General features: G+C 42.8%; 7 protein-coding genes across 9 annotated transcripts in view; 3 read left to right on the top strand and 4 right to left on the bottom strand.

The window, feature by feature from the left end:
* Positions 1-323: 323 nt before the first annotated feature.
* Positions 324-6,820, top strand: serpine2 (serpin peptidase inhibitor, clade E (nexin, plasminogen activator inhibitor type 1), member 2). The gene is made up of 9 exons (XM_076100956.1): positions 324-563; positions 1,733-2,011; positions 2,154-2,381; positions 2,810-3,007; positions 5,095-5,293; positions 5,376-5,473; positions 5,923-6,009; positions 6,099-6,182; positions 6,277-6,820. Exons 2-9 carry the CDS (start codon positions 1,750-1,752, stop codon positions 6,312-6,314), a joined length of 1,194 nt encoding a protein of 397 aa, XP_075957071.1. The 5' UTR covers positions 324-563; positions 1,733-1,749; the 3' UTR covers positions 6,315-6,820.
* Positions 6,821-8,257: 1,437 nt separating this feature from the next.
* wdfy1 (WD repeat and FYVE domain containing 1) lies at positions 8,258-22,765 on the top strand. 3 transcript variants are annotated; one of them, XM_076100955.1, is made up of 13 exons: positions 8,513-8,650; positions 9,301-9,350; positions 10,187-10,254; positions 10,357-10,430; positions 10,642-10,696; positions 13,290-13,440; positions 13,932-14,044; positions 15,394-15,520; positions 15,905-16,010; positions 16,917-17,018; positions 17,448-17,578; positions 17,689-17,797; positions 19,032-22,765. In XM_076100955.1, exons 4-13 carry the CDS (start codon positions 10,371-10,373, stop codon positions 19,095-19,097), a joined length of 1,020 nt encoding a protein of 339 aa, XP_075957070.1. In that variant the 5' UTR covers positions 8,513-8,650; positions 9,301-9,350; positions 10,187-10,254; positions 10,357-10,370; the 3' UTR covers positions 19,098-22,765. The 3 variants fall into 3 exon arrangements, with proteins under 3 accessions (XP_075957068.1, XP_075957069.1, XP_075957070.1); XM_076100953.1 differs by lacking the exon at positions 9,301-9,350 and having other exon boundaries at positions 8,258-8,650; XM_076100954.1 differs by lacking the exon at positions 9,301-9,350 and having other exon boundaries at positions 8,274-8,650; positions 19,085-22,765.
* Positions 22,766-23,543: 778 nt separating this feature from the next.
* dhrs12la (dehydrogenase/reductase 12-like a) lies at positions 23,544-31,589 on the bottom strand. The gene is made up of 10 exons (XM_076100589.1): positions 31,534-31,589; positions 29,817-29,950; positions 29,196-29,278; positions 29,020-29,115; positions 28,824-28,905; positions 28,665-28,726; positions 27,014-27,118; positions 26,231-26,321; positions 25,461-25,598; positions 23,544-23,659 (listed from the first exon to the last, which is right to left on the bottom strand). The coding sequence occupies exons 1-10, from the start codon at positions 31,587-31,589 to the stop codon at positions 23,544-23,546; spliced, it is 963 nt and encodes a 320-aa protein (XP_075956704.1).
* Positions 31,590-32,157: 568 nt separating this feature from the next.
* Positions 32,158-36,388, top strand: ap1s3a (adaptor related protein complex 1 subunit sigma 3a). Its single transcript, XM_076100487.1, has 5 exons — positions 32,158-32,376; positions 33,972-34,150; positions 34,412-34,520; positions 35,509-35,646; positions 35,728-36,388. The coding sequence occupies exons 2-5, from the start codon at positions 33,972-33,974 to the stop codon at positions 35,761-35,763; spliced, it is 462 nt and encodes a 153-aa protein (XP_075956602.1). The 5' UTR covers positions 32,158-32,376; the 3' UTR covers positions 35,764-36,388.
* A 98-nt stretch (positions 36,389-36,486) lies between these two features.
* Positions 36,487-38,394, bottom strand: scg2a (secretogranin II a). The gene has a single exon (XM_076100525.1). The coding sequence runs from the start codon at positions 38,392-38,394 to the stop codon at positions 36,487-36,489; it is 1,908 nt and encodes a 635-aa protein (XP_075956640.1).
* A 24,949-nt stretch (positions 38,395-63,343) lies between these two features.
* kcne4 (potassium voltage-gated channel, Isk-related family, member 4) lies at positions 63,344-64,116 on the bottom strand. Its single transcript, XM_076101045.1, has one exon. It carries the CDS (start codon positions 64,078-64,080, stop codon positions 63,547-63,549), a length of 534 nt encoding a protein of 177 aa, XP_075957160.1. The 5' UTR covers positions 64,081-64,116; the 3' UTR covers positions 63,344-63,546.
* Positions 64,117-66,827: 2,711 nt separating this feature from the next.
* acsl3a (acyl-CoA synthetase long chain family member 3a) overlaps positions 66,828-69,830 on the bottom strand; it is a 16,151-nt gene continuing 13,148 nt past the window's right edge. The window contains exons 10-14 of the mRNA XM_076100403.1: positions 69,663-69,737; positions 68,934-69,125; positions 68,447-68,561; positions 67,336-67,493; positions 66,828-67,253 (exon numbers count right to left, since the gene is read on the bottom strand). Coding sequence (XP_075956518.1) covers positions 67,096-67,253; positions 67,336-67,493; positions 68,447-68,561; positions 68,934-69,125; positions 69,663-69,737 — 698 coding nt within the window. The 3' untranslated portion in view covers positions 66,828-67,095. The remainder of the gene's footprint in view (positions 67,254-67,335; positions 67,494-68,446; positions 68,562-68,933; positions 69,126-69,662; positions 69,738-69,830) is intronic.

Here is a 69,830-nt window from a genome sequence, read left to right on the forward strand (position 1 = left end):
ACACATTTCCCATCATTGTCACTTCCTGTTGTAAACAACGCACAAGTTGTCAGCTGCGTCAAGTTGGGTAAAACGTACCGGAAGTAAACGCGTGGACGTAGAAATTCGACTTTTTATTTGTTGCTTTTTACGAAATTAGGAGCAGCAACTCGGTAGAGTACAGCAATACAATATATCAGAATGTAAAATAATATGTTTTGTGTTATAAAAGTACGTGAAGCTGTTTTTGTGTGTTAACGGACAACTATATGGCAATTATTTTTGGCTTTTATTTTGAAACCTACCCGGAAGCTGTTAATCAGTTATTTCGTTGCGCTTGACACTGAAACGGAGACACCCGCTTCACGCTCGCTTGTTTTGTTTGAAGGCGGAGTTCGGGGCCAATAAAGTCGTCTCTGAATCAGCGGTGGAGTCATTCGTAGTTCTCACGTTCACCGGATTCAAGTGTTTTTGTCATTTAACGTTAACACCGCGGACGAGCCTTTCGTTTGATCTCGTTTGGAAAGCGGACTGATACGGTTTAACGTTTCACCTGCGGCATTCAAAGTAACGTCTCCAGATAAGTAAGTTAAGGACTCTTGTTTTTTGGTGTTTTTTTTTTTTAAGGTTATACCTTAACGGTAGACTCAAGACATGTGTAGCTATTCTACAACAACCGAAAAGGTCTTTAAACTAGCTATGTTTAGATAATGTGCGTAAAAATACTGCAGAAACCCTGTTATTTGTGTGACTCTCAGTGCAATAGTGCGCTTCACATCCAGCTGCTTCCTTTGGGCTCTCCAGGTGCATGATTAATAAGCATGGTGCAGGGCTAAGATGGCTTTTTAAAAATGAATTTGTGTGAATGCATTCCTGGATGTTTGACGGACACACGACAGAGTCTCTGGAAAAAACTCATGTTTGCAGCTTTTTTTGCAAACCTATCCAGCTGTCTCTCGTCCTAACACAATGCTAATTGTATTTGTACGGATTAACATCGCAGTTTTATCTACAACCACTGCTGATTGCACGGTCATTTAACGCCAAACGCAACCATTATTCGTGCAGGAATCTCTATTCACTAAGTCGGAAAGTGAAGTGTCGCTTCGACCTCAAACTAAACTGCGTGTGAAGCCTGTTGCACTGCCTTGTCCCAAAGGTTGTGAGGAACAATCTCAGAGATTTATCAACGAATAAACCAACCCAAACATTTGCACAGTTCACACTGTGGAGAGAAAAAAAATAAGGCGCGATGACCAGTAAGAGCATGTACAATAAATCCCATGGATGCAATTTGTCCGTTTTTTATAAGCACGCCTGCAGGCATGTCTGCTGTGGCTGCTTTCCTTCTGAGTCAGTGAGTGGGGGTGCAGGCTGAATCATTTTACTAAAATGGTTTCATGAAAGATTTAATTTGAGTCTAGAATTAAAATAACGAAGAGCCCAGGCGGTCATGTTTAGAGCTAATATTTGAGGAAGCGTTAGTCAGATCCTGCAGCACTCTGTAAACATGTGTTCCTTAAAAACAAGCAGAGGGTCACGTGATGATTGAAGTTACCCATGAAGAGTCATATGAAAGGGATGCCTATTGTGGAATGATGTTTTCTTAAATCTGCAGTTGTTCAAATGCTCATGAAGATGAAATATTGATGAAGCTCAGAGGTTTAACAACACGTGCCACCAGTAATCTGTGTCTACTAGAGGAGAAATCAACAGATGCAGCGAAACGCATCTAATATTCTGTGTTCTTCAGCTGCTGTGGAGTTGAAGATGAAGCGCCTCTCGTTACTCTGCCTGTGTGCACTGGTGGCCTTGTACGGCCACAATGGCGCGCTGTCCCAGGCGCCGTCCTACGGCGAGCGGGGCTCTGATCTCGGCATACAGGTGTTCCAGCAAGTGGTCCGCTCCAAGCCTCTGGAGAACGTGGTGCTGTCGCCCCACGGCGTGGCTTCCATCCTCGGGATGCTGCTGCCGGGAGCTCACGGAGAGACTCGCAAGCAAATCCTCAATGCTCTGCGGTACAAGAAGAACGGTAAGGACCCCTTCTGGGGGTTGGAAGTTGAGCCACCGACCAGAGTTTAGTAGATTTGCTCGTTACGTGAACTGAAGTCCCTGCAGATCTCAGATGAGCCCTCAAATATTTCGTTTAACATTTAAACCTTGTGCAATAATAGGCCCGTACAGGATGTTGAAGAAGCTGCACAAGACCTTGACGGCCAAGTCCAACCAGGACGTCGTGCTGATCGCCAACGCCATGTTCAACCAGGTCGGCTTCCCCATGGAGGAGGCCTTCGTGTCCGCCAACAAAGCCAACTTCCAGTGCGCGAGCAGGGCCCTGGACTTCAGCGACCCCCACAGGGCCGCGGAGGAGATCAACGAATGGGTCAGCAATAAGACCAAAGGTAGGAGTCATGGGTCAACGTAGCAGCTGTACACGCCGTATTAATATTGTCAAAGAGCCCCTTGTTGATGCAGGTGTGGGCATGTATTTGTGTTACAGTTGTTTGATAGTTATGTATTAAAGTATGTACATTTCATAAGAACTGAAACTAAGACGCTTCATCCTTCGTGAATTTGGCGCTCAATGTGTTGAGACTGGTTGATAAAGACTCAGATTTGACGGTTGTGGTCCAAGCGATGGGGTGCTGAGAGTTGCGTCTATTTCTATCGTGTTTATACATCAAACACATATTCAACCTGTTGAACTCCTCACAGACCATGCGAGACAGCCTTGACTTTGTGAAGCGGTCTGATCTGATGCTGCATTATTTCTTTCTCATCTGTGCTGAAGTGAGTATGAAAGATTTCTTTTTTTTTTTTTTTTATCCAGGTCACATCCCCAGCCTGATCAAAGCAGACATGCTGGACTCGTCTCTGACCCGTCTGGTCGCTGTCAACGCGATCTACTTCAAAGGGCTGTGGAAGTCTCGCTTCCAGCCCGAGAACACCAAGATGAGGCCCTTCACCGGGGGCAACGGAGACGTTTACAAAGTCCCCATGATGTCCCAACTGTCCGTCTTCAGCATCGGTGAGTGGAGACGTGTGATTTTGCTTTTATATCATCTCCTTGCTTTCATAGAGCCTATTTATTTATTTATTTAGTGGCATAATTAGAAGGTACGGTTCTGCTGTAGATGGTTGCAGTATGGATTCAGACTAGTTGGAATTTATTGCCCAGATAAGAAGGTGAGGAATCGGAGCCAGTTGAGATAAGTCAAATTCGAATTACACTGCAATAATTTGATAAATATCCAGAGGAATTTATTTATATAAAAGGGGCCTTCAGCTTCTGTCACCATGAATTATAAGGAATCCTTCCTATTCTGTAAACATGCTGTATTTGTGGTTCGTTTTTATTGTGATTTTTAACAAGTGATACAATACTGTGTGGTATATTCAGGGACATATTATGTAAACAAAAAAGTCAAAACATAGTGATATTAAAAAATATAACTTATAATAATCAAAAATAAATAAGACAAGATAAAAAAAAAAAAAAATGTATTTTTAAAGATTAAAACTTGCAGGACAGAGAGCTCCATTAAGTTAATTCTGACTTTTTGCTTTTCACCGAACACTTTTCTCTTTAATGCCTCTATTAAAAGTGTTTCATACTTTATTAAAAGTGTTTCATACTTTAAGTGTTCGTGGAGCCCCTGAAAGAGCATTTTATTTCCTCTAACTCGTGCGTAGGTTGAGTTATGTTAATTCAGTTTTACAGAGTTACTTGGATGCTGGATAAGTGGTGTTTTTATATACAGTACAGAATGAGTGCCAGGCAATAACGTGGAGTTAAAGAGTTTTCTTGGAAACAAATAAACATTGTTTACATTTCCTTCCTTGTAAAACATTTGCAAAGTCAATTATTTAAACATGTCTAAACATCCATGTTTGCTAGCTTAGTTGGTCCAGAAGGCCTCAGGGAGTCTTTAACTCAACATGAAGTTGGTGTTCATGTCTTTAAATAAACGCTGCATGTCTGAACCGTCTCGACGTGGTTGGAGAAATTGGCAACAAACGGGCCAATCAGAAGCTGCTGTTAAACTTGCTATACTGGAAATTTAAAGATTACATTTTTCTTAATTTAGTTTGTTTTTATGACTCAATCCCAGCCGTTTGATTCATTCGTCGGCTCGTGGTGAGTTTAGACTTGCCACATTGTTCGGATATTATGAAGTGAAACGACTAGTCGTCTATATTTAGCCGAGTCGTCAGAGTGCTGCGGATAGATTCTCATACAGAGCTGGAGTCAGACCGAGGCCACGTTCAGCTGTGACACACACACACACACACACACACACACGTCTTTCTCCAGTGTCTCTGTGTGTAGACTTTAGTGTTCATAGTCTGTGCTGCACCTACGCCATAAAGAGTCTGTAACGGCCCTAAATCACTTGGTTATGGCTTGATGCAGTTATATTTTATGAATATAATGGGACTCGCGCGTACTTGGCTTCATTACTTCAGATCCTGATGTGATTTAGTTTAATGGCCACATAAAGGAAGAAGACCTGTGTGAGCACAGTTAAATGGACGTTTGTGATGTGAGACCGGTGCTGCTGTGACTCTGTGTACTTTCTTCTGCCGAGAGAAACTCGGATAAACCGGTCATTTGTCATTCTGATTTAGCAGCCAAGTGTGTTTTTAGGTGGAAATGTGGTGTTTAAAAAGTCAAAGGAGCCATGTCATGCTTCAAGCAACAATGTATTGGAATAGAGTAGAAAACTGCATCTTGGAGGGCTGAACAGAGCTCTGTAAACTGTTTCCCTGTGTAAATGCAGTGTCTGTAATTCTAATATCACTGTTCTGCTATCCGCCCCCTTTGCTGAAACTGACAACCTGTTCATGAGATCCTTTTTGTGCTGATAAACATCTGCTGTTGTCAGGAAATGATGCATTTTTAGTTTTGTTTATACTAAATGCAGAAAACGATGTTACCCACAGAAACACAAGTTCTTCAACAGAAAAAGGATTTATAGCATAAATACACGCTTCTTTCTTTTTAATCTCACATATACTGTGGCACTGTACACGGCTTGGCTCAAGTTTCCTCCTCCCCATCACCCTGACCTTTTGAAAACGATTAACCCTTAACTCCTCCTCTTCCTCCGCCAGGTATCGCCTCCACGCCTCAGGGACTGAAGTACAAGGTGATTGAGCTGCCGTATCACGGAAACACCATCACCATGTTGATAGTTCTGCCCTCCGAGGAGGACACGCCCCTCTCCCGTGTCATCCCGCACATCAGCACGGCCGCGGTGCAGGGCTGGTCCAAACTGATGAGCATGAGGAAAGTCCGCCTGCTCATCCCCAAGTGAGTGCGACGCACGCACGCACACCACAGTAGCTCTTCTTTGGCTGAATGCGACAGTAACACTGTGTGTACACGTCTGTAGGTTTACTGCTGATGCCGAGGTGGATTTGGAAGCCCCCCTTTCAGCGCTGGGAATAACTAACATGTTCAGTGAGGACAAAGCCAACTTCAGACACCTCAGTGAGTGAAAGTGACGTGCTCCCTCTTGAGTATTCACAGCAGGTTTATTTGGATACGAGGCATCGTTGGCTGTTTACTGCTCAGAGCCAGTAAGGAGTGTGAGTTGTGTGTAGCTGCCCGGTGTGAAAAACAAAGTCCCTCCTGTTCTCTTTCTCTGCCTGAGTGATGGAGTGAAAGACGCTCTAAAGGTTGGGGTCTAGTGCCACCATGTGGTCTAATCTGTAAAGAGTTTATTGGATTACTCCAGGAAAAAAGGGTCGTTTCTGACGGATGTGAAGCAGGCTAAAACGCAACAATACTTTTTTTTATTTTTTATTTGTTTTACTAGATCTGAACCATGAACTGCAGGTGTAAAAAGCACCGTTCACACATTTAATTCCAAGGAAATCATTTATCGAATTACAATTTCTACTTTCCTCAAATTGTACCACATGTTGTTGTTTTCTCAGGTGCTGAGCCCGTTCATGTCTCCAAGGCTCTGCAGAAAGCCAAAATCGTGGTGAATGAAGATGGAACAAAAGCAGCAGCTGCCACTAGTGAGTATTTGTTCTGGGACTTGTAGTTTTGGACAAACATTTTGAGCCCAACACTTATGATGTTGTCTCTGACTTGATTTTGTGTTTAGCTGCCATTTTGCTGGCTCGGTCCTCTCCACCCTGGGTTACAGTGGACCGACCTTTCCTCTTCCTCATCAGACATAAGCCAACAGGTACGGTCTAATATTTCCTTTCCCCATCTGGGTTGACCTTTTTAAAGGTGTGTGTGTAGCTCTAATGGACACTTATGAGTTCTCTCTGTCCCAGGTACCGTCCTCTTTATGGGGCAGATCAACCAGCCTTGAGCCCAACCATCACTGGCTTATCTGCTGGTAGCGTCGTACGCCAGCATGGGAAATGCTTCTACACTGCCACGCATGAACAAAGACGTGTACACACACACAAACTTTGCTGTAGACTTATGTACAGCGTGGACATATGATGTTATTTGTTTTAAATATTGCTTTTTATGTTACACGTGTTCTGTAACGCATAACATGCTTTATAAAATGCTTTTGCTGACTACATTTTTCCAGCTGTTTTTAATTTGTTTTTATATACTTTTTTGAATTTATTACTTTTTATTTTTTATTTTTTTTTTATTAAAGACTTTGAATGTCAATTGTGTATTTTTCTCACCTCTGTGGAGTCGTATGATCAGTGTATTTATCGTGCCCCTGTCTGCAGTCTGTTCTGTACATCCCATCATGAACGTCTTGTATTCAGCTACTCTACAATGATTGTGTCCCTCACTGAGGAAGTCTTCTGTTTTCATATTTGATCAAATAAATACACATATTTATAACTTCAATGGTTGTGCCTTATTTGGGGTAATGGCAATTATTCTTGTTTGCATATTCAGTATCGCCGAAGGAAATAACATGAAGGTGTTTTGAGCCGACTGATTGGTCACAGCCCGAGATTCCAGACTGCTAAACTCAAAGCACGATTCCTTTTTCACTCAAATTCTTCATCAACCAGGACTGAAATCTTAACGATCTCCACCTTGAGTTACACCACTGGAACAGTCGTAGAATTCAAATGTACAAATCAACAATTGCAAGTTCAAAATCCACAATTTAAATTTAAATCATAGAATGCCAGGAACTTTTAAAAAAATGAACAGTTAAAACTTCAGTTTTTAGATTATGGCACTGGGATATTTTGAACCGTAAACTCCAATTCTAGAGCTCAATATTATTAATTCTGGTCCTGAAATTTCCAAATCTATTTGTGATCCGGAGGCATCGGAACAATAAGGATTGGACGACCAGTGTAACGAGTAGGGCTGTGAGAGTAGAAGCACATCAAACAACCCTGCGTCCTTCAGAGCAGACCGTAGGAATGGTCACGTCTGAGCACTGATTCTCTACAAAATCACTCTTTGATACATTTGAGAGCTGATGTCTTGTATAAGTACATGTGAGGCTTTTCTGCCCCCGGGACTGTTTTTCATTTCTTTTCACAGACATTTTGATGACTCACTTGCATTGTGGTTAACGCAACATTTGGTAAAACTTAAGCTGCGTACCAAACTGCATATGTTTTCTTTTAACTTTTAGTACAAACTGCAGCTGCCCTTACAAAGTACAGTTGGATGTATAAATTAAATTGGGACATACTACTTCCTCCTGGACCTTCTTGCTCATATGGGCCCAATCCCAACCTCCACACTCACAGACTTTGAGGCGTGCTCTAGCTAAACCCATGAGGGTTTAGGACTGTCCCACTGTAGAATCTTTAAATCACTCTCACGCAGACATTTTGAGCCCTTTATGAACACTTTCCATGAGTTTGCACTAAACATAAAAACAGAGGATATTTATTTTAGACAAACATATAAAGTAAATACACACAGTCGTACATTTTATTTTCGCAGCACAAAGCTGTCCCATTCGTATTTACACTATTTCAAAGCCTTTGCAGCCTCTCACACTCAACCAGGTGGCGTCAGCTAAGTCCCTGAGGGTTCAGGCTTTAAGGCTTTTAGGGGGGGGGGGGCATTGGGATCGGGTCCTGGTCTTCCGCACAAAGGATTGTGGGTCACAATAGCCAGTAAAGCATGCTGGCTTGCATTCTGCAAAATGCATCCTGGTATTTTTTTGAGCATACTTCATTTGACACACTTTGTATTTGGGGACATACTAGATCTTTTTTTCTGGTATATTTTAGTTATATTTTAGTTACTGTGGATGTTTTTACTTTTTTACTTACTTAATATTCTTTACAGTTTATTACTTATTTATAATAATACTATATTAAATGTATTTATATTATATTATATTAAATATGCTGCTGTAATCCTGTAAATGTCTCCGCTGCGGGACTAATAACGAATTATTTTGTCTCTTACGGTTATTGAAACGCACCGTGAATTCTTCGCTCACGCCCCCCATTTTCCTGCAGTCATTACGGTAATCCTGATCAGCTGATCCTCCTCCTCCTCCTTTTTTACTGCCGAGTGAGGAAGAAAAACCCACTGCTGGATACTTATAATATAAACCATGGCGGCGGAGATCCACTCGAGGCCCCAGACCGCAAGACCGATTCTCTTGAACAAGATCGAGGGACACTCGGACGCTGTCAACGCGGCCGTTCTGATACCAAATGAAGAAGGAGTGATCACGGTCAGCGAGGACAAGTGAGTTGTTGTTTTTTTTGGCCGAGCTGGCTAACGGGAGTAGCTTTGGGCTCCGTCTATTTGCTGGTCATGACAAACTAAGGGGAGTAGCTAGCGGGCTCCGTCTATTTGCTGGTCATGACAAACTAAGGGGAGTAGCTAGCGGGCTCCGTCTATTTACTGGGCATGACACTCATAATTCTTGGTGCAACCGTAATAGTAAACGGGAATATATATGTTTTTTATTCTATAATAATGAGCTTTACGACTCAATATCCCTGCACGTAGCGGTATTATAATGTTGTTGTTGTTGACTTAGCGCTAACAAGCTAGCTAGCTAGTATAGTAAACATTACTTTCTCTGCTGCCTTCAAGTGCCACTCGTAATCTATAATGTTTAATTCGTCGCAAGGGCTTATAATGAAACGCTTGTAGCTAGACCTTGTTTAAAAGAGTCTTAAATTACTGACTGGTGTTTGGTTAGATGAAAACAATAACAACAAAAGGCAAGTTGTTTATTTATTGTATTTATAAGTTGCTTTGTAATGATTGACATCCAAGCTTTGCATGATTTTAATATGCCCTTGAACGTCACATTTTGACAACTGGGTACAGTACCATTTTGCTTTTTGCATAATCTGACAGACCTCTTCCCTTTGCTCTGTGTCAAGGTGTAACAGGGTTCACATCAGTCCACCACTGTCACTGGAAGTGATACCAGGTCTGACATGTTTGATTACAAGTGTGTGAAAGAAACAACATCCTCATTTTATGAAGAAATGTGATGTAGTTCCCATCACACATCTAAAACCCACTTTATAATGAAATAGGGAAGTTGTGTGGCGATGATGCAGCAGTCTAACGTTCAGATGTGGCTTTCATTATGTTAACTTTTTGCGTGTCTTTGCAGACATTTTACTGGAATAGAAGTAAAACCTTTAAAAAAAAAAAAAGGTTGACGGAAGCTTATTTTAACTGCAAACTTAATGCGGTTCAAAAACACAACATTCAGAGCATGCTGAAATGCAAAAACACTGCATATACAACAAAGTGCTACAAGTTGGTACTGGCCAAAAGTACAGCTTCAGAAACGGTTCAATATTGAACCATCGACGGTGACGTTAATAAAGCTCGTGTTCATGGCTGGAAGGGCATCTGCATAATGCTGCAAAAGTGACCGTCCAGGAACTACTAGCAAAATAATTCAAGCACACCGTTTATACCATGAATGAATTAACAATCATTCTACCCCTTCATGTGCTGTAATGGGAACTGAGCATTGTGTGCAAAGAGCATTAGGAGGGCTGGTCTCCCAGACGAGGATTAAACCCAGTCCAAGACTAAGACCCTTCTTTATTTCTATTGAAGAGTGCCTCATTTTTACATAAAGTATCGATCTAACTTCAGGGTAGGGCCATGCAAACAGTAAGTAACAGATTAAAAATGCACTTTTATCATGAAAAATGACCTCCCTAACATGAAATAAACTACAGAAAGACCTTTGAGAAGACATATGAGAGCGCTTTGAAGGTGACACTTTCAACCTTTTCCCCTCAGAACCATCCGGGTCTGGCTGAAAAGAGACAGCGGCCAGTACTGGCCCAGCATCTACCACACAGTCTCCTGTAAGTAGGCCTTCATACACACACACACACACACACACTCCTCTCTACAACATGGTGTGTGTTGACTCTCCTGCTCATGGTGAATGTCTTCTCTCCTTTCAGCGCCGTGCTCCTGCATGTCGTACCACCATGACAGCAGACGCATCTTCATCGGCCAGGACAATGGCGCTGTTGTGGTGAGTGAAGCTGCAGTCTCACTCCAGGACTCACTCTTTCTGTTGTTCAAATAGTCTCTAAATATACTTTTTTAATCTTGAACTCTTAAACCTGCATGTTCATTAAGCTGCAATTTCAATATTTGGACTCCACCAAATGCCCGTGGGGGGGTGGGGGGGGGATAGTTGTTTGATTTGAAACTTTTTGTTTGTTTCTGTGTTTGCGCTCTAGGAGTTTCTCATCTCTGAAGATTTCAACAAGATGATCCATGTCAAGACTTATCCAGGTGAACACACACACACACACACACAAACACACACACACACACACACACACAGATCCCAGCAGCCTTGTAGAGTAAGGCAGTAACTTAATATAAAACCTCATTGACGAGGTATTTTAACTATTGCTTACGACTGGAAAAATGGTGATAGACTAAAAAGATGAATAAATTAGACGATTGACAGATTGATAATCAATTAATTGTTTAATGTTTTTAAAGCAACAATAGTGAAAATAACAAGCTGCTGCTCTGTCTTCTGTAATGAGCGGGTTTGCTGCGTCTCTTTCATCATTTTAAAGTGAAACTCTTTATCTTTTTGACTTTTGATGGAACAAATCATCTGAAGACGTCACGTCAGGCTCTGGGAAGTCGTGACGGGCATTTAAAACAAATGTATTTCATGGACTCAACATAATGTGCAGATCGATTGATAAAGGAAATAATTACGAGTTGCAGCCCTACTCGTTTCCTCTCATTTCGTATTATTAATACGAACATGTGACCGTATCAGCAGCCCTTCTATCCGCCCCGCTGGAGGATCAGTTGTTGCTTCAGAGGACAAAACACCACATTAGAATTCTCCATCTGGTTTTTACCGCTTGCAGCTAAATGGAGCAGCAGAAACATGACTCAGCACCAGATCAAACAGGACGTGTGTATGCACTTCAGAGACAGGGCGGGGCTTAATATGCCATTAGCCTTTTGGCCGTCGGTGCTGCTTTCAGCGCTGCACACGACCCAATATTGACTTTGTTGTGTTTAGTTTTTATAGCAGCCACTTTGACTAATGCTTAAAACAGCTTCCATATGTTCTTATATGTCCATAAGGTGCACTCATTAATTAAAAGTAGTGCAGGATAGAATATAAAGTGCTCATGATCTTAAGGAGCATAGAAAGCCTCAGTTCTACTAATTCATCTCACTTTCTTACACTTGAAGAAGAAAGGAATGACTCATACGTATCAGTGATGCTTTCATCGCTAAGAGACGTAATATCTTGTCTGATGTAGTACTTCTGAGATAAGTGTAATACAGTCTCTACATCCCGTGGCATGTCATGTTATCTGTTAGCTGTTACACATGTGCAGCAGTGAGTTTAGCCTTTGTTCTCTCTTTGAAGTAGCTTTGAAGTTAGATTTAAATCTATGAGATCTTTGGATTGAGTTTAATAGCTGAATTGTTGCATTAAATTGAGCAATGTTATGTGTCCTCTTCTTCTGCTCTCCGGCTGGGTACCTGATGCTGGTGCTCATTGAAATCGTGACGGGAAATATAAAGTAATTTTCCTTCAAGTCTCCTCGAAGCTCATGACAAACTACCGAGCCAGCGAGATGCAGCAGTGAAGCTTTGTGTTCCTCAGGGAACCTGGTTTAGTCCACTCAAACAGTGATGGAGGCTAGTGATGGAGGCTAGTGATGGAGGCTAGTGATGGAGGCTAGTGATGGAGGCTAGTGATGGAGGCTAGTGATGGAGGCTAGTGATGGCGGCTAGTGATGGCGGCTAGTGATGGCGGCTAGTGATGGAGGCTAGTGATGGCGGCTAGTGATGGAGGCTAGTGATGGAGGCTAGTGATGGCGGCTGGTGATGGAGGCTGGTGATGGCGGCTAGTGATGGCGGCTAGTGATGGAGGCTAGTGATGGCGGCTAGTGATGGAGGCTAGTGATGGCGGCTAGTGATGGAGGCTAGTGATGGCGGCTAGTGATGGAGGCTAGTGATGGCGGCTAGTGATGGAGGCTAGTGATGGAGGCTAGTGATGGCGGCTAGTGATGGAGGCTAGTGATGGAGGCTAGTGATGGCGGCTAGTGATGGCGGCTAGTGATGGAGGCTAGTGATGGAGGCTGGTGATGGAGGCTAGTGATGGCGGCTAGTGATGGAGGCTAGTGATGGCGGCTGGTGATGGCGGCTGGTGATGGAGGCTGGTGATGGCGGCTGGTGATGGCGGCTGGTGATGGAGGCTGGTGATGGAGGCTGGTGATGGAGGCTGGTGATGGCGGCTAGTGATGGAGGCTGGTGATGGAGGCTGGTGATGGAGGCTAGTGATGGAGGCGGGAAAATGCAGCTGTGGTTGAAGACGCGTTTGAAACGGCTGTATTGTATTTTGAATAATGCATTTTGTCTGTTTCCTTACTTCATATTCATGTTATAAATTGACAAATGTCAATTAGATGATAATCTGAATAATAATTAAAGAAAGAAAATGTTTTTAATTATCTGCTTATTGTGATTAATTTGACATCACAATAAGAGGTTTCCACTGTAAGTAGCATATCGGCACATTATGTGCATTGATTATCAGGGTTTTGCTGTTAAATTGACTATTATTATCAATCAATCTGTAGCCAGAGCTTTAAACACTACAGTGATCCACAGATGAACCATTAAGACGGTCTGAAGGGATTCGTCTTAGTCTGGATTACAGCGACTCTAAGAGGAGCCTCTGCTGGATCAGCACTCACAAAGAGCAAATCAGATGGTGGAGCTCATCCATGACAGCTCCGATCTAAAGCCCAGTGCAACGGACGTGTGTGCCTGTTTTTAACACTTTGTGTGTGTGTGTGTGTGTGTGTGTGTGTGTGTGTGTGTGTGTGTGTTGCAGCCCACCAGAACCGCGTGTCAGACATGGTGTTCTCTCTGGAGAGTGAGTGGGTGGTGAGCACCGGCCACGACAAGAGTGTGAGTTGGATGTGCACCCAGAGCGGCAGCATGCTGGGGAGGCACTACTTCACGGCCTGGGCCTCCTGCCTACAGTATCCTTCAGTCACTCACTGTGTGTGTGTGTGTGTGTGTGTGTGTGTGTGTACATGAGACAATGGGCTCCTGGGCACAGACATGTTGATTTCCCCCACCTGTCCTACAAATGAACAAGAGCCACAGATTCAAAGACGCATATATCTGGTAGTTTTGCCTTTCTTTGTTGTTGTGCATCTCTTTTTGGTTGTTTTACATGTCTCTGTAGTAGTTTTGTTTCACATTTAGGTCATTTTTATCTTTTTGTAGTTGTTTTGCGTCTCTTTGTACTTGTTTAACATCTCGTTTTGGTCATTTTGTGTTACTGTGTTTGTTTTGTGTCTCTTTTTAGTACTTTTGTGCCACTTTGACAATGTCTCTATCCCAGGGGCCCCTTAACCTGTTGGGGCGCCTTGGACCTGTGCCCAGCGGGCCTGTCTGGTAACCCGTCCATGAGTGTATAAAGGAGTGTGTAGCCGTATGTCTGTTTCCTCCCTGACTCCCGGCTCAGATACGACCACGAGACGCAGCACGCCTTCGTCGGCGACTACTCGGGTCAGATCACGCTGCTGAAGCTGGAGAAGCAGACGTACTCCACCATCACCACGCTGAAGGGTCACGAAGGTAAAGACGCACCTGAAGAATCGCATTCATCGCTGACGCAGAACTATGAATCACACACACACAGTTTGTCTCGTAGTACTTCTACACACCAGCAGGCTTCTGATGCCGAAGCCAGACATGCAGATGTGGCCGCAGTAAAATAATAGATGACCCAGATTCCTCCACATTATGCCAGAGGAAGACATTCAGTACGGCGATGCAAAGAAATGAAACCACTTTTAAACGGCCGAAAAACATTCTGCATAACAAAAAAAAGGAGCTTTATAGGCTCTGACGTTTACTTTCCAAATGAGTAGAGCTCTGTTGGCAGGATGTTAGACTGCTTCTCCGCCAGATATCCCATCATTTAGTTTTAGATGATGGAAAATATTATTTCTCATACAGCGGATTCCCACATCTGCTAGTTTGAGTTCTGGCAGCCTTGTTGTGTTAATGCTCACCGAGCCGTTTCAGTGGCCATTTTGAGCTGTTTAGATGGAAGTCTGGTCATTTTGGGAACCGGACGAATGCATGACTCAGATGAGATTTGCATTTTAAGGGTTCAGTGTATTCGTAGCCGAGAGAAATGGATCCCACAGCAACAATGAGCTGCCAGGACGCCGCACTGTGTGACGCAAACGCCTCCCTGTGTTTCCCCTTCGGGCATTTATCACACATGAGCTCGTTGAGAGCAGAGGGATGACTCATCATCTCCACCACTATTTAACAAAACATGTTTTTTTTTTACCTCAGGCATATTGCTCATATAAAAATATTTAAAAAATACAAATCTTTACACCGTAACATTTTGAATGTCCTCCCTCTCTCTCTTTGATCTGCAGATGTGCCGTCATGATGATGCATATTAATTGGACTGATAATTAATGCATATTAATGGTGCCGGCCTCAAGCTGTGCACAAGCAGGAGTTCCACCTTAATATTTAACGGAAGTTATGATCAAATAAATAAAAGACCAGAAAGATCAGACCGCACCTCTAATCTCACTTTGTTCTGTTTTTAACTTGCTTTTGTCTGAGAAATATCCTCCACCTGTAATTAAAGGTGTTTGTTGTGGTTGCATGTAAAGCTTTTGGCTCTTACAGTAAATCATTACCAAATTCACATCTTGGTTTTCATCTTAAATCATAAAAATCAATATTAACTGCTTTGCCAACACCAATAAATTTGTTTAGATATTAGTTAATTATGACAGCTGATGGAAAATGAAGCAATAACAGATCCTCCAGCTCCTCCAGGTTTAAGGTCTGAGCCGACGGGGGGGGGGGGGCCGGACTACAACGCCGTCCCTCATCGGGCTCCTGCAGCACATGTAGCACCACATGTAACAGGTGTGCTTCTTCCTCTGCAGGTAGCATAGCGACCCTGTGGTGGGACCCCGTCCAGAGGCTGCTGTTCTCGGGGGCCGCAGACCACAGCGTCATCATGTGGGACATCGGGGGCCGCAAAGGACGGACGCTACTGCTGCAGGGACACCAGTAAGTCCATCGCTGTAGCGTAGCTCCACCTCCTCTGTGGGGTCCAACAGGTCTCTTTTGCATCTGTTCTTTGGTCGTTGTGCATCTCTTCGAAGTAGTTTTGTTTCACTTTGGTTGTAAGAAGTCTAACTCTGTTTCACTGATTCCTACTTTGTCAGCTGGTTGGTGCCGGCAAGTCATTTTTAGTGGGTTTATCAAAGTTTGTTTTTGCTTGAGATGTTCTACCTGTGTAGTTTAATAAGAGCTGCTAGGACTGAATTACACAGTCAACACATGGAAAACGCCCTGTAGAGCTGCAGAGTCGTTGCTCTGTGAAAACATTGCCTAATGCTGGTTTAAATTATTCATTTATTACTTTTCTCCCTTTTTCAACGTCTCCCTCAGCGAGCGCGTTCAGGCCGTTCGTTTCCTCCAGTTGACGAGGCAGTTGGTGTCGTGCTCGGCCGACGGAGGCATGGCGGTGTGGAACATGGACACACAGAGAGAAGAGGTCTGCATCACTGTTAGATCTGTAGAGGAACCTGTAGAGGAACCGGTAGAGGATGTATGGAAGCCCTGAGAAGCAAGAGAGAAAAACATGTTTTCGTCTGATCTGAATAGTTTTCTCTCCTGTTTGTGACTTAAAGAAAAAGGTTTTGCCAAAGTTCATCTTTCTATGTTCGGTTTGTTGTTGTAATACTCATTTCGGCCACAAGAGGCAGACGTGCACCACTACCTCATGTTCTAAATGGGACTAAAAAGCCTTCATGTTTTCTTCCAGTTGAGTTTTAATTTACATATCTTTGTAACACACAGTTTATGTACCTCATGTTTAGAGAGCAAAGAGAAATTATGAAAAATGGCACAACTTTTTTCAACCCGTTTCACAGATGACAAAAAAAGTAAGGAAAGAAAAATATATAAATAAACACAGGAGAGAAAACAACTCAGATCAGACTTTTATTTTCTCACTTTTCCTCTGTTCCGTAAGCGTGTGATGATGCAGTCAGGTCAGACGTTGGTAAATACAAGTATTCGAGGTCTACTGATTAAATTAGGTAGATATTGTATCTTTTCATTTTACTACTTTATAGTTTCAGTTTCTTTCATAGATGTTTGTGTAAAATTTAAAATAATTCATTGTCTTACATTGAACTGACTTGTTTTACAGACAGCTTCTCTTTACTCTACACTAATACTTTTATTTCTTCACTTTTAATTGTACAGCTCTCTGCTCAGTCAGCACGATGTTCAGTCTGAGAAGTCTTAGTTGTTTCTCCACGTCTGTCTCAGTTCAAAGATGATTTTTGCAGCTCTTTTCTACTTGAACGGTTGAATTTAGTCGTGTTTAACAGCAGCCTTCGACTGCATGTGTGTGTGTGTGTGTGTGTGTGTGTGTGTGTGTGTGTGTCTGCAGGCGCCTCAGTGGTTAGACAGCGACTCGTGTCAGAAGTGCGAGCAGCCGTTCTTCTGGAACATCAAGCAGATGTGGGACACTAAGACCCTGGGGCTCAGACAGGTAGGGGAGTCGGACCAGGATTCTCTTAAAACCCATCAGTCATACTAATGCTACATATATATATATATATATATATATATATATATATATATATATATATATATATATATATATATATATATATATATATATATATATATATATATATATATATATATATATATATATATATATATATATATATATATATATATATATATATATATATATATATATATATATATATATATATATATATATATATATATATATATATATATATATATATATATATATATATATATATATATATATATATATATATATATATATATATATATATATATATATATATATATATATATATATATATATATATATATATATATATATATATATATATATATATATATATATCTATATCTATGGGTGTGTTTCCTTTTTGTGCAGCACCACTGCAGGAAGTGCGGCAAGGCTGTGTGTGGGAAATGTAGTTCTAAAAGCACCACGTTCCCAATCATGGGCTTCGAGTTCCCGGTGCGGGTGTGTGACGCCTGCTTCGATACCTTCAAAGAAGAAGAGTGAGTAACAGACTCCTCTTAATGTTGTAATAATCACTCGCATTATATTCTTATTTTCAGAGGCAGTTCTGATTTAAATGTGTGTGTGTGTGTGTGTCTGTTGTGTGCAGTCGGACACCTTTGGCCACGTTCCACGAGGGGAAGCACAACATCGCTCACATGGACATGGACCCATCCAGAGGCCTGATGGTCACCTGTGGAAGCGACCGCATTGTCAAGGTGAACAGTTTGTGTATCACGGCAGCTCGTGAAATACACCACGAAATGCAATCTATTGGTTTCGCGTACAGGGACACGAGTAGTCTGTTCGTTCATTTGTTGTTTTTGCGTCGCTCAGGACGAAAATAACGCCGATGTGAAGTCAATTCAGGAGCCTTATTCGTGGTGGACACGCGAATTACACGCATCCACAGTCAGACAGCAAGTGACGTAGTATTCAGTCTCCAATAAAAGACTGTTGGTGGATGGGTGCAGCAAACAGGACTTTCAACCATGAGACTGGAGTTCGATACCACTTTGTGGTTTCATGGTTTTGTTGCCCAAACAATACGAAGGTATTTAAAGCCCAAACACGATGTTTTTACAAAACCTAACTTCGTGGTTTTGTTGCCTAAAGCTAACATTCGTTTTAAAGTAACGGAAAAAAGAAGTCGTTCTGAACGACACACCGGCTTCGTCGCCGCTGTGAGAAATGAACAAATGGTCGTAAATAGGGGTTCAGTCGCTGCGGTAAACTTTAATTCATGTTTGTAGATAATGTAGTGAAGTCGTGACACGTTATCACAGAGGAAACAAAGAAGTGAAACGTTTACAGGAACTTTCTACTGTTGCAACATTATCTCCTCTGTCCATCTGGACAACGTGACCGTGCTACTTACAAGCCTTAAACATGAATGAACCGCATTATTATAAATCCATTATTCTACTAAAATGGTTTGAGGACTTTCTTTATGGACATTTTTGAGTCTGTTCTTCATTAACACAAAAAAAAGCAAAATTCCAAACTGTTTTACTGAGTTCAAACATCTCTTCCTCTGTCGAGTGCTTCTGTGTCTTGAAGTGCATTTTGTGTCATGTGATCGTTGGTTTACTTTATTTCAACTTTCTATTTGTTTCCATCGTGCAATTTGGTTTAAATTATCAGTAAAAAGTCTGAAGAAAACTTCCTGAAATATAAAACCTGATAGAACTTTAAGATTGATCAAAGATAATAAAAACTGTAAAAGTATAAATATAAGCATACGTATTGTAGTATAGTGTATAAGAAGTAATACTGACACCTGTGCAAAATAGAAACTCAAATAAAAAAGTAATTCTGGCAGAAATAAGTTGCATTGCACATGATGTATTGAAAGTAATGTTGCACAATAGGTGAAGTTGCTCATGATATTGATATGATTGTTGTCGGTGTGGATGTGCTCTCTAGTTTACAGTCCTCTCTGTGTTGATGCAGATCTTTGCAGACGGCCCTCTTCTTCATTTCTTCTCGTCCGTTTGTCTCCACAGATCTGGGATGTGACGCAGGTGGTTGGCTGTAGCTTAGCAACAGGCTTCTCTTCGCGCTGATTGGCTCGGTCCCAACTCCACCCCCTCCTCCGGGCTCCGCCCACTCTTCCAATGTCATGGAAACCCCTTTGTACAGTATCTCTTCTCCCCCCCCCCCCCCCCATCACTCCTGGGATCGTGTGTGTGTGTGTGGTGTAGCCCAGCCCTCCACATTCCTTTTGCTTCTCAAACATTTAATTTCACTTCCTGTCAGTCCAACATGAAAGTGTGTGTGTGAGTAATGTTTCGACTTCTCGCTCTGAACCCTAAGCACAAGTGTGTGTGTGTGTGTGTGTGTGCGCATGCATCGTAATGATTTCTCCGATGAGAGGAATGGTATTGATATTAGTGTTTATATTAATATTTCCGATGCTTCTTTGGACGAAAGGTCTTTCTTTTTTTATTACCGTTGCGCTGTAAAGTTCACTAAACCGCCGACCTGGCAGTCCTGTACAAACATACACTAGCTTGCTTTATGACTGTGGCCCACTAACTGCATCTTACTCACTGTAACAGTCATCCATCACGTGTACGTAGCCCTGCATCACGTGTGTATAGCCGGTAGCTGCTTGAAGTGACTCTCACTGATCCAAGCGATCAGCTGTTTTCCGTCTCTTTCCGTTTTGTTTTTCTTTCACTAGTTGGCCTTAAATCGCTCTCAGGAGGTTTTACATCGTAGGTTGTCACTGGACGGGGTTTCTGTCATGTCAGTTGTCACCGTTATTATTAATGTGGAATCACAACAAAACAAACAATGGAACAGCCTCTTTCCTGATATATATGAATCCTGAGGCGTCTCTGTATTAGTGTGGTCATTCACAGCATTACAGGTTTGAGTCTCCAACTTAATTTTGGTAAAGGTTAAAACTAGAAAGGTGCACTCAGTGTAGTGCATATCTCCGCCAGGTGTGTCTGCAACGACCACCCGATTGGCTAAAACAAGCAGCTATGCATGCAGGTCAACGGCTCGAAGTCATCGCGTAACTTACTTCATACAATCTGGCTTAAACAAAATGAAACCCGCGTCGGAGTGGCGGTGATGTACTCAGCAGCGTGCGTACCTGTAGTTCCGTTAGCTGTCATCTGTTAGCCAAACACACCGTCCAAAACACTAAAAGTGAGATCACTGCTTCCCTGACTGTGGGCACAGTAGTAGCGGCTGTTAGTCGGCGATGCACTACAGACTGAGGGGGTTAGTGAGTGAGAAGTCAGTCAATGGCAGAATAACACGGGTAATAAAAGTCACAGCAAAAGAAAGCGAGAGGTCCTTCAACATGCAGCCGTAACTGGCCACCCAAAAATATTTGATATTAGCCGCGGACGGACACGGAGGTGCACACTCGCTCACGGACACACATGCGCGATTCTCCTGGCGGAGATAACGATAGCACGGCATCACCGCCCCCACTTATGTATGTATCACTCCCTTTAGAACCCGAGAATTACTTCTCATCTCATAAAAATATAAATATCGCCATTTTTTTTTTTTTTTTAAATGGCGTAAAATTGGAGAAAGGCACTTTAAAAACGGTACTCCAAAAACTACAAGTAGCACTAAGTTCCGGCGTGTTGAATCGTGGCGGTATCAATCCGGGGGGCTGCCTTACAGAGAGAGGACACACTCACGAAGAAGCCTTGTTATCAGTGCTCGCGACTGTTCACGCACCTCGTTCTAAAGCTCTACATGTTTCCTTCCAGCCTGTTTCTGTTTTTCATAATTGCAAATTCTAACTCCCGCTCTTCCCTAAACGCACGCGTCCGCGTATCAACGCTCTCTCGCCACTGCACTGAATTGCACAACTCGTGGTCTTTTTGAATTAAACAAAAACGTATTTTGTAAGGCTTGATTTATAGCTGGATTGGATGTTGCGTCCTTTGTAAATAACAGCCGGCGTCTCCTAATGTTTAGACTCAACGCTCGCCTTATTGTAAGTGGGGGGAGAAAAAAAACTAAATTAGCGTCATAATGTTGGAATTCCTGATTTCAAAATGTAGTCACATTCCAGGTTTTTGATCATGTAGTGTATATTTGTAGTAAAGTATTTATCTATTATCGTTGTAAGTGGTTGTTTACTCTTCTTACTCCACGATGTTTACATGTCACACAGTAATACTTGGGGTTAGACTGAAGGGCTGATGATTAGTCAATCTGTCAGTAGCCAATATTTTGCATGAGTGTTTATTATTTAAATTGAATATTTTTTAATTTCTGTCCTTTTTGTTGTTTTCCTCTAAGAACAAAATTTTGGTGAAGGAACATCTGTATTCTGGAAGCTTTGGGATAAAACATTTCTTGAATTACAAAATATATTATTAAAGCTCCATGAATTGACTGATAATTGAATATATTATATTTAATAAAAGAAAAAAGCTTAAAGGCTCCGTAGAGCTACGTCACTAAAAACACATTTCATGTTATTACGTTTTCGTTATTTCATCCAATTCTACTACAAAAATATTAATTAATTTGAACTACTTGAAAAGAGTAAATAAAATGTGCACAATGTTGAAGCTCTAACGATGGATGTATTTGGGAGGTTGTTCCTGTAAATTCTGTTTGAAACTCTTTAGCTGCTTAACACACCGCTATGCTAGCCGCTAACTTTGTCTGCTGTTTGGTGACCGTAGAGTTTGCAAGCTGGGAAAACAAAACGAGCAGCTAAAAGAAGCTAAAAGAAGCTAAAAGAAGCTTTGTGGAGCTGCATACTTGTTTTGGGCCACTTGGTGGCAGCAGAGCAACGCGTAAAGAAACTGTAACATATTGTCAACTCAACATATTGGCACCTTCTGAGATCACTAGCTGACTTTTTCTCTTTTAAATATGTTAACCAGCTAGCCACGAAGTGTCTGTCTGCCATGAAGTTGTAAAAAAACGCTGCTTTTTGCTGCTGATGATGAAAGCGGAAAGTTTGAAACAAAATCAATAAATTCGAAAATCAGTCCTTTGATCTTTGCTTAATATAAAAATATTGATTAGTGCAGCTTTTCAAAATGTCTTCAAGGCTCTTATTAATGTAGCTGAAACTCTGTGATATTAAAAACACACAATTTATTTAGTCAAACGGGAATATTGGCGAGCTGATCTCAGTCCAACCCTAAGTATCGTATAGCGTCGTGTCACAAAGCGCCATTGGGGTCTACAGGGTTATTGACGAATGCTACCGAACAATCAGGATCCAAAACTCATCGTGTGCTTGTATCAGATCGCTGGTCGTGATATCAGGCTTTCTGGCTCCAGATGAACACGACGTTTAAAGGTGTGATGGATGGCAGGATGATGAAAGAGAGCTTCAGAGCTGGAGGGAGGGAGGGAGGGATAGATAGAGTTTCTAATGTTGTAAATGGTTTATTTCCTTTTGGAGTCTTTTTTTTGCTTTCAAACACTAGAATGGACGACCTTTATGTTGCTGAAGACGACTGCAGGACCTCGGTCACGTAATCTCAAACTCTGTAAATTGTAAACCCTTTGGTTTGATGCTTGTAAAACACACTCGCGGTTTGTTTAATGTGTCTCTCAAAAAAAAATCACTGTATTTTTTAAATACTTTTGTTGACAATACTGACTTAAGTCTCTCTGAGCCCTCGAAAGATGGGACGCAGAGAGAAAAGAATTGATGCTTAATAAAGATATTCTGATATGTTTATTCGACTGTTATTTGAATAGCTTTGTGTTTATTTTGAATCAAAATGCAACAAGACACAATCAGTAATTTTCTTTATTCAAGCGGGCATTTACAAGATGAACTCCCAGTCAGTAACATTTATTTTTTTAAGGTGCTCGGCAGTTATTACAGAGTCGTAAATACAGTTTAGTTTTATTGCACATGTCAAAGCCGTGTGGTGTTTTAAAAAGGCAGACAGCTAATAGAGAGAGCACTTCAGCCTGAGCTCAACCTGCACAACATCAGGAGCACACGCGTTACTTATAGATATTAAATAGAAATCACTTTGCACAACAGATTGAACCCATAGCTGAATTATTAATAATAATAATAATAATGCAGCCCGTGTGAGTGACTTTGGTCACATCAGATTCCCATCTGATTGACAACTTTCTTAAAGTCACAGTAACAGACTGGTTTGTTTTATGAAGGTGTTCTCTCCATCAGCAGGATAACGTCATTTAAAGGCAGCATCACTATCAAACACTGGTAGTTATTTTCTTAAATCCTTATAAAGTTAAATAAGAAATGTGTTATCGTATAAATAGTTCTAAAGCGTTATAGACGTCGCTCATCCCTCCGGTATAGGTGAGTTTGGTCTGGGTTTCACAGCATAACTTCACATTTCGTCCCGTTTTATTCCGGCGACCACAGGTAGAGTCAACGCCCTCGTATAGAGCAGACCCAGGCCTCACTCACTGCAGTGTATTAAATCATCAGAGGGATGATCGGTGTGAACAGAAGGTGTTAGTGTTGACTCAGTGGGGCTGAAACGTCTTGGCCAAGTCCTCCAGCAGAGACATTAACTTCTGCTCCTCCAGGGGGGAGCTGTGGGTCCAGGCCAGCGGCAGGTGGGTGGACACCATCTTTCGGTCTGCGGACAAACAAGATGGATGTCAACATGTTGACTCTGGTGTGTGTGTGTGTGTGTGTATATATATATATATATATATTCCCCAGTCCGAGGTTGAAGTAATATTGATTTCTACCAAGGTAATAAAAGGCCAATCACACGTACAAACATGTCTTCTCAGATTGGTTTAAGGAAACAGTGGATTCGTTTTCAACCCTCGTCCCAAACAGGAACTAATCTAACAAACACAAAGGTCCACAGAGTTCATCTTAAGACCTTTAAATACTTGTTTTACTATAATTAATAAAGTATGATGGAAAACCAGAAGAAAAAATATGGACCAGAAATATTTACTCTATCAATTTTTTTCCATTACTTTCTAACAGTTCATAATTATAATTTCAAATGATATAATTATTTAAATGAATAAGCATTAAATGGATGGATGCATAAACCAGTGGAAAATGATTAGTTTATTTCAGTTCAGATGGTGCCGACTGAAAGGATTGAAGAGGTGCGTAACGTCTCCCGATTGGCCGCAGTCAAATACAAAAAATAATGAAAAAATGATTGAATATCTGTTTTTGAGGAAACTGAATTAATTGCTTCTTAAGACTTTTCAAGACCTGCAGATGCCTTTAAATCAGTGGAATTAGATGTGCAGGTAGGTCTGGTTATTTGAAACTACTAGGCAGAATTGTAATTTTCAAAATAAAATGTCTTTCAACAAGAAATACAAAAACAAATAAACATGAGCAAGCAACGGCTTAAAATACTTAATATGTGCTCATCGTTTCAAGAAAACTGTCAGTATTTATTTATTTTATCATGACGGGTGTCATCAGGTGCAGGCTCTAAATTTGATTTAATAAATTAAGCAAAAACATTGAACCTTGAAGTGTAGCATGTTGTTACATCATTCATGGTGTTGAAGGTTTCAGTTTCATTATAAAAACAGAAAATACTTTTTCCAGTTAATCTGCGAATGTGCAAGATTGGATCCCAAGTTTTCAATTTTGGTCAGTGTTTTCCAAGATGGCAGTAAAATATTGCAGCTGTCACACACTTTGGCTCCTCCAGCAGTTTGGCTCAGTGAGTGTTGATGTGAGATAAAGTAAAGCCTGACAGAGAGCCTGACTGGTGTTTAAGGAGACTCCTCAGATATGAAGGCTTATTGAAGGAAAGCCTGGCACCGTTTGCATAATGTCACTACTGGTATTATATAAATACACAGAGAGCAGCAAGATGCACCAACCTGACTAGAATATTAAAAAGAAATGAGGACACGAGTCATAATACATCACATTAAAAGATGAATGAAGTATGTTTGTGTCTCTGCTGAAGTGAGGTTTTATATTAAGTTACTGCCTTACTCTACAAGGCTGCTGGGATCTGTGTGTGTGTGTGTGTGTGTGTGTGTGTGTGTGTGTGTGTGTGTGTGTGTGTGTGTGTGTGTGTGTGTGTGTGTGTGTGTGTGTGTGTGTGTGTGTGTGTGTGTGTGTGTGTTCATAGAGGCACTGTACTCTCTGGCAGTATCTGGCACCAAAAGCAGCCCAGTCCAGCTGCAATGGACACAGGCCAAACTCTCACACACACACACACACACACACACACACACACACACACACACCATTGCGACCCACAACTGACAAACGTGTGATTCAGCCAATAGTGTTGGCTTCTTTCCTCCCCGTCTTACTGTTTTTTGCAATCTTGGGGTACTAAAATTGTAATTTGGTCTTTTTTTAAAATATACTGTATATGCGCGATATATAATAGATAAGCGGGTAAAAAGAAGGATTGCTTTGGTTTTGCCACATACCTTGGTAGAAAAGGCCGTTGGGGTTGGTGGTTGCAGCCTCAGAGACGGACAGCCACACCACGGTGTCGGCCCCCTGCTCCGGGGCCCGCAGGCTGTCCTTCATGGAGCGATGGAAGTCTGGCATGGCATTGGCCACCGCTGGGACAGAGATGGACAGAAAACAAATTGAATATTAAGCTAGCGTTAGCACGTGGCTCTGTGGCGCGAGCCTTAAGCTACGCATTTTCCACCGAAACACCAGAGGGCGTACAAACATAAGTGTTTACGAAGCGAGAAGACGACCGGCAAGACGCCACAAACCAACCTCCACAATGCAGAGGAGGAAATAACTGTAAACTCATACCTCATATTCATGGCCTACTTTATTTCCCTTAAATACAGGGAAGCCCCGTAAAGAAAGAAGTCAAGTATATCATGCATTTTAAAGAAAGCAATGATGAATGTCCTGTAAACCATTTGATTTGGCCGCAAAATATTTAATAGCTCCTGTTTCTAAAGCATCTAAAAACGAACTTACTCACAAACTTTTATCAGTGAACTCTTTGTGACAGTTGGGTATTCGCACACAACTTACAGGCCGTGATTACGCCATTTTCTGGCGTGCGCACCGGCTTCATTACGGCGAGTATAAACCACGCCTTAGGGACGATTTTCTAAAAATATTTACATTTTGTTTAATTTGTCCACCAAGTGGTGGCTTGCTGTTAATTCTCACGGTGGTTCTTGTGTGTGTGTGTGTGTGTGTGTGTGTGTGTGAGGGGGGGCGGTACCTGGAGTGTCGACCCAGCCGGGATGCATGACGGAGAAGTGGATGTTTGTGTGAGTCTTTGCCAGCTGCTCTGTCATCACCACCTGCTGCCTCTGGAACACACACAGACACACACACACACACACATGAATAAACGTGTCTTCAGATAGATTCCGTTCGGTGAGGACGTCTGACGGGTTGGACTCCGGGCAGGTGAGGCTCACACGTCTCTTTTCACAATGCTGCACTTTTTAAATGAAAAACAAACAAGTGACGCAGACTCAGACTTGAAGCATTCAGGCTCTGGTTTCATGTTGATGAATCATAATCCAAACAGGATTTAGCTGACAGGGTCTTGTGAAGGCTGATGCTCTTTGAGATGTTTTGGATGGAAACCTTATTCATATGCAGCATCTTTAAAAATGGCCAATTCCATCTGTTAAAATGGATCCAAGATAAGCGGGACATTTGCAGTATTCAGAAGGAAAGGGGACATCAACAACAAGAGACATCAGCTAAAAACAAAACAAGTATAATAAATAAGTAATTAAACCGTAAAACTAATAAAAAATGTAAATAAGATATAATCGGAGTGAATGGTTGAGTTCACATTAACGCTAATGAACTCTACAATCAGTATACAAATAAAATATTTAAAAGAAATCTAAACAAATAAACAAAATATTTTAGTATCTCATCAATTAATTATATAAATGAATAAAAGAAGGCCCAAACCAAAGGACTCATCACGCTATTCTATGTCTTGTCTGCTTCCTAACACTTGAAGACGTTACAGCCCTCTTACTTTGTGCTGGGCGTAGACCATGGTGCCGTCATAGCGGCCCCTCTCAGACTGCAGGTTCCCCGTCCTGAGCTTCTGCACCAACATTCCTCCTGAAGACACTGTGATCTGAACAAGGACGAAGGGAAACATGGGTGAGGGGCGGAGGAGGGAGCTGGGGTTGATGTGGGCGTGATATAAAACACAATTTCATATCATATCTATGTACTGCTCACAGTGGTGCAACAGGGCAAAGTATATATTCAAGTACTATATGTTAATAAATGTCTGTTAAGTCCGAATGAAGTAACACCAGGCAGCAACCTCTGATTCTGAAAAGTGGAGCCTTCAACCTGCATTCTCTCTAGTGTCCACCAGGGGGCGACTCCTCTGGTTGTATAGAAGTCTATGAGAAAGTGACTCTACTTCTCTCTTGATTTATTACCTCAGTAAATATTGTAAACATGAGTTTATGGTGTCAATCTCTAGTTTCAAGTCTTCTTCAATACAGCATGATGTTCATTTCATAAATGATGGTCCATTTAGAGTCAAACAGACCATAAAGCAGGGGATGCTTTAGGGCGGGGCTACACGGTGATTGACAGGTTGTTACCAAGCTGTTCGTGTTTTTGTCTTACAACTTTAACCTTTTCACAGTGTTTTCAGTTCACGGTTGTAACCTTTTTGGCCACCTAAATATGTTGCATTCAGCATTCGGCTGAACTCTCATGTCACTTCTGGTTGCAAAAAACCAAGATGGCGACGGCCAAAATGCAGAACTCGATGCTTCAAAACTATAGTCCACAAACCGATAGGTCACCACTTCTTCTATACAGTCTATGGGTAACACAAAGCCAAGAAAGCTGCTAGCATTCGCAGTATTACGATGTCTGTGGCGACCTTTCCAGTGGAAAGTTCACAAGCAGCGATCTCTGAAGAGTGAGATCCAAAAACACACATGCAATTACCGCTTATAGCCATAGGTGTCGCCAACGAGAACCAAAAGAAGATCTTCGAGGTTGTAACTTTCAGTCATATTTTGAGGAATATAAAGAGTATTTTAAGCTCCTATAAACTTCTACTCCACTACGCTTCAGAGGGAAATATTGTACTTTGGTGCCACATCGTTTATCTGCCAGCTACAGTTACCAGTTACCTTGCAGGCGATGATTTTACAAACAGAACCTTGTAATAACTTAAACTACCAAACTGTGAATATAAAATTGTTAAAATTAGCTCCAATAAAATGTAAGCCTCTAAGATGCTGCATATATATTTTTTTTGTATCTTTTATTATAATATTAAAACATAAAATAACACTTTCAGGTCTCCAAATAATACCACTTTTTTTTCTACTGCAGGACTACATGTAACGGGGTATTTATTATTTTTACTTTACCAAAGACATCTTCCGCTGCTGACCTCATATAAAGTATCATTTTTACAGTTAAATAATACAGATATTGGCTCTTTCTGCAGCCGGTGAACCTGTACGTTATTCCCTCCGCGCCTACTGTTTCCCAAACCCCATTAAATGTTCATTTAAATGATGGATGACGCTGACCACTGCAGCATTATCTAAAGTCTATGAGCTGCTCATGAAAGGCGTCCATGACTTCTGTGAGGTAAGAAGAACCCACAGTTCTGACTCTGACAGTTTGTCTCTCGGACTCACCACTCTGGGATCTGCGCTCTTCTCCAGCAAGGGAATGAGACTCTTGGTGAGAATGTAAACCCCTAGTGGACGACAATAAAAACAATTAAATCACAACTATCCCATCTTTCCCTCTCATCAACGCTTCCTTCCCACCTCCCCCCCTGACCGCTGACTCACCGAGGACGTTGGAGGCGAAGCTCTTCTCGAGCCCCTCAGCGTTCACGTCCCTTTGACTCATGATGGCGCCCGCGTTATTGATCTGCACAAAGACAAAGAGAGGAGGAGCGGTGAAGTAGGTGCTAAAACAAAACAGTAAAATAAGGACGAATAATAATGCCATATATTTCCAAAATAGGTAACTCTAGTCACTCACCAGTACATTGAGGGCCTTGTACTTCCTCTTGAAGCCCTCAGCAAACTCCCCGACCTTCCTGGTCTCAGACAGGTCCAGGATGTGGACATACACCTCCTGTGATGACAATTTAAAGACTGTCTGTCCCACACATACTTATCTTTGAAATGCCTGTTTAAGAGTGAGTCATACTGTACTTTATTTCCGGTCTCTTTGACGATATCAGCCCTCGCCTCCTCGGCCTTGTCCTTGTTCCTGCACACCATGTGGATCGTTCCACCTGCGACATCGAGACAGAACAAACGTCGTTCTTTTTTCCGGCTGAGGAAAACAGTATCTGAACACATTTATTGTTTTGTAAGGGGAAATGAGTGAGGGCGAACCTTTTGTACCTGCCTGAACCAAGTGGTTCTACTTTACTGCAGTGTGTGTGACTTGTGTTAGTGGCGGCTGACCGAGTCGTAAAAGACTTGATTGAGGAGCGATCTCATGGTTATAAAAATGCTGTGCACGACTTTAAACACTCACAAAAGCTATATCTTTGTATTTAACTTTGGAAAGCGCAAATTATTATGCGCTAGGTTTTAATACTGTTAGTGTCTGGTGCTTTTAAACATGGTGCTACCCGGGTCTGGGCTATTTCATGGGTTTATCATGGGTTAATCTAAGCATCGCTCACTGTACTGTTACCTGACCTGTCGATGGTTTTTATGATCCAAAATTGGAATGTGTCATGACCATCATCGCTGCAGTTACTCCCCCTGATAATAGTAGTATTAAAAAAACAACTTTTGCAATGCATTAGTGTCCTTGAGCACCTTTCTTGGCGATGGCCATGGCGGTTGCTTTCCCGATGCCGCTGTTGGCTCCCGTTATCATGAAGGCGCGTCCGGCCAAGGACACCTCCAGGTCCTTCTCCACAAACCTCTTGGAGGCCGTCAGGAAGGCACTCCTGCAGGAACAACACGAACAAGTGGTTTCATCTTGAATGCATCCACGCACAGATCTCTGTGAAGTAAAGGCGGGTCTGAGAGGGTCAGTGTGTTTGAGGTCAGCCTGTTTACTGTATACGTCTCTACTGTACGGATACAATGAAGACGAGAGCGTGCCTGGCATCGTCTCTGATGAAGAAGGGGGTTTGGGGTGAGACGACCGACGGTGACAACGGGATCGGTGTGTGTGTGGACTTCAATTGCCCCCATTGTCCTGGATGCCATTGTTGAAGGAGGAGGAGGGGGGGGGGGGGGGGGGGGGGGGGGATGCTGAGGCTAAATGCCCGCTCTGTTCGATGGTGTCATGCCGAGAGCTATTAGTGTCGGGTCAGAACGGGTTGCCGGGCAGCTCTTTGGGAGAAAAGATAACACAGAACAAAGGGCGGAGAAGGGAAACAATCACAAAAGCACCTCTTCAGGCGACTTGGCTCGCTGCGTAGGGATGAGGAAAGGCACCTTAGGGGCAACAGATCACATATAGGACTGATAAAGCGTTCGGAGCGAACAACCGACGTACGTGGCTCCACGCTGAGTCACCGTAAACTTTGCAACGTTCATAAATCAGTGATTCAAAGATGCGCTGCAGCTCCATTCTGTCAAAATGTCTGTGAACTGGTCAACAACCACAAGAAACAATAACTCGTCTTATTCCTTTTAGAGATCGAGCTCTTATATAACCTTTGACCTGACCTCATGTAACCTAAACACATCAGCTTGATATCAATACTAAGGCTGCGACTAATCTGATGATTGCATTCTCAATTACTGGATTAATCATTTGGTCTATTAAATGTCAGTAAGTTGTCTAAACAGTCCAAAAACCAAAAGATGTTTCACTTGCAGATTTTTTAAAGAGAGAAAAGCAGCAAATCCTCACATCTAAGAAGATGAGATGCTCTGCTTGATAAATGATTTAAATGATGAGCCATTTTGTTGTTGTTGATTGACTAACAGGCTAATTGTTTCAGCTCTACATATCATGAGGTTAACTTTTATCAAAAAGATTAGAATCAGCCTAAAATTCAAGACATCTATTGGAAAGGCACGGAAGGCCGTTTAAGGCGGTGTTCCCTGATTATATTGTATTTAAGACAATAAGTGGCCCACACTCATCCCATCTCTTAGGATCTATCCACACAGACAATCATACTGGCTTATCATTTTATTTTTTGCCTAGAATGATGCCTGTAAATGTTAAATATGAACTCCAAGAGTCCTGTGATTTTAACCCTCATTAGAATCAGAAATACAATAATATTACAATAAAATCACGAGGCAAAGATAATTATTTAAGGTATTATTATTAGCTGTCACCCTTTAATTTATCTTTACATATTAAATACATGACTATGATGAGCTGCAGGAATCAAATCACTTTTAGCAAAGTTACAACTGTGAAGTGATCTGAAATAATAAACATATTGTTCCTCCACACACACACACACGCACACACGCACACACACATTCACTATGAGCATGCACAGACTCCTAATATATCTCATATCTCAGCGGTATGAACGGGCTCAGATGAAGAGCATCTTACCTGGTGAACTCGGTCACTCCCTTCAGGAACCAGGCGGAGTTGCGGTACAGAGACATGGTGTGTGTTTGCTCTGGAAGCCTCTCGCTGTGCGGAGCTCTCTCCTCCGCTTTTTTACCCCCACAGCTGGACCCAAAACCACGTGTGGCTCCGTTGAATTAACATCAGTGGGCGCGGCCACCGGAGCAGCAGGAAGTTCAGTAGACCGTCATTTACTGTTATATCCCTGCCGTTTGAAAACGTTATTCCTTCTTCTGTAAGTACATTTTAACAGTACAAAAGAAGGCTAGTGGTAAAATACGACGTGAAAGTATAAATAGGCTTACAGTGAAATCAAACATGAAGTTACCTGACAGGAGGCGGGCTTTGAAGCAGAACCACCGTGTAATATGTATTATTATTATTATATATATATATATATTTGTTTTTTTTTCTACAAAAAAAAAAGTTGGACTTCATTTTTTTACTTGATACGAAAGATATCCTCATGGTAAATCGAAAAAGTCATAATTATGAGATAGAAAATCATATTTATAAGATAGAAAGTCATATTTATGAGAAAGTACCAGATTTGTAAAAGCAATGAGAGTATACATTACAAAATAACTTAATGGGCCAAATATGTGTGGATTTTTTCATTCGCTCAGCTGTTGGCTATCACAGTAATGTGTGTTATATATTCCTAAAAAGACTCTTACTGACTACAAATGTACAATACTACAACTGTATAGTGCTTTAAATCAACATCTCCTCTCTCTCTGCAGAGCAGTGATTCACCTGTCTGTGTTTGCCGGTAGCCAATCAGACGCTGGAGTGCAGCGGGGGGCGTGGCTCTGGCTGGAGAAGGTGAGAAGGAGAGAACGCGCTGACTTCCTTCTGGGAAGACCTAAAACATGTCGCTGCATCTCCAAAACGCACAAGATACAGTAGGATAGTACTCCGGGGGGGTTTATCACAAGCCTGGAGGATTTGAGTTTTGGGTCACTTCTATTTACTGCTGTCACAAGATGGTGAGTACAGCTTGTTGCTATAATTGACCTGCTGGCGAGTTCATGCAGGTTATTACACTGTAATAAATACCTATATCAGTTGTGTGTCATCTGATGAAGGAACTCTACTTTACTTCTTTCTTACGGCATTTCACTTTGCTCGGCTACTTCCTCGATCATGTAATTGGTACTTCAGTGGAGTTATTCTACTCAAGAGACTGATATTTTAAAGAGAATAATATGTCAGATTGATCACATGTCACAAAGTGAAAAGCTTGAAAAAATTGGATTGGATAGTTTTTTGCAGTGTGACAACCATGTTGTGTCAAATGAATGCAACTCTCAAGAACATTGGTTTCAGTTGCAGGAGTGCCTTGTTTTTACTATTTAATTAAACAATAAGATTACTCTAGAATACCACTTGAAATAATCATATAACCTGTAAATGATTGAACCCAAATCATTCTTCATCCTTGTCCGGCTTGTACTTGTGTTAAAGTTACACGCTCTTTCTGGTGTTTGGTGCTGCAGGCAGAAGCAGTGCTGCTTGCTGCTGCACCTCAGTGCAAAGAGCTTTCATTAATTGCTCTTGCGCAACACCACACTTTGAATTTACAGTCATTGCACCTCAAAGGCGCTACAAGGTGTTTGGTCTTCATTCACATTCCTAGTTGTGCAATCTAATTGCTGTTTGGTGCAACCCTAGCACGTGGTTGGTTTTGCTTTAGCTGCAGGCAGCTTAAACTGTTGTTGGGAGTTTTATTACTGTGTGTGTGTTTGGTTGTTTGCACAGGCATGTGTCTCAGTGTGTGTGTGTTTGCTTCATTGTATGTCTGTGTTTGGTTTCCTCTGTTGAAGCTGCACACACACACACCATTAACCACATTGTAGTTGCCCCTCATTCCACAAGATGTTCCTCCTGTTTGGTCATTTTATCCGTAACACACACAGACACACAGACTGTAAGAAGTGGACGTCACTCATTGGTTTGTGGACTGCCGTTTGGCCATTTCGTCGTCGCCATCTTGGATTACGGCCGTCTCCATGTTTTTTTTTTTTGCAAAGACTCTGGTAGCGGCAGCGACCTGTCAATCACAGTAGCCCCGCCCTAAAGCATCCCCTGCTTTCTGGTCTGTTTGACTCTAAATGGACCATAATGTACTAAATGAACATCATGCTGTATTGAAGAAGACTTGAAACTAGAGATTGAGACCATAAACTCATGTTTACAATGTTTACTGAGGTAATAAATCAAGAGAGAAGTAGAGTCATTTTCTCATAGACTTCTATACAACCAGAGGAGTCGCCCCCTGGTGGACACTAGAGACAATGCAGCTTTAACACATAAAGCATTGACTTCACTCGGCCTGCTAACACAGCTAAGACAGACATTTTTCATAAGTTTGTGTTTTCTGTTCTTTTTTTTTTGTCCCAACTTCCTGCCGTCTTCAGATGCACTTCCTGTTGCTGTTCAGCCGTCAGGGGAAGCTGCGACTGCAGAAATGGTTCACCCCAGTGACAGAACGGGAGAAGAAGAAGGTGATCCGGGACATGATGATGATGGTGTTGGCACGTCCACCTCGCTCCTGCAACTTCCTCCATTGGAGGGACCTCAAGGTTGTTTACAAGAGGTAACTGCAAGAGACGCAGCTTTTTATCATTTGTGTTACAATTACAAGCTAACGCTCAGGGTTTCGTCATCTGCAGTCCTTTTCTGGCAGGTAGAGACTTGGGTGTTGAGCAGAAACCACCTTTGACTGCGTTTATCCTTAATGATTAACAGAAGACAGACACCCATTCTCAAGACGTGGGTGGAGTAAATGTCTGGTTAAACATACAGAGGGTGACCTAGATTACTGGTCACATCTGACCTTTAACCTCTCCGTATGCAGGTATGCCAGCCTGTACTTCTGCACCGGTCTGGAGAACCAGGATAATGAGCTGCTGACCCTCGAAGTGCTGCACAGATACGTCGAGTTGTTGGATAAATACTTTGGCAACGTAAGTGGAGCTCACACAGCAGTCAGAAAAGGTCTAATCGAGCAAGCTTTAAACCAATTCATTAGTATAAAAGATGACCTACTTTTGTGTCTCATGCTTTTATGTATTTAATTAATTCTGGACAAAGAGCCTTTTTCACAGAGGATCATTTCAACACAATTAAAATGAATAGAAGATTTAAAATATCCCCGATGTTATTCACTCTGCTGCTACAGATATTCAGACCAATGTTAACAAAGAAGGTAGAGAAAGGAGACTTGATCGTTCAATTTTCTGTCATGGGACCATCTGTAAGTCAAGGGTCAACTGGTGTTTAGTCATCTAATAATGTTCACAACTGATACAAGATGCTTCATCACTTCACAAGTCTGATAGAGCTATGTGGATATTGTCATGTTGAAACAGGAAGAGGCACAAAGATGGAAGCATATATAAATATATATAGCGTCTAGATTAAGATCTCCCTTCATTAGAACTCAGCTGTGACAAATAAAACAACTGAAGGAACAGAAAACTGTGATGTTTATTGCTTTATATGTACACTGTTGTACAAGGATCTGAACTACAGAGGCTCCTGTGTTACTCTACACTGCAGGAGTTCAGTCGTATCGCTGCTCTCCACCAGTCTGACTCCCCCTGGTGTCCAGAAGGGGCCTCGGCTCCAGAACCACTGGACGTCCATCCTGCTTGTTTTTGATTTGCAAAAACAAGACGACAGCCACTCCCGTCTTATTTACAAAAACTCAAACAATGAAACTGAAAATTGTGGGAAGAGAAGATGAGGAAAAGGGAGAGTTATTAAAAAAGAGTGTTTGTCAGGTTTTTATTTCTTTCAACAACTTGCCTTTCCAATATTCTTAATAATATGCAACTAGGACCTGGTCACCCATACTAGTGCTGTTTATCCTCTTCTCTAATGGCCGAAATTACCTTTCAAGGAAGTTTAATGTATCTCTAGTGTAACGCAACGCATGTTATTCTGTTTCAGGTGTGTGAGTTGGACATCATTTTCAACTTTGAGAAGGCTTACTTCATCCTGGACGAGTTCCTGATGGGAGGAGAAGTTCTAGAAACATCCAAAGTAGCCGTGAGTGTGTCTATGGAGGAGGCTGACACACTCCAAGAGGTATTTTAAGGGCTCGACAGACACTTAGTGAGCGTAGTTCTTTATTCTTATTACTCACACGTATCTCTGTTCTTATCACAGACGATGGAGGAATACATGAGCAAACCTGCCTACTGAGCCACGCGAGCACGAGGACGTCTCAAAAGGTTTATTACTCCGCATCGTTTCTGTTTCATGACTTGTGATGACTCATTTGGAACAATGCTGCAATAACCTCAATGTTTCCACGTAGTTTTTAATACTTGTTTGGATCTTTAAGTGCCTTTTAAGCCTCATATTTATCAATCTCAGGGTTTTATGACTGAAAGGAGTCTGTTTCTCCCCAGTTTATTTTTATTTTTTGTAATCTCGATGGTGATTCAAACGAATGCATTGTGTGTTGGTGAGTAAATGAAGAAACACAACACAGTAAGGAAAAAATAAAGTCAATGCTTTATTAACCTCAGGTATGTCACATATGACCACATTTACAAAAAACAAATGAGAATAAAAAAAAATACCCACAAGTGAATCTATGGGATCCAACACTGATTGGCTGTGTGTGTGTGTGTGTGTGTGTGTGTGTGTGTGTGTGTGTGTGTGTGTGTGTGTGTGTGTGTGTGCATTGAAAGGCTGGTGAGTCACATGTACTGGTTGTTTAGTGTTGTTGAGCAACAAACTCATTAAAAAAAGCATCAAATGAATGTCTAACCACTCATATTTCTGCTAATAAATAGGAACTTTTTGTAAACCAACAGAATAACTCGTGTTTTATTCTTCAAAATACTTTATTTCCACCCGCCACCAAAACATTATGTATACTATATATATATATATGTGTATCTTTAGCTTTCTTTATATTCACTGGGCCGTTTCGGCATCACTCTCTTCAGTTTCTGGGTTGAGGGAGCTCAGCAGCTTCATCACCACCTCGTTATCAAAGCCTTGCATTTGCGTTTCGCCGCCCCTCTCCTCGCCCTCCGACTGTCTCTTTTCATTCAGGCTTTTGTCTGAGTCCGTTTGATCGAAATACGCCTGCATGGCCCGCTCAAAAGAGCCCGTGGCGCCCTGCCCGACCTCGTCCCGCTTCTGGCTCGCCTTGTTGCCCCGGTACGTGGGCCTCGGGTACCGCGCCAGCATCTGAGCCGCCAGATACGCCGCCAGCTCGTCCTCGTCCACGGTGTCATCGTAGTCGTCGTTCGACGTGCTGGGAGGGGGGCGCCGCTGCGTGGGAGCGGATGCCCCCGAACGCCCCGCGGGCAGAGCGTGAAGTCGTGACGGCGAGCTTTTGTACTGCTTCTGCATCCTGACGGGAGCTCGGTCCTCTCCGGCCCCCAACCCCAGGATGTTCAGTATCTCTTCTGTCCTCCGCTCCTCGGGGGTCTTCTGTCTGTCAGGAAGGCGTCTGCTGTAGAATTTAGCTTCGGGAATCTTGTGCGTCGTCTTCTTCGGGGAAATCTGAGAGAGCTTGTTTTCCGCTCTGGATAATCCGCTGCTCTTTCGTGACATGTCTTGATTCATCGTCTCTCCGGTTTTGAGCATGTCCACCAGGTCCTCGGGTGGGATCTGGTATTTTTGGGAGATCTGAATGAGCTGGTAGATGGCTCGCGGGTCTATGCTGTCTCTGTACTGCGTCTGAGCCACTCTCCTCTCTGCCCTCTTTTTCTCCTCCTCCTCCTCTATCTCTCGCTTGTGCTCCTCCTCTTCTCTTTTCTCCAGCACCTTCAGGAGATAGTAGTCCACCAGGTTGGCCAGGTCATCCGGATCGTTCGATCTCTTGACTGGGTAGCTGTCATCGTCGTCCTCTTCGTCGTCCTCATCAGCTTCCTCGTCATTATCGTCGACGTAATCGAGCCCTCGGTTTGCCTCGTGTTTGTTGTCCCTCTCCTCTTCGTCCTCTTCTTGGTCTTGTAACGGACCCCAGTCTGCGAGATCCCCGTCATCGTATCCCACATCCCTCACATTGAACATATCGCCTTCGTCCGCATCGTCATCCTCCTCCTCCTCCTCCCCCATGTCGTCCTCCTCGTCCTGGCGCCTGTGCATGCTCTTCACACTTGTCAGCTTGTCCAGTTCGTCAAACACAGACTGCAGAGTTGCCAGGTTCTGAGGCGTGTACTTCTCCTCCACGTTCTCGTTGGTGCGCTTGAAGGGGCTCCCGTGCTCCAGGTCCGGCCCCCTCTCGCCGCCCTCCTCCTCCTCGTCCTCATCCCCCTCGCCTTCCTCCTCGTCCTCAAACATCAGCGGCAGCTTCTTGTGAGGCAGGATGCTGTGCTGCTTCTGCTGCACCCTGGGATACGCGCCGTCCGCCGCGGCCGGCTTGGAGACCTTCTCCGTCTGCTGGAGGGTGGAGAGCACGGCCTGGAGCAGCTCCTCACTCTTGTCCTCCCTTCCCTCCTCCTCCTCCTCTTCCTCCTCCTCCTCTTTGCTCTGCATAGGGTTGGAAGCCAGCCTCAGCATGGCACGCAGCCTCTCGGCGTCATCCATGCGGCCGGCGGCGTCGTATCCCGCAGCGACGGGGGCGCGCTGCTGGGAGTCCGTGCCGGTCCTCTGACGGAGGCCCTCGATGTACTCCAACGCTTTGAGCATGTCGACGTTGGGAGTCTGGAGGACGTCGCCCCTCTGGGAGTCTGACTCACTTCCTCTCAGTCTGTGCTCTCTGAGGGAAGCCCCGTGAGCGGTGGGGGAGCCGAGGAAGAGGAGGATCAAGAGGAAATTGGCAAAACAGAGGAGGAGAGGGCTGGCGGAGGTCTCGGAGAGTGACGGCATGGTGACGCCTGCAGAGGGAAGACAAAAGAGACTCATGTCAGCGCTGACCTTTACACGTTAAGATAACAGGTTCGCGACGGTTACCGCTCTGGCATTTCTTCTGCTCTCATCGTCACTTTAAATGTCCGGTCTGATGACAGCGTCACACACCACGGAGACATTTGAATCGATCCAAAGGCAGGAGGTTTTACATCTGATTGGTGACTTTTTTGCTCCGCTGTAAACCAGCTTAAATACCTCAATTTATCTTAATTATGATTCTATTGAATGTCTGAACTGCCTGAAAAAAATCCAGTTAATTAAAAAACAAACCCAGTTTCCTTATTTGGTAGACTCTTGTTTTACTTGAATCATGCTTATTGCTTTAATTCCAATATATTTTTTACATTTTTTTGTGATGTTTTTTGCAGCTCTTACAGTTTGCATCAAAGAAAAAATGAAAGAAGCAGCAGCAAGATTACTGAGAAGCAACTAGTTAGAGATCAACCTTCTATTTAATAATGATAATAATGATAATAAAAATAACAAAGTGGCATTGTACCGCGTGATCAGTGTTAAACATCGTGTTTCTGTATCTCCTCCACCTCCCTGCCTGTTGCTGGTGCTGGAGGATCAACACTGAATCCTGCCTCCTGTTGTTCAGCAGCGTCTTTCAGCTCCGTGTAAATCTCATTAGTCGTCAAATTTGCTGCTCTCCGTGAGTCACGGCCCGGTTGTCAAGGTAACCCGGTTTAGGCTGTTGTTCCCATGGAACCTTTTCCTTCAACCGACGAAAACCTCTTAACTCCCAGTTATGACTGCATGGTTTGCACGCGAATTTAAACGCTCTTGTTTCTGTCCGTGGGCTTATATGACACAGGCGTGCAAAATGCATTATGACACGTTTTTAATGCAAATGCATTTATTTAAAATGTTGTTCCCTTTCTAGAACACGAGGCAAGTAAGAACGATGCAGAACTCACCAGATGCGACGATGCATCAACAATTTGTTTTTTTTTTATGTTCACTTTTTCCTTTTCGCTTTTCAAAAACCTGAATTTAAATTGCAAAAACTTCTTATTTATAATTTTTTTTTCATGTGATAGAAAAGTAGCAATTATGAGCTACAAAAAAAAAAGAGAGTGCACGCAAATCTGGATCGTCTGAAGCGTAATGAGAACAAAGAAGCTGCGGGGCGACCTCGGCTGTGGCGGTGCATCAGGTTGGCAAAGAGCTACAGAAACAGAAGCTTAAGTAACTCAAATAAAAACCCTCTCTGTTTGTATGTCGCGTGAAAGTAAACAAAACCCGGAGTAGTGTGACGTGCAGTCAACAGCCGAGTCTTACCTTTCGGTAGTTAGTGTCTGTCGAGGCTCGTGAGTGAGCTGAGCATCTCTCTGTCTCGCGGTGCGGGTCTGGTTTCAGCACCGCGGACAGCTCCTCATGCTATTAGAGGAACCACCTGACTCGTGCGTCAGAGTGATGGAGGAGGATACGTAGCTACACAGGCGCGCGCACACACACACAAACACACACGCGCACACACATTCGTACTCGTTCATTTGAGTCAGCCGAAATAAAACTGGTTCTCTCTCTTTGAAGCTCTGAAACTAGTTCTGACCCAGTGCATAATAATAATGTCTTCTGTCGCAGCGTGTGATGAAATGAATAAATTCATAATGGGGCTATATTTAGGACCATTGACTGACTGAAGGGCTGATGAGACTGTAATGTGAGCTCATCGTGAGGTTTATTAGCTTGTTTTATTTTGAGGACATGTAGTGGGCATTTTTAATTAAATACCATAAGTGGACATGTGCTTATCCAGGGGTGGAAATAAAGCAGCTCAAACTAACTTATTCACCATTTAAAGCTCAATAAATGGTGTTTAATTGCCAATAAAGTCAATAAATGTTTTTTTCTGATTTATTTTGGTTCTTCTCTGCATCTGAAGCTCATAGTAATATTTCGCCCACAGTGACTGTTGAATGGCCGTTGTTGTCACTGACTGCTGTTGTGTCTCTGCTGCAGCACTGAGACACAGAGGCAGGTTGAAGCCCACCGATGACTCACATACGGACTCCGCCAAAGCCCGAGACGGGCGGGGTGACAGAGGGACTGCAGAGGGGTGTGTGCGTGCATGTGTGTGTGTGTGTGTGTGTGTGTGAGAGAGAGAGAGAGAGAGAGAGAGAGTGAAAGAGAGAGCACTTCTGTCGTCAGCAAGCCTGCACCGTGGTCTCTATTTTTGGCTGCCTGTCAGATCTTGTCTGCTAGAATCAGTGTGTGTGTGTGTGTGTGTGTGTGTGTGGGCTGCTCGCTGCTCGCAGTTTCATTCATAAATCCCCCTTCGTCTTCGTCGTGTCTGATGTGAGCTCAGACTATCCTCCACTGACCTGCTTCTCTGATATTCAGAGGTGGTGTCTTGTGTTCAGCTTTGTCACGGTTGCAGTATATAAATACTTCTCTGTATACAGAAGAAAAGGGTTTTTGACTTATTTAGGTTTGACATTCTACTCGCAATGAAGCACGAAACGTCAACGACTGAATCTGAATGAAGGAATCAGTGTGATCGGTAAAAATCTACATCACTGGTTTTGGAGCTTTTAGAACAATCTCTTACCTTCTCATAAAATGTTCTTTATGGAAACCAAAAGGTTTACGGTTCTGAGAAATTACAAAGCAATTCAATCTTGTTTTTTTTTCTGGTGCTTTGAAAAAACACTTTGTGTGGAGACAAAGAGTGATGAGTCATACGCCAACATCCTCCCAAACGTATTAAGGACCTTTTAAAGGCCCGGTCTTGTCACATTCACAGCTTAACATGGATTCATATTGAGGCACATCAAATGTTTTGTTGTCTTCTTTTATTCTGAAGGACTGCATTGAGGGTAACCTTCATTAGAATAAAGTCTGCCTTTTTTTCTTTTTTATGTTTTCATACCGGACATTTAAGGACCAGGAGACCAAAAGAAACCAGGACAAAAGAGCTGATTTCTATCTCGGCCTAATCACATTTTCCCTCATGACTAACACACATACACATGCATACATACATACACACACACATACATACACACACACACACACACACAGTGACAGTTTTGTACTGATAAAGCCTGAGCTGTCTGGCTAATTGCTTGTGGTTGTGCCTCTGTGGCAGGATTACTGGTAAACAGAAACCAATTACAGCTCAGTTCCGCCCTCACTTCCACAGGCCTGTCCACTGGAAAAAAAATAAAAGAACCTAAGGTTTTACTCAGGTCAAATGAGAAGTTTCTCGCAGGCAATTAGTAGTTTCTTCTTTTCCGCACATGCAGCGGGGGTTTTACTGTTTAGGGTCACTTTGTCTTTTTTGGTGGATCTGAAACTTTTTGCAGCCCAGGAAGTGGTACATTTACTGTCACCTCAGCGCATAATGTCATCATGCAGAATGTTAATTGGATGGTGTGACTCTTTATTGGGTCCTATAGTTTTTATTTTTTTGTACAAAGACTACTATGAGTTAATCCTGCACCAATGCTAAATAATGAAACTTGAGAATTTAGACCTCGTATTAAGATGGAGTTTATTTAATCACGCACTTGTCAAAGTTAGCGTTCTACCGTATACGCAGCAGAAGAAATCTAGCAAAAACATATGAAATCATAAAATACATACTTCGTCAGTTTTTTAAATCTCCATCTGCTGATGAAGACCTTGTAATATGGTTGAAAGCTCCAGAAAAACACAGTAAGTGGACCTTTAAAGATGAATTTTTAAGCTAAAAGGGACGAGTTAGGGCTCTGGGTGAAATCGTAACAGTTGCTAATCTTGCATTTCAAAAAGCCCCATCTCCATTGCAACTCCATCCACTGATGAAGACCTTTCGATACAGTTGAAAGTTCTAGAAAACACATGTAAGTGGGCCATGAGTTGGGATTGTTATGTCGGAAAGTTATCGGTTTGTCTCAGGTTCTGTTTCCTGTTTTATTTGATTGGTCCCTTTTGTTTCTTCCACCAATCAGCTTTCAGCCTGCCCTGTGTCTGCCCACCTGTATCTTGTCTGATTAGTTTCTTGTGTATATATAGTCCTGTTGGTCGTCTGCTGTTTTATAATTGTATTTGTCATTTTACTCATTTCTAGATTTGGGATTTTCTGTTGTTCACTTTTATTAGTTTATGGACTTTTCGTTTCATCGTTTTACTTGTGGTTCTTCTGATTGCATTAGACTCACCAGCTTCACCTGCTGTGTGAGTTTTGTTTGTACGTTTCCTTTAAAAAAAATCAACTTCAATCATCCTCCTGCTGCCCGTGTGTGCGTCTGCGTTTGGGCCCTATACTCCTATACTCTATTTTTCCAGACGAGACACAATTATCATAGAGAATTTCTAATGATGGATGGACAAAACTCTGGGGTCATCTGCACATCGTCTGTGCTGAAAGGGTGTAATAGCCCGAAGCCATTACCGTCACTAAATTGGTACATAATGCCATCATGGTTCTCTTTATTTTTAAACCGAAGCAACTTGCTCAATATTTGATTTAAAAGTCTGGCACTTAAGTATTTAAGTTAAAATAACAAACAGTCCAAGTTAAAGTTTGCAAAAATGTTTAATCTGTCTCTTAATGTAAGAGTTGAACATTCAAAAAATGCAGCTAATCTGCTTCATGTGGTTTGATGACATTTGACTGACAAACACTCACCTCTCCTGGTCAAGAGCGTCATCTCCTCTCCCCTCTGGACCGTTTCCTCCGGTGTGTTGGTCCCCTGGCGACTGAGCGGCTGCTCCCCATTCATTACCACCGGGCCTGACAGCCAATAATTCTGCTCTTTAACTCGGCTTGTCAGAAGCCTGGCAAACTCAATGTAGAGAGAGACAGAGAGACAGAGAGAGAGAGAGAGAGAGAGAGAGAGAGAGAGAGAGAGAGACAGACAGACAGACAGACAGACAGACAGACAGAGAGAAAGAGAGAGACAGACAGAAAGAGAGAGAGAGAGAGAGAGAGAGAGGTTGTGAATGGGTCTACAGGGTTTGACGTCAGCCTCTTTTCTCTGGTCGATTGTGTGTGTGTGTGTGTGTGTGAGAGTGTGTGCGTGTGTGTGTGTGTGTGTATGTGGAAACAGGTGTGATGCATCAATTTTTTGCTCTTTTGTGAGATGTGAGATGAGTCTCCCCCGAGGCATTTATAGCACACCGGGGCAGATTTGTCACCCTTCCCAGAAATGATGATAAGAAACCCAATGAAATCCTCCCAAACACCTCACGTATGTGTCTGTGAGGTTCGACTACCGGAGAACACAAAGAGCCTGACATTTAATAAATGCTTGTTTTGTGTCACCACCAGCAAACGACTCCAGGGTGCTCATTTTGAAGTACTTTATCCTTAAAAAAACACCATTTATGTAACAGTGCTCACATCCATTGTGTCGTCCTGATGAGCAGGAAAGGCCCGCCGCAGGTTAAAATGAGGAGAATACAGCAGAAAATAATCAGGCCACTTCGGCTGTTTATGAAAATCAAAATGAATTCGGGAGGACATTTTGCACGTATGAGAAAATTAAAACAGGGACTACATGATGAGATCTGTATCATCACACATACAGTAATAGCTATGTCTAAAGTTCTAATACATCAGTGAGACTAAGAATAACAACATGACAAAATAAAGGAGAAGAAATGAACTGGGCTGTGAATATATGTCATGCCTCTGTCAGCTGTAATGACCAAAATACATATTCTGCTACCCTCACCCATCATACCCATTATGAATCCGTATTTAATGTATTTAGGGTCATATTTCCTCCAGTGGGCTCAGTGGTTGAGAATAGCTGCTCCACGTACTACGTCTATGGTATATGCCTTAGATTTATTTTGTAACATTACAACAACAAAACAAGAATAACAAATAAAGGAACAGTAAGCTAACTCTTTCAGTTCTCATGCACATACATTTGGGTGTCTAGATTGCCTAAACCAACCGACAAACTGTTTTCATACAGCGTTCGTAGCTGAATGCTCTGTAATTCGTGGATATCCCACAAAAGCCAATCGTTTGTAATCCATGTGATCATGAACCAGGAAGTACAAAGACCATAAGATGTCACACGGGGCTGGCGGAAGGCGAGGTCAACGTTGATTTATTCGTCACGTAACTTCCCTTCTTAAGTAACGACACTTACGTAGTTATTTTAACCCTAAACACGATCTTTTCCTAAACCTAACCAAATAGTTTTGTTGCCTAAACTAAGCACTTCATGATCTTAACCTGACTACGTATTTCACGATCTTTTCAAAGTAGTTTCCTTGAAGTTAGGAGTTTATTTTGAAAAGACTGTATGCATGTAGCAAACGGAAATTGACACGCGTTGCTGTTCTCAACGCACAAAAAATGAAGAATAACTTTTCGGAAGATATCACACAAGCCGTCGCACGAGGATACGTCGAATAAGACAACCCAGTCAGTTGTTTGTGAGCTGCCAACAAGCCATTCAGATTTGTCTCTTCTTCCTCCGTCACATGCCGGCTCATCTGAGGATCTCCACCCGCTGCTTGAGAACTACCTTTGCGTATTTTTCTCGCAAGCCGGTCGGAGTAAACTGGGCTGTTTCTGGAGAGGACTCTTAAAGAGACAGGCACTAAAACTGAGCGTTTCAGACCGAGGGTGAATACAGGTATAGTCAGACAGACAGTGTGAGAAAAATTATGTGTTTTTTGAACATTAAAGCATGTAAACATGTTCTCGTTGAAACCCAAAATACAAGTATGAACATGAAAATGAGCGTGTTATGTCCCCTTTAATACACCCACACTGTAACCCCTTAAGACACAACAATGTCTGCTTGTTTCTGGTCAGTTGTGAGCCGTGTTGTTGTTCTATATTACTCAAGCTGAGGTTTCTGTGAAGTTAACTTCTCTTCACCTGTATAGAACAAGATGTCTCGTGGTTTCTATAAGACAATGTTCTCTTTCGTCCTCCTCCTCCTCCTCATTTACATCTATTCTCGGCCACTTTTCATCAGTGTTGTCACAACACATCATACGGCGACTTGGCTTCACCGCTGTTATACGCACTGTGATGGTGCACGATATCTTCTTCTCTCTGTTGTCTCCGTCTCTCTTTGCCTAGGGCAGCTGATGGGACCCATAAAAAGAGGGAAGATTAGAAATAAAAATGAAGAGAAGTTGTCTGAGGGGCTTATAAAGAAGCGAGCACATCTACTTTCTCTCTTGGTTTTATAGACCTCTCCATCTTTAACGTACTAACATGAATTCTCATATTATTGCTGCCAAGTTACACTATTAAGTTCACTGCATTTTGTTTGAGGAATATATTAAAATACCATTTGGTTGCTTATGAAATCCAGCACAGCCTCACGCTGCCTCTTCATGGTCGTGAGCTTTGATGTTGCTGTTTTTTAATAAGACTCGTGCTTCATTTCTCCGTCTTGAAGTCACAGAGCAGATGTTGTGCTGTTGACACGTAAGGGAATATATTTGTTGTTTACCGCCTCCTGAGTGACAAAAATAAACCTGCCCCTCCCTCGCTTATGCTGCCCCACTGGCATCTCCTTTATAAAAACGGCCTCTTTCTGCTGCAAACGCATCAGAAAACAGCGATGGATACTTGTCAGCGAGGCGGGGGGGCTAAATGGGAGGGCTTCTGGAATAAACCTTATTGCCTTACAGAGGAGGAGGAGGAGGAGGAGGAGGTGGTGAGAACTGGTGTCACAGAGGATGAAGCCAATAAGCCCCAGTTTGAGCTCTCTGGCTTCATGGCTTACAGGGAATACACCCACTTCCTCAGAGCCAGAGTGGGTAGCAAATAGATCGACACTGAGGGACACACACACACACACACACACACACACACACACACACACACACACGTGTTTGTTTGTGATGTTTATTCTGTACTTTTGTATTTTGATGCTTTGGCGACATTGTGTTTTCCGAAACTTTCATGCCCATAAAGCCGCATTGAATTGTATTGGCACCGGGTAACTGTAACACAGTTAATGTATAATATTATATAAATATTATATTCCATTTCTGCCAATAAATCCCCCTGAATGCTGCACACTGGCCCTTTAAACTCAGTCAACAAGAATCAGCTCGAATCATAAATTCTGTTGTCTCAACCGTGACGTCTCTGTTTTGTTGCTCTCTCTGACCTGCAGCTCCTACAAGCTAAACTTTCTTTCATTCCATTTCATAAACTTGCGGAGGCATCTGTTGCTTCAGGTTATTGACTCCCTCTCTGTCTTGATCCCAAAGCTCCCTCTGCACAGATCTCTTGAATCATTTATTATCAGCTATTTCCTTTTTTCTCAGGTCGACATAGCAGCTACCAGGTCCCACTCTCTGGCCCTCACACCGCCTGTGCTGCAGATTACCTTGTAGATATATAAATATAAATAGATGTTAAATTATTATTGAATCTCCACTTTTTGTTTTCCAAATTTGGCATTTGCGATGCACCATAATATTGAATTACTGCATTGTTTTTGATAGTCTTTTAGATCAGTCTGAGAAGAGACTGCTGACGTGGTTTCTATGCTGCTCTTCTTTAATCAATGGTGTCCGTTCAGCTGCACACCGACACCAGTGAATCAAGCTGTGCAAACAAGGTTCTCATGTGACATATTGTCTCGTCATGCTAACAGCAAACTCGGTCTGCAGGGAGTGATGAACACTAATGTGATGTGTTGATTCAGTAATGTCAGGAATGGATAAGGAGTAATCAAAGATATTTGTTTTCCTAACTTGCTAATATTTACGATAAAATTAATCTTGGGCGACAATAGAAGCAGAAAATGTTTGGGTTTGTAGCAGCTTCAGTCTCGCAAAACACACCCTCGGGTCTGCCGGTGCTCCAGTCCTCCCTCTGGACTTGGCCAGGACCAAAAAAAGCTGCCATAACACGTTACATTCACAGCGGTGACACTTCCTGTTTAGAAGGTAGTGTCTGAAACGCCACACTGCTGTCATACGGGAATAACATCGACCTGACAGCTCTGACACGTTTTAAGTGGACACATGTTCAGACTCATTAGAAGCTGTTAAGATGCCACAGTATGACTCCTCTGACGTGACAGACTTCCAATGACCTCTGTCTGCATTTTGAGTATTTTACTTAATAGATTCAACAGGTGCTCACGGCAGCAATGACCTGGGACCTTGTTGTTGCGTCACAATGTCCCCAGTTTGATTCTGGCAGGGACTTTTATCATATGTTGGTTATTAATCCCCCAAAAAGCCATTAGTTATGTCTGTGTATTGTATCTGTTTATATCGGGAGCCTACCTCAGGTTGACCAGGGGTGGCAGTGTGGATTAGTGTGGCAGGTAATTGGTATATAGGGCACAGGTGCAACAGACAGCTAATGATGCCGAGTGGCTAGTTGCTGGAATCAGCCTCTATAGATCTATTACATTAAATTATGACTCAGTGAATGCATACATACAGCGTGTGTTGTGTTTGACTTTATTTCTTTGTTTCATTAGTTTGGCCCATCAGAGCTCCCACCACCCTGATGTATACATGTATAAGTGATCGTCCCAGAGGCAGAAAGATGCCTTTTTCTTTTCCAGCCCGCGGTTAGCAATAAACCTGACCGCAGGCGATCAATTCAGGAAACAGATTGAGCAATTTCAAATTCCCATAAAGCCGTGAGTCACTGTGAGCAAAGAGTCTGCCATGTTATGATTCAAACCAAACACTTCTTTTGTTTTTGCAGCTGATTTCCCACATTAGTCCCTCCTCTCAGGCTGGAGATATATGTGATTGGAATCCACTCTCACATTCAGTGTCTGTGGGAGTCATTTCTCAGAGCTTTCTGTTTTTGTTTTATCCGGCCCCGCACCTTCTCCGTGACGGTGAGCGATGACCGAATTGCTCCTTTAATTGCCAGTTAAACTGGGCCTGAGCCTGGCGGTTACTGAGTGCCCAGAGAGAGAGAGAGAGGGGGAGAGAGGGGGGGAGAGAGAGAGAGAGAGAGGGGGAGAGAGGGGGGGGAGAGAGAGAGAGAGAGAGGGGGAGAGAGGGGGGGAGAGAGAGAGAGAGACAGGAAGCAGCATTAAGACTGCGGCTGTCTGCTGCATCCATCTGTGACATCCAGCGGGTTGGAGAGGGAGGGAGAGAGGGCCGTCTGGAAGCACGGCCGGGATGACTCATAGGTCAGATTTTTGCGAGACTGAATTGGGGAAAGTGTATGTGTGTGTGTGCGTGTGTGTGTGTGTGTGTGTGTGTGTGTGTGTACCTGCATTTGCACTTTATGCAAAGTTGTGCCTCTCCATGAATTTGTTTCTGAAGGAGAGCAGAAAGCTCGTCCGGCCCCCCCCCCCCCCCCCGCCCCTCCACTCTGTGAATCATTCACTGACTGCGGTTTTACAAACAGCTGATTATGAAAATGCATCGGCGTGAATGAAATCACCTCTCTGATGGAACATTTACATTTTCACCCACACGTGCACTTTCGGCGTGAGTCCTGTCTCCAGGCGCTTCGTTCACACTCTTGGCGCTGTAATGCTCGGGGATGTTTCAGCAGGAGACCTCATGGAACAGCCTCTGCTGTTACTAACCGCCCTGATTACCCCGAATTACTGCCAGCATTCTGTATGTTATTCTGATAGCAACAGTTAGGATAGATGCAAAGTCAATAGATGCTGCATGTGCTACAGTGAGCGAAACGTTGCAGGGACCGGATTCACTTCTTCAAGCCACGATGGACTCGTGTTCCCGATATTCACGTTTTGTTCTTAAAGCAGCTGTAATCACTGTGTATAAGAAGTGGACGTAGTTATCGTGACGTCACTCATTGATTTGTGGACTGACGTTATGAAGCATCGAGTTTGGCGATTTCACTGTCGCCATCTTGGATTATGGCCGTCGACATGTTTTTTTTCGCAACCAATGAATGGAAGTGACCATATTTGGAATGCTGAGGAGTGACGTAGAGACGCCGTATAAGTGTCTGGTAGCGGCAGACACCTGTCGATCACAGTAGCCCCGCCCTAAAGCATACCCTGCTTTATGGTCTGTTTCACTCTAAATGGAAAGTCAGGGGATCACCAAAGTCTGCGGGACTCATCCTCTGGGGACCATGACATTTCTAGACCCAATTTCATAGCAGTCTCCCCAGCATGCTGGATCAAAGTGGTGGACTGACCAAAAAGGATGACGTGAACTCAGTGCGTGTTCGCTCCAGAGAGCTATGGGAGAATCACACTGGATGTCTGAGCTCCGACGTGCGTCATGACAGGTCGACTGCCTCGTCAGTGAGCTGGGTGGGTTGTTTTTTTTGCAGCTTGACAGAGCAGACAGGATTTACACACACACACACACACACACACACACACACACACACACACACACACACACACACACTCATCCTCTGCAACTGGCTGCTACTCTGAGACAGCAGCCAGGGCTGAGCCACTTAAGACTGGCACTCGATGCGAGAGATCGATATGTAAATCAATGAAACCCAAAATAAAAGTAAATCACACTAAACAAATGATTGAAAGTTAAAAAACTGACTTTGACTTGTACTAAGCAAGTACTGCGTGCTCTTTTATAGCCTCGCCAGGGATTATTAAACCGTCTTCCTCGCTTTCTGTGTCTCTAATCTTCCTCCGCAGGATGTTTGGACCAGTCAGGAAATCATTTAGCTAACAAAACACCCCGGGCAGGCCGACAAATTGGTTCTTTCTTGGCTGTCAGTATCTGTGCGCACATCCGTTTCCTCTCCCTCGTCACACACCAGACGAGTTGGCGGGGCCCCCGAAAACCGTCGAAGCCACTCAGTTGATATCTCTCTTCATTAGCCGCTTCATCCTTTTCATTTTATGTCTCACTTACCGTGAAACAGAACCACCGCCGGGCGCTTGCACACCAATACATTGTGGGTGGGAGGAATTCATCGTGGAAGGTGTCAAAACAACTGGATTATCTGAGGTGTGTCGACAGAGGTTCACTGTGAAACACAATTAGCTTCCTTGGCACCGGAGAACAAGAACTCAGACCCCGTACTTTTTTGTGTCATGTCACAATTGATGCTCACACAGTTTGATTACAGGGGGAGAAAAATTACTGCAATTATACTGAGTCACTGGAGAGAGTGAGAGAGGGGGAAAAGTGCACGAGGAGTGTATATGTGTGTGTGTGTGCATGTTCTATTGAACGCTCTGCTTTTACTGCTACACAGTGATGTTAAAACGCTACCAGAACACACACACACACACCTGCTGATCTCTTGCATCATCTCCTGGCTCTCTTTCTCCTCCAACAGTGAATCACACTATGCTTAGGTGCACAGCTGCCATGGAGACCAAATGTATGGTGTTTCTTTGGCTGGATTCCCTCCCGAGGAGCGGCCAACATGTAATGTCACTGGATCGGCTGTGATACTCGTGGGAGCCACACATACACAAACTTCACACTCTTAAAAGTGAAGTGTTTCATAAGGGGAAATAAGCAAATGTGTTGTTTTTCAGCTCAACATAATGTTTATATCAGGCGGCAACCTCCAGTTCTGAAAAGTAGAGCCAAAGCTGAAGTACTTTGAGCTTTCATTCTCTCTACCGACCAGCAGGGGGCGACTCCTCTGGTCGCATAAGAAGTCTGATTGTATAGAAGTCTATGAGGAAATTACTCTACTTCTCACTTGATTTATGAAATGTAAACATGAGTTTATGGTGTCATGTTTTGGTAGATTCTAATATTTGACGATTTTCTATCTAAGAACTTTAACTGACAACAAGATTAACACCGTCCTGCAACCGTCCCAGAGTCAGCTGAAACCGTCAAAAATTGTAAATGTTATCTTTTTACTTTGTTATTGTCGTCTGAAGTGGTTATTTGCATTAAAATAAATTATTGTATTTTTATTTAAACATTGCTTTGTTTAAAATGATGCATTCTAAGCTGCGTAGAGCTCAGGTTCCATCTTTAATATCTATTTTATATTTTACATCTCTTTCAAACATTTGTTCAAGTGACTCGCCAAAAACTACATTTTACAACATCACATTTGAACTCATCATGATAGCGTTATAATTTACCCCAATACTCGTTTTTACTGAGTAGAGCTTAAAACTATCATAAAGCAAATCAATGTGACCGCCGTTAACCTGAGCTGGTAGCTCCGCCAAGGATATGGTAGTTATTCTATGTGCACGGACACCACGTGACATCATTGTCAAATGTTGTAGCTCGCTTCACTTGAAGCGTTGCACTTACGTAATAGTTGGTGTCAAGCAGCAGACTCCACCCTTGGCTTCATCAAAAGCTTCTCTCTGTAAATGTCATGGAAGTGACGGTGCTGTCCAAACGGAGACATGTACAGGTCTTACTTGTGATGAAAGACGTGTCCTGAAAGGTTGCTACTGATGTGGAGATTCATTCTTGTTGAATGTGTGTGTGTGTGTGTGTGTGTGTGTGTGTGTCAGGTGCGGTGGGAGTAAATCAAAGCGTATCACACTCTTAAAACTTTGCCTTTTTGAGTTAAACTGTTCTGTGATCGAGGAGGTGAAAGGCTGTTCTCATTAAAGGTGGAGAAATGCTGAATCCAGCCGGGGATACTGTTGGGTGGTTGAAGGAGAACTTTTAGTTACTCCTTAAACCCTTCAGGGAATGACATCGGTAGATCTGGAGGAGCCCATCTCGTCGGCAGAGGTCAGTGTAGTCAGTAAACCCATCAGGGACACGCTGGAGGAGGAGGAGGAGGAGGATTAGATTGGTCCTCAAAGACTGGAAATTGTCAGGCTACTGTGGTCAACACGTCCGCTTGGTGCTGTGTGGATTTTGGGATCAGTGGCACGGGATTTCAGGGTTTCCTTTGTCATGGAAAGGCGTGTAAGTTTGTTTCCGTCCGTATACCTGGAAGGTGAAACAGTCGCTGCAATCCATTCATTAACCGTGCACTTTCCCATCCAAACTCTTTTCCTTCAGCACCAAACATTTTTTCACAGCGCACTTCAAAGGTGACTTGAAAGGATCAGTTCATCCATAGACAATGCGTCATCCCCCTTCATCCCCCTGGTGGTATCGAACCACACTGATGGTGCCTCTTTTGAGGCTTTTTCCACCATCACAATTCAATGGAGGTGGATGGAATTGGATTTACGGTGCTCGGCATAGAAAATGACATTTAACAAACTCAAAAGCAACATTTCTTTAAAAAAAACAATGCTCCATTTATTCTGGATAATCCACAGACCTCTGTGGGATTTAAGAAATGTTCTATGGTACTATTTCCTCTGTATGAAAAGTAGTTCCAAAGATAAATGAATCATACAAATGCACAGGCACAGCCGTGGAAGAATAAAGAACGATTTTCACTTCAAGCTGCATGCGTCTGCTCGCAATTTAAAATCTAAGGAGAACATTTAAGTGTCCATCACCGCTGTAGTAGTCGACGGCTCGATTGGTTCATTAGTTACCCTTTATTTTCCCTGAGGGAAATTAGTTTGCAGTGTTTGTACGAAGTTGAACATACGGCACGCAATAAAAGTAATACAGAGTGCAGATCTCAGCCAGCTCTGCAACAACCACTGCTGTTATGTTTGATCGAGTGAATGCAAACCACACCTGTTCATCTAGACTACAAGTGTATCAGATGTGTTTTAACAGATCCGCACTCATTTTAAACTGTGCAGCTGTCTGCACCGTGTCGCTGAACTGCAGCTCACTGTGTAACGCTTTATGTTGACTGTTTCAGTCCCGCCGTGTGATTAGTTCCCGTAGCTGTTAGCGGGACTCTGCTGCACCCTGTCTGCTAACAGCTAAGTAGCTCTCCTCTGCTACTGACACGGTAAGACGTGTTTAGTTTAGTTTTAGTCAGAGCTCAAGGTGAGACAGTTGCACATACCTGCAGTTGTGTTACCTTGGTGTGCAAATCGAGAGAGGAATAACGCGTGATCCGTAGCAGAATCCAAAATGAAACAATTGTTGAACACTTGCAGTCCCTGCTGGCTGGATAAGAGTAGTGAGGAGTCGGCAGTCAGTGACGGTATAAAACAGTCATGAATGAGCACAAAACATATTATATTGACGGGTCCAGTAGTATACGAGTTTAGCTGTGGACAGACACAGAGATACACTCACACGGCTGAATACATAATCTCCTGATAAAGTCTGATTTTCACACAGTTGGCGATCATTTCCTGAAAAACTGCAAAGGACAACGTGAATTAATTAATTTACTGTTTCGCAAATATTAGGAGTTGATGGCATCGAGGTAATTCTCCAGTCGCTGCCATTAAGCCTTTGCAGAAGAAAAGGCGTAACTTGGTGACGTCATTAAGCGCCAAAAAAAGATGCAGAAAACCAACTTTAACACGGGAGGCCGCTGTTTGTTTTCATGTATCCAACCGGCAGTAATTCAAATATCTGTCGTTTAGTTCGGGGGAGTTGTTCTCCGATCCAGATGAGACGGGAGCAGATTCCCCCAGTGAAGGATTTGTGACTGCTGGCGGCGCTGGTTAAAGTAATGTGGGAGTTAGTGAAGAAAGAAGTGAGCTACAAAGCACAGCTCTTAGTTCACAAGCTCTTCTTGCCTTTTCTCTTCCTGCGCTCTGGAGGCAGGAAGATAAACCAATAGAACCGTGTTTCCATGCAAAGTTATCAATTCGTGGCATCCGCCGCTAATGATTATTGCTCTGTTTTGTCCCTTTTGTCTATAAATACCCTGAGTGGCTGAGTCAGAAGACACTTCTTTTTATTGTAGTTTTATTCTGCGTCTCTTTCTCTCTCCCTTTGTAACACAAACGCACACTCAACAGGTCAAAGTAAGGCTGTGAGCAAAACAAAACTTTATTAATCAAACAAATGCAAGCGTTGGCAACAGTAATATAATAAAGATTTAATAACTAGTCACTCATTCAGATATGTGTGCCTTTAGAATAACAGCTGATCGGTTATCTGACAGATGGGTGATAATTCTGCGAGGGACATCTTTCCCTTTACACATCATCTGCTGCATCATAAATATAATAAACATAGAAGTGCAGCTTTAAATGTGAACGTACATATGTCAATACATATCCCAAAAAGTAAGTATAAAGCTTTTCTCCAGAATTCTTTTAGTTTTATGGTGAAAACGCCTCTGAAATTGACAGAAGAAGAAGAAGACATAATAATGTATGATTGGTGGACAACTCGGCTCCGCTCTGCTCCTTTGTTGTCTCGTCTTCTTCACAGAGGGAGGAGCAGGTTGATGTATTTCTGGTTCTTTTTTAGCACACAGTTCAGCTGCATTCATGTGTGTGTGTGTGTGTGTGTGTGTGTGTGTGTGTGTGTGTGTGTGTGTGTGTGGCAGCAGTTCAATAAAATGCCTGGCTTAGTAGTCTTTCTTCTTAAAGACTTTCTTTCCATCTTTCTCTACTTTGTTCTGCACACACACACACACACACACACACACACACACACACACACACACCTCGGCACAGACCTTGTTCATAAGTATAAATAACTGCTCTGCAGACCCACCCATGCACATAAACAGTCTGCCTCCGCTCAGCCACTGTGCACACTGTTGTTATGCAGTTAGTCCCCTAGCAGCCTGTTGCACCATCCAGCAGCTCTCTGTGTGGAAGGCTGCTACCTGCCTGCTGCTAATTAGGAAGATGATAATGTTACACAATCTTGGTGTTAATGGGAAACGGTTGCATAATGTAAACTTTGTTCAGCCTGCCGGTGGTTGCGTGTTTTAGCTTTTTACTTAAGGATAAAGCTCTTATAGGTTCATGCTCCTTTGTTCTTATGAAAACACAGTGTGAGCTTTAATGTCTATATTAAAAGTTCTGAGTTACATTAAAGTGTGTTCCAAAGAGCGACTTTAAAAATGTTTTCACTAAGACTGAAGAATGACACATTTATTAAAGAGACGTGAGAGAATAACCTCTAAGAACAGCTCATGATTAATCACATAATGCTCAGAGAAGGAAGGATTTTAGCTGCATTTACACCAATGTCAGTGATTTTACAAAAGCCTATATTATTTTGTTAGAGGAGACATATAATGCTCATTTTTGTTGTTGTTTCTATTAAATGAAAACACTTCATTGTTCTCATTCTGTCGGCCTTATTATAACCGTATTCACCTGCTGTCTGAAACGCTCCTGTCTCTTTAAGAAGAAGAGAAGTCCAAAATTCTTGAGAGTGCTGTGTGCATTTCTCCGTTGAGCATTTGAATACTTTCACATTATTTATAAAGCACCTAGACCTGCTTTATGATTTAAAAAAAAGACATGGAAACCACACTACGATATTTGACCTTTAAGTTAATTAAAATAATATTATTCAGATCTATAAAGTCTTCTGTGGTTCTGGAGGGAGCGTTCCAAGATTTCCCTTGATAATAAAATTTAAAAACAAAAAGAAAACGTAGAGTAAGAGCAGTTAGAGAAGTGGTGGAACGTCTCCTCAAAAGTGTGTTTCAAGACTACAGCTTGTAAGAAAGCAGCAGCTGCAGTTTTGTAAATTATAACCTTACTATTTAAGACAACGCAGACTCGTTCACGCGAGCATTGTTTTAAATATAGGGTCTCAGCAAAGATGCATGGCTTCAGGAAGTAGTGGAGCGATGGATGAAAGAGCCATCTCCTTGACAACAGAGCAAATTGATGGCAGTCGGTACAAAACTTTTGCACTTGTGGAGCTCTGTCTTTCCTCTTTTCTTTCTTTTAGATACATAATGACACTTCTAGCACTTTCAGTCAGAGACGCCTCAAGAAATTGTCCATTTATAGCCGGTAGCTCCTCTGTTTAAGGGAGCTCTTTAAGTTAAGAATCTGAGCGTGATGACACATCAACATCAAACTTAAAGTGACCATCAGAGTAACGGTGTCAGCTTATAATGCCCCTGCTGTACACCTGCATGAATATGATTAGATGTTACTTGCTTCAAATCTGCTTACACAAGCACGACTTGAACATATATCATATAAGTTTTATGAGCACAGGCATGTTTAGTTAAGATGGGAATACAGAAGCAGCTACAGGCCAAAAACATTTGTGTTGAGAAGAGAGACTGTTTGTAAGAAGTGGACGTAGTCGTCGTAACATCACCTGATGTTTTACAGCCTGGAGTTCAGCCGATTTGGCCGTCACCACCAGTGAATCTGAAGTGACCATATTTGGAATGCGGAGGAGTGACGTAGAGACGCCGTATATGGCTCTGGTAGCAGCAAGGTCCTGTCAATCACAGTAAGCCCCGCCCTAAAGCATCCCCTGCTTTAAGGTCTGTTTGACTCTAAATGGACCATAATGTACTAAATGAACATCATGCTGTATTGAAGAAGACTTGAAACTAGAGATTGAGTCCATAAACTCATGTTTACAATGTTTACTGAGGTAATAAATCAAGAGAGAAGTAGAGTCGTTTTTTCATAGACTTCTATACAACCAGAGGAGTCGCCCCCTGGTGGACACTAGAGAGAATGCAGCTTTAAGACACTTCTGTATCGGCTTCACTCGTCAGAACCGTATTTAGGTTGCCGCCTGATTGCAACCAACTGAATACCTCTCCACTCACTCCTCCCTTTCGGTAACGTGCGCCGCTGAGTGCAAACCGTGGTAACGCTGTCCGCCTCGCTCACCGGACATCGTTACCTCAACAACTCTACTTTAGGAGCAACGGAAGTCAGACGACATCTCTAGAGCGAGTGTTTGGTTTTGTCCGTTCTGGGCTACTGTAGAAACAAGGCGGTGCAACCTGATATGTAGATATGAAGGGCTCGTTGTGCGCTAACAAAGTTTCCGGCGATTACACACTAATTAAAACATAGTTATGAACATTATATTCCATTTCTGCTAGTAGATCCCCCACAATGCTTCACACCGGCACTTTAACGAAGCCCTTTACACTCCTCGCCTCGAGGCGACCGGTTAAACCACACGGAGAGTTTCTCATGAAAACCGATGATGCCATAACCTGCTGATGATTCAACACCTTCTCAAAATGTAATTAAACTGGTCGGCAGTGACATAATTTGAGCTAACCAAATGCTAATCACCCATTGATGAAACAATTGCGTGTTATTATGTGCATCACTCAAGATGTCGCCACCTTAATAGACTTGATAAGATTCTCAACCCATGGAGAAATACTAGCTTATAATTACTTACACCATCTGGGAAATACATACGAATGAGGTGTGCAGCATTGCAAAGGTGTTGGGGAAACATTTGTATCTGCTATCTGCACATTATGTGCCAGTGTGCACAGTTAATTACTCATTAATGTGACTCAGGCTTAAAGAGACACACGGGATGCAGTTCAGTCACACTGAATGTCGACCAGAAGAAAACCGATTGTTCTTACTTGTGTTCATCAGTGACGGTGACGGAGAGCAGCTTTCATGCAGAGTAATGTATGGAGGCTCCTGCATCGGCGTATGGTCGTCATGATAACAAGCCCACAGGGGCCAGGTCTTTGAGCGCGCAGTTAATTAATTTGCAACTCATCAGACAGGTGTGATCAGCCGGCATGAAGCCACGCCTTCTGCTGTTCGCTGTTCTTCGCCCATTAAAGGGAAGGATCGCGTGGGCGCTGGCTCTGGTCCAGCGAGGTTCCACTGAGGAATGAATAAGGTTTTAAGCTTTTCTCCACTTTGACGGTGAACTATGACTGTGCTCATTAGTAGTGATCCAGGAAAAACAAAAACTGGCAGGAAGGAGCAACACCTCCCACTGACTTATTGAAGCCTCACACACACACACACACACACACACTGCACTAACAAAGCCATGACCAAGTATTTTCAGTCCTGGGTAAGACGTGCTTCGCCTGGCTTGGTGTCACACGTATGACCGTGTCCACACACCCCCAGTGTTTTCACATTAGTCAGACTCTTATGGACAGCTCGTGCAGTGGGTGACATGATATTTCAAACGAGACATCACATATCTCTGGTACTTCTAAGAAGTGTGTGTTGGTATTGGAACAAATGACAAAACGTGCAAGCTTGATGGAAAATACTTTAGTATACCGACCATATGAACCTTTTTATGAATATGATATAAAGTTTCATACTTTATCGCACAGCTTACAAATCGCTTAAATCACGTTCTCTGGCTCTCCTTTTATGGTTTGAAACCCGTTAATCGTCACATTGCTTTCTTTTTGCTCACGAGGTCGGACATCTTTCCTGCAAGAGTGAGGGCTGCATGGGTAATTACTGTAAGGCTGTACTGGATAGTTTAAAGCTTCATTTGTTGGTTGTTGTTATTAATAACTTACACAAACATAGTCCAACGGCTTCCGACGCCACCCTCTCTTAAACGTCCCTGTAATTATCTCAGTCCTCAGTCCAATAGTCAAAAAAAGACATGTCATCATTTCCAAAAGTTTTTATCCAACAAAATATTCTGCTTCAATCCGTATTTGTTGGCATTCAGCTTTTCAAAAGCTACGTTTTCTCTGCGGTCCTGAACTTGTATCACCAGGACCTAGAGCAGCAATCTAACAGCCCCAGAAATGACATTTAAATAACCATATAACACAAAATAAAAAGTATGCCAGCATGTTTTTTTTAAATATTTTTGACAAGCTACTACAGTGAGAATGCATTTCATGCAATTCATTCATCTCGAGAATGCAAGAGAAAGAGAGACTGAATATGGGACAAAACTCATGATTCATTGTGTAATTGAATAACGTGCTTTTATCATGGATAGCTGAGGAACATTACGGGCCAACGGATACCGTGTTGAACGTTACTGCTGTCATATCGCCCAAGTCTACCTGACTCTGTCCAAGAGAGACTCCAGAAAGTCTTTCATTTCAACCCCACGTAGAATCACACGGCGTTTGTTTTAACGCTTTGGTTCTTTAAAATTGACTGAACAAAAACAGAAAGTGTTAGTGAACTTAACATGAGCAGGTGGGCGGAGTCTGTTACCTTTGGACAGAGCCAAGCTAGCTTTTTCCCTCCGTTTTCAGTCTCTATGCTAAGCTAAGCTAAGTTTCTTCCGGCTGTAGTGATAGACTGAATATGTAGAGAGATTTAAAGAAGTATCCATCTTCCTATCCAACAATAAGTGACTCTGTAAACTCTAGTTATATCTTTATAACATTGGTATGTTGGATGCTTCATGAAAGTACATTTTGAACTCTATATTATTTACATAATGGTGGTGAAGAAAACGCTAAAACGCTCTGAAGAGTTGAGGGGAACTGTTTCTAACTTTGTTTTGTCACTACAAGCAACACCATTTGATCTGTTGTGATATAAAATATGCACTTAAATATAGAGATATAGATTAAAGCAGCTTTAGGAACCACCTGCAGCTCAAACCACCACCAACAGAAGAGTGAGATGTGCCACGTCTCTCTCTGGTATGTTAATTGTCTTTCTTTTCATTTATCGAGCGTTTCGGAGCCGCTTCCCCCTTCGTGACTTGTAGCGGTGATCCCTACGGAACCAGCAACACATATGCAAATTAGCCTTTGGCTTTTGTTTCCATAGTAACACTCGTTGGGTAAAAAGGTTGACTCTCGACTGCTGTTTGTAGTTCCACACACACTCTGACAGAGACACGTTTTCATTTGCGGACAAACGAACATTTCAGTCCATCTGTTTCCTCTTTTGTTTGTGTTGACAGGTGTGTGTGTGTGTGTGAGAGTGTATTTTTGGATAACTGTTGACACCACCTGTTTTTAGCCCAAATCTCATTAATTCCGTCAAGGTTTAATTGTCTCAACCGACTGGTGCGGTTGTGTGGAATAGTCATAATGATCTGCTCAGGAGGATGGCGCGTTAAACAAATATAATGAGACGCTTTCTAAGGCCAGACTCTAATAGTTTCTGGGATAAAATCAAAAGGTCAGAGTGGGAATGAGAACTCCGGAGAAAGTTGTGGTTCCTATAATAATCTCCATCAGCAGTGCTGCTTCTAAAGACTCGGTTATTACTTTGCGATGAAGCTGTGAGCTACAGGAGAGAACAGTAAACAGGATTAGGAGGACATGAGCTCCAACTGCCGGAAATGAATGGAGCGCATCTTCTCAAGTCGGGTGAGAAAGGAAGGGGAGTCAAAAAAAACACTTTTCAATGTGAAAAGAGTGCAGCCGCAGAGAAAATGATTAAAATATGAATTGAAGGCATTTTATTCTTATTTCACTGTATTCAAAACATAATGAAAGCATCACTAAGATGTTAGTAATCTTTATTCTGCCCATAGTGAGCGTCTGAGCAGACTCTACTGCATCGCTGTAAGTGCTTTGATGTCATATTATAGTTTAGCTTGATCCAAGAAAAGGTCCGATAATTTATCAGCTGAAAGCAGACTGGCTTTTATCAGTGGACTCATTCAAACAACCGGCTTGATGATGTTGTATTTTGAAAGAAGCTGGAGATATTTTAAAAGCAATATTACAACATTGCAGGAAATAATTCTGAAACTCAAATTTTGCTGAAAGGACATTAATTACAACGAAGATTCCCCACCGTTCATTTTTAGTACTAAAAAAAACGACCCTGTCTTTGAACCTTTGGTTCATTGGTTGTTAGATTTTGGTCATTACGTTACATTATTGTTTGATCCGTTGCTAGTAAACAAATATTGATGCAGCTGTTAAAATCTGAAAATCACACACATTTGACACATTTATAGAGTTGATATTAACGTGTTAGACAAGGTGCAGCATTAGCATATAGTTTTGGTCGTATTTCTTGTGACTTGATGATTCTTTTTAGCTCTGTTTTGGTCTCCACCGTCCACCAAGTCTTTAGCTCGGTAGTTGTTTCTTCACTTTTCTCAGCAAGCTGCTAATCATGTCTGTCGTTTGATGCTGGACAGATGGTGTAACGCTGATTCATCAAAGCTTTCAAACATATTTTCTGCAGCTGCTGTAAAAATGCTATAATGAGAGTGGTAAAAGTGAACCTATTTGCATGCCAGATGTGCCAACACATAAATGATGGGCATTTAGTGTCTCCCCAAAGCTCTGTCTCGGGGGTCAGACTGTCAGACCCTGCTGCTGTAAAATGAGATCCTTTTTCTAAATGAACTCTGGTGCTCTGAAACATTACCGCTTCCGTCCACAGGGGCCGCCAACATCAACACGGAACTAAAGGTTCCTCGCTTTGATGAAAAGAGGTTTATCAGGAGACAGAAGGGAGGGGAGGAAAGAGGAGGGTAAGACTGGAAACAGGGAGAGGGATGGTGGGTTCAAAGTGACTCATGTCCAGACTCATTAATGGCGTGTATTGTGTGAGGCCTGAGGCAGGACGCGGTCCCCACCACCGACTCCCACAGGGGGGACACTAATGACATCCTGCTTCACGATGCAGGAGACACTCCATGCATCACATCTGCTTGTTTATTCTCACCCTGCTTACTCTAATACTTGATCTTTCTCTTTCTGTCACACTATCTCTCTCACGCACACAGCTGTTGTTGCACCGTCAAAGAGGGCAAAGCAGCTTGCAACTTTGTTTTCCGGCTCCTTGCTAGAGACACAGCAGTGTGTTTCAGGTGACAAAGATGTATCTGCAACGGTGCTAAATTAAAAAATCCATTCACACACACACACGCGCACACACGCAACACACAACCAACCCCGGGCCATTGCTGACGCCTTTGGGCCTATAAAGGCTATTACACTGTCAATACATGTACGTCACAGAATCTATGTTTATATTCCCTCTGGCCATTATCGTATCGGTGTGGTGAGCTGTCATTACAGTGAGTTGTGTGACTGGGAGCCTGCAGCGCCGCTGATAGCCTGTGTGTGTGTGTGTGTGTGTGTGTGTGTCTGAGTGACACAGCAGAGAGAACACACAAAAGAGCGTTGGCCTAATAGAAAACCTGAAGCTGAATCCTAGAATTTTTCCCTGTTTTTTAATCTCTAAAAGAGGAGAGAAAAGCCTCAGTGACTCTTCTATGTGAATCAACATGAGCTAATACAGTCTGATGGGTCTTTAAATGGAGTCCACGATCCCATAGGGGGTCTCTTGCATGACCCCCCCCCCATGCATTATCCTAATGATCTAATGTAGGCTATCTCTAAAAATAACATGACAATAATAGAGACACCCTTTTCTTTTGCTTCATCTCTCTTTCATCATCCTCATCTTTTAAAAGTGTACTCACAATTAAATCAACGCACTGCAGGAGCGCCCTCCACTGGTGAAACGTCGCAGTAAAATAATAAAATAAATATATCAATTCACAAGCATTTATTTTTATTCTGAAACACTGCATAGACTTAAATCAAGACTCATGAAGCGAAACACGTACAAACAATACGCACAGTGCATTTGGTCGAGTACATATACATCACTGACTGTGTGTCGATCACGGAGCTACAACAAACACATTTCTATCGTCTTTCAAGTGGGTTCCAGGTACGTTTCAATACTCAAGACCGTGTTGGCAAGAGCAAGTCAAGTTCAGTCCAAATAGCCCCCAAAAAAAGAAATGAAAAACAAAACAAAACAAAAAGCCAGTCTCTCCGTCAGCCCCCTGCAGGGTGAGTCATCAGCAGAAAGCAAAGTGTTGGTTCTCCAGCAGGGAGGGGTCCCCACCAAGCCTGTTAAACAATGTCATCATATAGAATATAGTAAACAGTGTTGCTTTTTAAATATTATATTGTATTATTTTGTAGAGAGCATCACTTTAGTATTATTTTAGGACATATTTGGATTCGTGATTCCAGTGTGTGTGTGTGTGTGTATGTGTGTGTGTGTGTGTGTGTGTGTGTGTGTTGACCTGGGTGGTGTGAGCTGCTGCACAACATGGTCCTTGCAGGGATGAATAAAGTTGTATAGAATTGAATAGTGACCATCTGTAGGTCATGTTTCACCACATCTTGTCATTTAAAATGATGCTTAAAGACACATATCAAAAATCAGTTCAGAAACTTTAAAATAAAACGTATTATGGACCAATACACCCCCCCCCCCCCCCCCCCCCACCACACACACACACACACACACACACACTCTAAACTGTCAGCATGTGCTCTCTACGGTCTAATACATCTCACAGAGGTTGTTTGACTTGTCCCAGCCCTTTATGGATATCATATCATGGAGGATTTGGGGCTTCTTTTTTTTTTTTTTTTAAGGCAAGCTGATGATTTACGCGTTGCTGGTGGTTGGACTGTTTGCGCCTCTGTTTGCGCCACCTGGTTTCCTCTGCGGGTGATGTTTCTCCTCTCTTTGGCCGTGGAGAGTAACACATTCAGCCGGAATCATCCGCGCCGTTCCCGGACCTTCCCTTCACGGTCTCCTCCGATCCCTTCTCCGCCGCGCCGCTGTCCGACTCCTCCTCTATGGTGACGCGCGTGTCCGCGGACGAGCACAGCGAGCTGACGCTGCTCTGCTCCGCGCACAGCGCGCACGCCAGCGGAGACGGCAGCGCGCCCCCGCAGGGGAGGTGCCCGAAATGGTTGCCGTGGTTACCGCAGAAGGGCAGGGACAGCTGCACCGCGCGCAGCTCCGAGACGGCGGCGGGAAAGGTGAGGCTGTGCTTCTTGGGCAGCGCGCCCCACTCGCGCTGCTCCTCCTCGTGCAGGAGGCGCGTGAAGACGTTGGTCCTCCTCTTCTCTCGCCTTTTGGAGCGCACGTAGCCCAGCATTATACCACAGAGGAAGATTCCGTAGAAAGACATGACTATCAGGATGTACGGGTACGCGTTCCCGTCGCTTTTGTCCGCCGGCGAGCGTGCGTGCAGGACCCGTTTGGATGACGCTGTGGAGTTTTCCAGGTGCCCCATTTGTTTTTCAGTGCAGCTCACGTGGAGGACCTAGAAAGTGCGCTGGAAAAGATACAGAAATACATCCATAAATATGTGGATTTTCTTTCCTTTACGCACACTTTACGCACGAGGATAGGTTCCCATTGAGGGGAGTTTTTCTATGCAAGGGATTGCAAAGTGATGAAAAACATTTGTAAAGTTATTATTATACGCCCACAACTACAATATGGACAAAACATTTTAAAACCTCTTTATTTGGAAAATGATGATGAATTTTCTTTTTTAAATGAAAAGTTAAGTAGCTATACTTAAGGCATGAAAAAATATAGAAATCAATGCTTCACTTTGACTTTTTGCTAATTAAATTCAGTGCATACAGCTTACTATTTATAAAAAAAATTTAAATGCAACTTTAAAGTATATTATTATGTTTGCATCAGGATACTTCAAGAACATTCTGAAAGTTTTTTTAAAGTTTTGATTCGTACAGTTTACTTTGAAATGTCCAGTCATTTAGAAAAAGTTACCTAAAGTCAACACACAATGATTGAGTTCATATAAAACTAAACAAACATATATATATATATATATAAACAATAACCAAATCCATAAACTGTCTACTCACCAAACTGAGGAGCTACGTCTCATGTGAACCTTCAGCTTTCAGATCTTCCTGCAGCTCTTCTGGAGTTTGGCAGCACTACTACATGCGTGATGTTATTTATACAGAGACCCCGGAGTGTCACGAGTCACATGACGGGGACTGATTTGTTAGATGAGTCCCGAGTCTATGGAAGCCCTGAAGGAACGGTACGTTAAAGAAGAAGAAATAAGCCTCCAGAGGGTTCTAATGAAATCATCAAATGCCCATGAGTATATCAGACTCTCTGAACGTCCAATAGAGAGAGACCAGAGGGGATGTGATGGAAAAAGAACTGTTAAGAAACTGGTGATCAAAATCTCTCCATCTGTGGATAAGGACGCATGTCTCAAGCTTCTGTACTCTCCTGCGAACAATTAAAACATCTTCCATCCTCATCTCATCACACAGAACCTACAGTTTATGAATAAAATCATGCAGCACGTTCAGGAGCGGCACGGTGGAAATGAAGATCAAAAAGTAGAAAGTATTTCTTTCAGGAAAATGCACAATACCAGCAGTGTATGAACGAGTTCATTTCCACCAGTGCAGAATTATATGTTATAACTATGAGATTTTGAAAAACAGCGCAGGTTTGGTAACATGAACAAAATTAGTTTTTCATTCTAAAGATGGCTGCTTTCCTTTTAGAAATGTGATCTCCAAATGACTGATGTACGTCTCCATACCGTTACAAATGGTGAGCATTAATGCTTGAATTTGTGACTATTATTGAATCAGCGACGGCTGATCATATGTCTGTCTTTTAGTCACTTAGGCATCGATGTCACACCCAAAGAGGCTGAAACACTGAATACAAAAGAATTATAGCGCTTTTTAAAAAAACTTTCAATTAAATTAAGTAGACTTAGTGATATTAAATGTATTGCTCAATAAAACACTCATTGCATGTAGACCAAACACAATTCTTTATTTACCTCATTTTGGGTCATTTTCTTTCCAAATGTCAAGTTACAAATAAATAGTTGGATGCGCTTATGTTACAAGGCGAGCTCTCTGCACAGAGAGGGAGTGGAGCTCCACAAACAGGTTGCTTGATAATAAAGCTCGAGTTACAATAGAGGCTGTACACGTGATTCCTCTGCTGGTCACAGCTCCACACACATGTGTATGTTTGTATGACGACAAACGAAAAAGGAATTAAGAGAGGCGTGACTCAGAATCACAAGAGAAGGCAACAGGTGTCACATTGTGAGGGATGATGGCGTCACGTTCGTGCCGCGTACAAACTTGACGAGTCACACTCGTGCACGTTACCAAAAAACTTTGCGACTTTAAGCCGGCGGTGACAGTCCTGCAGAGTAAACGTTAGCCACACTTGTCATTTATTTAAATCCTGCTTGCGCACATCGAGAACGCTTCATTTGTGTGCCGTCTGTAATCAACGGCCTTATTTGGACAGAAATGATCCATTTTCACGTTGCACGGTGACTTGTCAAATGTGACAATGATTACACAGTCATTTCATCTGTAAAACAAGCAAGTTCATGTGCATTTTTTGCACATAAAAAAGTATATACTATCCCTGTAGGCAAGTACAATAGACTAAACAACAGTGCATCTTTGTTTCTTTTCTTTTTAAATAAGAATATTAGGTGCCATCTGTCATTTCCCTAAAAAAAAAAAGGACAACAATCTTAACATTGATGATATAAAGATAAAAATTGTTTGACCAGATAGGACCTCTGCATTTTTTTATATTTTATTTTACCACCCTGCTCTCGCTTGCCCTCAAATGACTTTGTGCTTTTGGTATCAAGATGTGCTCACGGGCGGGACGTCCCACGACCGTGAGAGTCAAAGTCCCGACTGTGGGTGGGAGACAAAATAAACCACAGAACTCAAAACATGTGGACAAAAAAAAGAAACAAAAGACTTAACCGTCTCCTGACCTGCAGGAGGAAGGATTTTCATACCTCTACGTTAAAAGAAAGAAATGAACTAAAGGAAAAGATTTAACCGATCTTAACGTCTCGTCGGCACAAAGCGACGAGGAAACAAACATGTCCGCCCAACCTTCTTGAGCTTCTGCTGCTTGGCACTCAGAGAGAGTTCAACAGACAACATCAGCTGTTTCATAACTCACATCTGGAACAATAAAGATCCCCCACACAGAGGTCATACACCTGGCTGAGAAGAAAAAAAGCAGAGGGGGGAAGGCAGCAGTGTTTGTGTTTTTCTTTTTCAGCCTTTCTTTAGTTACAAATTCTACAACAAAAGTTTCCTCCACGATGGAAGCGGTGACTCCCTACACTTTCAGCTTCTTCACAGATTCAGGTCTCTTGTGTTCAGGGGCAGGATGAGAGGGGGCAGTGAGAGGGCACTGAGAGAGTTCAGAGTGCTGGTCTGTGCTTTTGAGGATAACCAACGCGTCACTTCCCGCCGTACATTCTCTCGATGTCGTCCTGGTATCGTGTCTTCAGCTCCTTGCGCTTGAGCTTGAACGCGTCAGTCACTAACCCCATCTCGGGGGTCCACGGGTCCGGGCTCAGGCAGATCTTTCGGGGGATCTCGAAGCGCTCCAGCTGGGCTGCGACAGAAGAGGACGAAGCGTTAACTCAACCCCTGGAAAAAGCGCTCACAAAAACCTCACCTTTTGACCCTCTTCTCACCTGCTAGAGCGGCCTCGGTGATGACTTTGAGGACCAGCTCCTCCACGGCTTTGCTGCCGCACAGCTCCTCGCATGAACCTCGGATACCGTACTGGTCGGCCAAAGCCAGCAGGTGCTTCTGATTGGGCACCACGAAGCCAATCACGTACGTCTCATCGCTGCAGAGTGGGAGGAGAGGGGACGACAAAGAGGGCCGTCAACGTGAAAGAAAAACAGAGAGCGGTTATAAAGCGACGCTGCCGTTTGTGTGTTATTCCAGCGAGCGAAGGTTCGGCCAAATAAGGCGACGGAGCCCAAACATCAATTATTCACCAAGTGACGTTTTCTTCCCGTAAAAGGGAATGGAAACATGCCTGAGCAGAGCGTGAACAGATCGCATTCTCCAAATATCTTTTAAAAAAAAGTATCTGACTGTTGCACTTTTGACACATAAGTGAACCACGGACTCACAGCGTCAAATATGAAACTGTTAAGTTAAAGGCGCCCTGTGAAGTTTTCTGGGTTCACAATCAAAGCTTCTGTTTACATTTAGTGTTGGTCACCTACATTCATTGTGTGAGATTTAACAAACATGTTGAAAGTATTTCCTGCCTCGTGAAACATTTGCAAAGCTGATCTTTCTTAAAATCACTTCTTTTTGCAACCGGAGGAGTCGCCCCCCTGCTGGTCAGTAGAGAGAATACAAGTTTAAAGACACTCCCGCATCTGCTTCACTCGGCAGAACCGGAGGTTGCCACCTGGTCCATCCCCATAGACCACCATGTTAAAATGCCCAACTTTACAGCAGAAATAAACATGTTTACAGCCTGGTACAAAAAATGGTTTTGGTCTCTAAAGCTAATAATCACGTTCATAATAACTGTACCGTTTTAATTACATTAAGCCTTAAAGTTATGCATAACTAAGCAGTGTGACGGGTTGCTACCACGGCGTCGCTATCACGGCATTGATCGTTGTCTTATTGTGCTAAACGACCCTCTAAGAAGACGGCTGTTAATTCTTTCCTGGTCGGCACCTTTTAGTTTAAAGGAAGTATTCACTGTGTTGATATACATGTTTAAAACATTAAACTCACTTTATGATGTATGCGCTAACAGACACACAAACGCACCTGTTGGCGTAGGCACAGATGTTGTCGACCAGAGAGCAGTTCTTCAACATGGCCTCCACCTTCCCCAGAGAGACGTACTCGCCCGCCTGCAGCTTCACTAAGTCTTTCTTACGATCTGGAAAACACAGCAGAGACCGCTGCTCTGTCATGATCTGTACTTTCAAGTGTGGATGTGTTTCTATTTCTTGAAAAGAAGGGAAGAGGACACATTTTCCACTGAACTGTGTGTATCTGACCGGATGACATTTTGGGGTTCTGGCTGACTAAAGTAACAGGACTGTGGAGTAAGTGAGGAACAATCTGATTCATTAAAAGGCTTCATGATGGATGGAAGTTGAAAAATCCAGGAGTGTGGAGTAATAAAGTTTATGTAGAAGCATCCGAACAAAGACAGATTACCCCAAATGGTAATCTGCATCTATACGACTAACTGCATATCCTCTACTCTACACATCCACCGTCATCCCTCCATTCCGCCTCTCCTCACCAATTATCTTGAGGCACCCGTCGTCGTGAAACTCCCCGATGTCTCCCGTGCAGAACCACCTCTGGCCGTTCTCGTCCGTAAAGAAATCGTCTTGGTTCTTCGCCTCGTTCTTGTAGTACCCCATGGTGACGTTGGGTCCGCCGACCAGAATCTCTCCTCTCGGATGTGGCTTGTCGGTTCTACGGTAACCACCTGAAAACAGGGTTAAAAAATTCAGCGGATTGAGAATAAAAATGTAATAAAACAACAAAAAAATGAAGATTCTGCTACACAATAACTCTACGGAGATTGAAAACAAAAACAAACCCTGACATGCTTATTGTTTATTCTGAATTCTATTTCTGCTCCGCAAGCCAAGCAGGCAATAAACTCAAACTTGATAAGTATCAAGATTTAACTGAGGGTATTAAAAATGAGTTATGATCCCTTACGTAAAAAAGATTGAAGTTGTGCGGGAGTGGAAAGAAGAGAAGAATGTTTTTCCTTACAAGGCCAGGTCTCACTGGTCTGGGGAATGATTAACGGCGGATGGATTGGTAAACTCAGAGAAGAGTGTGCATGAGATTACATGCAAGAAAGAAAAGCAAACAAGGGCTGATGCATGTCCTTGAGAATCCATTCAACGCTGTGTCATTCCATGGATGTTATCGATATGATATCTGTGTGTGTGTGTGTGTGTGTGTGTGTGTGTGTGTGTGTGTGTGTAGCTCCTCTCCCAGTCTCACTCACCCTCCACCCAGTCTTGGAGCTTGATCTCACAGCAAACCAGTGGCCCTCCCACTCTCCCGGTGCTGTAATCCCACACTAGAACAGAGGAAACACACGTGATCAGGAAGCACGCTAGTATCGCTGGCACGACATTTAGCGTCACAGCGACGCAACCTCACTTGTTCCCAA

Source organism: Anarhichas minor, unplaced genomic scaffold (assembly GCF_050575085.1).
Source record: "Anarhichas minor isolate MPS153535 unplaced genomic scaffold, ASM5057508v1 ptg000026l, whole genome shotgun sequence".
NCBI classification, from domain to species: Eukaryota; Metazoa; Chordata; class Actinopteri; order Perciformes; family Anarhichadidae; genus Anarhichas; species Anarhichas minor.

Coding starts and splice junctions, on each gene's coding strand:
- serpine2 (XM_076100956.1), top strand. CDS start 1,750: ATGAAGCGCCTCTCGTTACTCTGCCTGTGTGCACTGGTGGCCTTGTAC. Junction 2,012..2,153: donor TCTGCGGTACAAGAAGAACG/GTAAGGACCCCT, acceptor GTGCAATAATAG/GCCCGTACAGGATGTTGAAG. Junction 6,010..6,098: donor AAAAGCAGCAGCTGCCACTA/GTGAGTATTTGT, acceptor TTTTGTGTTTAG/CTGCCATTTTGCTGGCTCGG.
- wdfy1 (XM_076100953.1), top strand. CDS start 8,514: ATGGCGGCGGAGATCCACTCGAGGCCCCAGACCGCAAGACCGATTCTC. Junction 8,651..10,186: donor ATCACGGTCAGCGAGGACAA/GTGAGTTGTTGT, acceptor TTTTCCCCTCAG/AACCATCCGGGTCTGGCTGA. Junction 16,011..16,916: donor TGGACACACAGAGAGAAGAG/GTCTGCATCACT, acceptor GTGTGTCTGCAG/GCGCCTCAGTGGTTAGACAG.
- dhrs12la (XM_076100589.1), bottom strand. CDS start 31,589: ATGTCTCTGTACCGCAACTCCGCCTGGTTCCTGAAGGGAGTGACCGAG. Junction 26,322..27,013: donor TGGTCTACGCCCAGCACAAA/GTAAGAGGGCTG, acceptor TGTGTGTTCCAG/AGGCAGCAGGTGGTGATGAC. Junction 23,660..25,460: donor CAACGGCCTTTTCTACCAAG/GTATGTGGCAAA, acceptor GTTTGTCCGCAG/ACCGAAAGATGGTGTCCACC.
- ap1s3a (XM_076100487.1), top strand. CDS start 33,972: ATGCACTTCCTGTTGCTGTTCAGCCGTCAGGGGAAGCTGCGACTGCAG. Junction 34,521..35,508: donor TGGATAAATACTTTGGCAAC/GTAAGTGGAGCT, acceptor ATTCTGTTTCAG/GTGTGTGAGTTGGACATCAT. Junction 35,647..35,727: donor AGGCTGACACACTCCAAGAG/GTATTTTAAGGG, acceptor TTCTTATCACAG/ACGATGGAGGAATACATGAG.
- scg2a (XM_076100525.1), bottom strand. CDS start 38,394: ATGCCGTCACTCTCCGAGACCTCCGCCAGCCCTCTCCTCCTCTGTTTT.
- kcne4 (XM_076101045.1), bottom strand. CDS start 64,080: ATGGGGCACCTGGAAAACTCCACAGCGTCATCCAAACGGGTCCTGCAC.